This window comes from Bidens hawaiensis, unplaced genomic scaffold, assembly GCF_021521415.1.
Source record: "Bidens hawaiensis isolate Kalapana, Puna unplaced genomic scaffold, B.hawaiensis_p1.1 tig00047580_1, whole genome shotgun sequence".
NCBI classification, from domain to species: Eukaryota; Viridiplantae; Streptophyta; class Magnoliopsida; order Asterales; family Asteraceae; genus Bidens; species Bidens hawaiensis.
In genome coordinates, this window is record NW_027506044.1 from 148 (window position 1) to 72,236 (window position 72,089).

The following is a 72,089-nucleotide window of genomic DNA, read 5'->3' on the forward strand; positions in this document are numbered from 1 at the left end:
GGACTTTTTTGTGTTTAGGCTACCGCACTTCCAAAATTTGAAGAGCCTTATTGTTCCATAGGGCCGACTATAAGGTAGGGGCGGGGTGGTCGACAGACCCCGGCCTGACACCCTGATAGGCCCGACTTTTTTTAAAAAAAAATATTTTTTTTATGAAAAACAGTATTTATATATAATGTTTAAATTTAATTACACAACCACTAGCTTGTTTTAGTGACAAAAAGATTTGACTTTCAACCAAAAGGTTGTGATTTTTAACATCACTTAAGACCTTTTAACCTAATTATTATAAATTAATTATTATAAATAAAAAGTTTTTTAAACAACCAAATCATAAGGCTCAAAAAGTTAAGGCTTATTTAAAATTTTAAATTGTTTAAACCCAATAAGATATACCTTTTTATTAAGGCTAAAAAAAATTTTCGTCTTCGAACAAAATTTTTTTAACCGTTCTTGGACCCGGGCCTGCTGTTCCATTCTGGCAGATTATGTTGTCTTACCTCGACCCACAATGGTTTGGGCGTGCTCTAGGGAAACCATCATGCCCGCTAACAATTGACAGTCGTTATGCTCTCACGAGATTCATAAATTGTTGTTAAATATATATTAGTTTTTTTTCTGGAAAATTAATAGCATACATGGATAATTGGATAAAAGAAGAAAAGTTGAAGAATAATCACCCATGGGAAGCGGGGAAGGTAATATGTGTATAGTTGAAGAATAATCACATGGACTCCCGTGTCTTCCGCTGGCTGCTTTATGCAGCTTTCACTGAGTGAGTGGTGTCATTTGTTCACTTGTCAACTCACTCCCACTCCATCTTATTAGCCAGTTGCTGGCGGTGGCCAACGTGTCATCTTGTGGGCCCTTCTTGTTTATGATCACACCGGGCCCTGCCTAGTCTCTAGACTCTACATTTGCATGTCATGTATATTCATTCTCCCATACCATTAATAAAACAAGCACACACGTAGGCATAATTTTTTATATAGATACTTATTACAATACATACGTAGGCATAATTTTTTATATAGATACTTATTACAATACATGTTGTGGGAGTGTTTAGAGACTAGATTTGCTTTTTGAGAACTGAAGGGGTATACACCCGCCCCAACATCGAGTGGGGCGGGTCAACCCATAAAATACGGATAAGAAGCTTGAAATCAAGATGTCACGAAGACACAAAGCCGAAACCTATGCGCAAGCGCACGAAACACCCGTGCGCGGCGCATATCGCATACGCGCACAGCGCGCACACTCAGTGTGAGAATAAGAGAAGACCTCCGCGCATCCCCAGGATAGGCGCATAAATGAGACAATAATCTAATCCAAATCAGGATAAGGACAACCGTGATTGTGCTCATCAAACAACCTTCCAGAAGGTATCTTTTAAGGAATAAAGAATGTGCTGAGGTTGACAGCTGCCAATGAAAGGTGGACAACTCAGCAAAGCCCATGTGCTACCACGTGATGGCACATGGGTCAGGTGAAATACCTTGGTCAGAGAATAATCAATGAAAGAGCACCAGGTGTCCTAAATACACGTGGCGCGAAGCAATAGGGGGAGGCTAAAAAGGCCCTAATTGGGTCTGAGCCAAATCATTGGAAACCCTAGCACTATAAATACCAGGCTGCCTCCACAGTTGGAGGCAGGCAAGAAAATATATTCTAAGTCCTTTACTCATTTTCACATCCTTATTATCTTCTCCTACAATATCTGATTCTCACACCGGAGGGTTACCCCAAAGAGGACCCCTCTGTCCCTTTCTGAGGGGTAAGCTCACGGTGCTGTTTGTTTTGTAGGTGGAATAACTCGTATGTCGGAAAACCATCAGTGATATAGTACACTCGTACTCGAGGAACGTTGATCGTATACAAGTAAGTCGATACACGCTTCTTCATTGGCGCCATCACCTGTTACAACGGCAACAAAACCACTATTTCATCAATTTTCTCTCTGAAAATCTTCACCATGGTTTCCGGTGTTCGAAATAAGGATCAAGTTCTGGAGGATAATGAGCTTGAGGATGTTAATGAGGGACATCAGGTTCTGAGGGCGCCGCGTGACACTGTGCGCACCACCAGTAACCATCCCTTCAACACAACACCTCATAGTCAAACTGAAACTCCCCCAGACGATCTCACGTTCCAAAATCTGACTGGTACAAAACAAAAAGGACCAATAGGCCCGGAAGTTGAAACCAATGACCCTAAAGAATGGCTCATAAACGAACAACGGCGTTTAATGGACAAATACAATGAGTTGGTAAAACACAAAAAGTTAGCCGATTTAACACAAAGGCTCGCATTTGATAAACAAACCATTCAGGGAACAACAAAAAAGACGCTGCGCGCCGTAAGACGGTCATTCTGTTCACACCGAACAAGCTGATATTAGTGATGAGGAAGAGGTGCACAGCATGAAGAAGATGCGAGATACTCATGCAGGAGATTCACAGCTTCGCGCACACATGCACATAGCACCTAGAGCCAAAGCTGATATGGATTTATACACACCATACAAGCCACAAGCGAAAGGGCAAGTGGACGTAACCACACCATATAGGCCAGCCATCTTGGTAAAACATTCAAAATTCGCTGAGCGCATTGCGAAGGCTCCCATTCAACACAAAACCAAGATGCCAAGTGGTTTAGGCAAGTACGATGGTACAACAGATCCAGATGATTTCTTACAAAGTTTTTACAACACTGGAAACTTAGAAAGCAGGACGATGCCAACATGGTGTCACATGTTTGCTCGCTGCCTCACGGGTGCAGCGCGTGTCTGGTTCGAAAGCTTGCCGACAGGACAAATCGATGGGTTCGAAGAGCTATTGGAAAAGTTCCAGGCTCACTTTGTACAGCAGCGCAGACACACGCGCGACCCCGATGACATCATGCACTGCGTACGCAGGAATGATGAAACCATTGAAGACTACATAACTCGTTTCAATCAGGAATCTCTCGCAATTGGAGGCATCACTGAACAACTCTTGCGCGTGGCCTTTATACAATGTGCGTGCAGTGATCAACTCCGCAGAGCTCTCGTGAGCAGAGAAGGCATGCCAACCACTTGGGCTAAGCTTATGGAAGCATCGCGAGTCTTCGCGCGAAATGAAAAACAAATTGCCCAAGACAGAGCAAGAGATAAAGGGCATCAAACAGGAGCACCACGCAACAATGAAAGGAGGGGCAAACAAAACTCCGTATGGTCCAGGTTGCAACAAACCAATTATTCTCCCGCAGAAAAGCAAGCGCAACAAAGTTCACCCCAACCCCAAAAATACATTCTTAATCGCGGAGAAGGTAACAAGAAGGAAGGCGGCAGAGAGCCTAACAGACCTCTACCAAGAATATGGACTCCCCTCACCAAAACGCCCTCGCAAGTGTTAAGCACAGAGAATGTCCAGTTTAAAAACCCCAGGCCATTACTCCATAAGGGACCACCGAACAGTGGCAAATATTGTGAGTTTCACAAATCCACAGGGCACAACACCGATGCATGCCATCATTTGAAGGATGCGATCGAAAAGGATGTGAAATCTGGCAAGTTGGCTCACCTGGTAAAAAATCCAAGACCAGAGAACGAACAACCAGACGAAGCCTCAGCCAGTAAAAAATTCAAAAGAATCTGTGTAGCTGAAGGAAGAAGGCAAGGGCAAGGATCGAGGAAGAGAAGCGCGCAAATCTAAGGGGATTGGCGGCGAGCAACAAGTAATCTTTCCAAGAATCAGAGGAGGCCCGTCTATCAGCAGTCCTCTAGTCATCACTGAACACATCGCTCATTATGAGTTGTCAAAAGTCCTGGTGGACACCGGTAGTGAATCAGACATCATGTATGAGCAATGTTTCAGGAAGTTGGATCCAACAGACCAAGCAAGGCTTGAAGTTGTGAATGCACCAATCTCGGGTGTCTCAAACGAAATTATTCACCCCCTAGGTCAGATACAATTCGAACTAACTATGGGGGATGAGAAGCACAAGCGAGCTGAAATTGTCAACTTCTTGGTCTTGCCCACCACTTCATGCCATAGTATGATCTTGGGTAGAGGAACGATTGCCCAATTCAACGTCATACCGTCACCAGCGCATGGCGCATTGGGGTTCCCAACACCAACAGGAGTAACATTTGTGTACCGAGATCATTTATGCGCAGTAATAAGTATACCTCGAGAGGGGAGAATAAAGCTTCCAGTGGCACACAACGCGCCAGAGGAATGGATTCTCAACCCAAAATTCCCAGAACAAACAATCACAATCGGAGCTACGATATCAGATGACACAAGAGTGAGAATGAAAAGATTGTTCACAACATATATGTCAGTCTTCGCGTGGCAACATTCTGATATGACTGGGGTTCCGCGAGACCTAGCGCAGCACTCAGTGTGATAATAAGAGAAGACCCCGCGCATCCCCAGGATAGGCGCATAAATGAGACAATAATCTAATCCAAATTAGGATAAGGACAACCGTGATTGTGCTCATCAAACAACCTTCCAAAAGGTATCTTTTAAGGAATAAAGAATGTGCTGAGGTTAACAGCTGCCAATGAAAGGTGGACAACATAGCAAAGCCCATGTGCTACCACGTGATGGCACATGGGTCAGGTGAAATACCTTGGTCAGAGAATAATCAATGAAAAAGCACCAGGTGTCCTAAATACACGTGGCGCGAAGCAATAGGGGGGGGCTAAAAAAGCCCTAATTGGGTCTGAGCCAAATCATTGGAAACCCTAGCACTATAAATACCAGGCTGCCTCCACAGTTGGAGGCAGGCAAGAAAATATATTCTAAGTCTTTTACTCATTTTCACATCCTTATTATCTTCTCCTACAATATCTGATTCTCACACCGGAGGTTTACCCCAAAGAGGACCCCTCTGTCCCTTTCTGAGGGGTAAGCTCACGGTGCTGTTCGTTTTGTAGGTGGAAGAACTCGTATGTCGGAAAACCATCGGTGATATAGCACACTCGTACTCGAGGAACGTTGATCGTATACAAGTAAGTCGATACACGCTTCTTCAAACATCTTAGATTCTTATCCATAAAAAGTTGTGAGTGCTGTCTTTATAATGTAGGGGTGTTCTCTATGGTCGGGAGAATCGAAGCCCTCCACAATGCCACGTAAGCGTCATGTGAGTATTGAGGGCATCGAAGCCCCAACTTTTAACGCTCCATTGTGATTTAAATTTCTTTTAGCGCCCCAATATTTTTATATACATATATATGTATATGAGAGATGGATAGAGTGAAAAGGAGGGGCCCACCTCTTTTCACCATATGCGCCCATTGTTTCAAGGCCACCCCCTCCATTTGGCGCCCCTTGGCAATGTTCCGCATCCTCCACTACCCAAGGGCGCCCATAGCGTTTAGCCTAAGGAGTGAGAGAAAAAATGTATGGATTTTTCTGTATATTATCTCATACCTTTAATAAAATACAAAAAAACACACACATTTGTTTATGTAGATATTATTATAAGAAATGTTATGGGTGCGTTTCTACTATAGAGTTGCTTTCTAGAACTTACTGTCTCGTTGTTTGTAAACGAGCCAGTGAAAGAGCTAGCCATGAACAACAAGATGAGCCTACTATGGCTTAGGCTTTGCTCGTTTACAAACGAGCCGCCCTAGGTCGGCACGCTTATTGAGTTGAAAAGTTAAGCTCGATCGAGCTTGGCTTGTAAAAGGCTAGAGCTGGCTCATTAATCGTCGTATTCTTTTAATTATGTAATTTTATTTCTGTTACACGTTGATTTATATTTTTTTTCCTAATTTCACATAATGCAAAGTTTTTTAAACTAGAGATTTTATAATATTATATATGTATTGTCTTGTTAAAATATTTTTTAAATTAAGATCAAGAAACAATCCAAAATATTATATATATTATTTTTTGTTTTTTTTAGTATTTTTATGTTATCAGTACTATTTCTGTTATTATTAAAATGCCACTCAGTGCGGACACTTGGGCTAAGTATAGAGGCGATGAAAGTCACCAAGGGGTGACTAATCTTAATACCTAAAAGAAATTTTCAGGCGAAATCGTAAAAATTTACTTTAGGAATCGGAAAAACGGTGGTGACTAGGGCCCATGTACCCTTTAAAGCTACGACTTTGTCTAAAATACCTTTTAAGTTAACATGTTTCAAAAATCGTGTTAGTGGTTTGGACTGAAACAATAAAAGAAGTAGTTTGGTGTGAAACGGTAAAGAGTTGCAAACCAAAATGTCTCCCAATATATACCTTCGGATTAAGTGACAATTTAAACCAAAATGTCTCACAACACTAGGATTGCATTTGTCATTTTAAAGGGGTGGCGTGGCGACGCAGCTTGTTACTCGCTTATCCATCTCTCACCCGTTTGTCCATCTCTCTATTGTAATTTGATTCTTTTCTTTTAATGAAAAACTATAATGTGTTTTGAAAAAAAAAACCTATGTTATAATGTAAATAAAGTAATCTATATATATATATATATATCGTAAACATGATCAAGGTGTATAAACGTAACGTTGTGTGTGTGTGAGAGAGAGAGAGTGAGTGAGAGAGACGTGCGGTTGTAAAAGTTGTAAGATTTGTCTTAGCCAACGTACGTAGAAAACAGTAAAGATGAAAGAAAAAGATATTATTGTTGATTTGTAGGTTTAGGGTTTGTTTGGCTGACAGTTTGATTTGATGGTGGGCCATACCCATGCCCCTGTCAATCACCCCAGTCTTTATTTCTTGTATTGGACACTGATTTGACTTAACAAGCATTTGTCCTGTTCAACTATATATGTCTTCAATTCACTTATTTTAGAATGTAACAAGACATTTATTTTTTAAAAGGTTTTTTTAAAGGTTTAAAGTACACAATATTTTAGACGTGACAAAAATGAATCCTATGTTTGTAGATCATATAATGTTGGTGTTTGGTACCTTGAGCGAAAATTTAGGGATGTGTTATTCATACACGGATGTATATAAAGATAATATATGTGTTAAGAGGGTATATGAATATCTAAAAAGGGTGTGTGAATAACCATCTCTAAAATTTATTATGCATGTTTGAAAGATTTCTTGTTTCATAATTTTTAACTGTTATTTTTTTAAAGTAAAAAAAATTATACAAAAATACAAGAGAAAAAAAAATTACATTTTGTTTCAGAGTGATGTTAAAAAAAGATAAAATATATTGTTTAAATGCAATTTCACACCTATTGATAAAATAGATTAAATATACATCTTGTAATTACAATGGTGGTTTACAAGATGTATATTTCTAGACATACATACTTGATACTCTGGTTAGAATTGGTATAAAACTATTGATAAGCTAGAAAATATACATCTTGTAAACCATGCTTCATGGCATCAAAGTATTTATCTGGTTATTATGCTTTTTATATATATATTAAGTTTAGTTTTTAAATATGTTAGGGATTTTTTTAACTTGTGAGAGTAATTAACCTTAATTTTGCTAACTTGATATGTCAAAATACATGCAACATACTATTTTTCATTGAACAAACCTTGCTAATTTTTTATTATATGTTTTCATTATATTTAGATGATGGAACAATATCATCATCAGAAGAATTTAGTGGAGGTGAGAATGAAAACATACAAATGACAAGCAGAGAAGATCAAGAACTAAAAGATACCCTCTTGAGGAAATTTGGGGCCCACATAAGTTCACTTAAACATGAATTCTTTAAGAAGAAAAAGAAAGGAAAGCTACCAAATGAGGCAAGGAAAACTTTGCTTCAATGGTGGGATTCTCATTATAAATGGCCTTACCCTACGGTAAGTTTTAATCACATCTCATTTCAACTTTAATTATATATGCTTATTGAAGAGGTAGGTCCCAGCAGAGCCCAGTTGGACCCGCAGGACTCACCTTGAAGAGAGACGTCTGCGCGGAAACCAACTGGATCCGCAGGACCCACCATGCTCAGAGACGTGACGTCCTTACGCGCAGTACGCAAGCTGTTCCCGCAGGAAATGCCTCTCAATGGTGAAGTACTCCGCCTGTTCCCGCAGCTGCGGATACAAGCCATCAGGGAAGGCCACCCGCGCAGCAAGGCTACACGCACAAGGCACTTAGCTCTCAAATAATTCAGTAGTCACCTGAAGAAGGAATGAGCAAAGCCGGGAACAATCCCGCACAAAGGCGGGAGGGGGAATACTCCCGCCCAAATGAGCCAGTCCGTACGATACTGGAGGATCTTTTGTACTGTACCTGACGAGGTATGGGCAAAAGATCTGACCAGAGATACGACAGCTCATTGACAACAGTATGGCGAGCAGCATGCTCTTGTACTGTATTGTCACTATTAGCCGCTGCCTACTCACCAACTCCTGTCATACCACGTGCATAGCCTGCAGTTGGTGGAAAAGGAATAGTACACAGCAGGCCTGGTCACTGTCAGCCGCTGCCTACCCACCAACCACCAGCATGGCACGTGCGTAGGCCACAGTTGGTAGAACAGGAATACTATTCAGCCGGGTATACCTTCTTGGAAACCTACCTTCGGCTATAAATACCCCAAATGGTATGATCATCATATCTTGTATCTTATATCTTATACCTGATATCTGCTCTAGCAATATCTTAATATACACTTATATTCAAGAGCAATCTAGTCTGATTCTCACGCCGGAGGGTGGTCACAAGGAGGTATCCCCCCCTTCTCAGTGACGAGCTCACGGTGTCTGTTTTGCAGGTTATCAGAAGAACCATCTTTGCCGGATCTAACCCCTCGTGGGAAACATCTATTTAACCCCCAGATTATCCGTAATCTGCCCGGGGTCGATTAGTGTTTCTTCACTTATGTAACTAACTTTTTTTTATTAGTTTTTTGTAACATTAGTTGATGAATTAAGTAAAAAGCTAATAGCTTGACCTAAACATTAAACTAACCACATTTTTTAGGGTATATAAGTATGTTAAAAATACGTAACACGCTTATAATTCAAAACCGTTGATGAACTGTTAAAAGGAGCTAAATCGGCTGGTTTGACGTAGTTAGATTTATGGTTTAGAATACTGTGTTTACCGTTCGATTTACAAGTTGGAACTGACGGATTAATCTATCCGCCAATGATATAAATAAAAGATTAAAAATATTTTTAAGAAAATATTAAATGGTTTTGTGAAATAAATAAGTAAATAAATTTTCAAGTTATATAATTTTAATACAATATTTTGGGCATCCGCATTCCGCCATGAAATTAACAAAAGGCAAATAATTTTTTTTTACAATTCTATGTTCGGTTTTTTTAATCTACCATTTTACTGAACTTTTAAATCGGGAGGCTCGGAGGCTGTGCGAGCCGCACCATCGGCCAGGGCACATAAGTTTCGGGGCACAAACTTTTCTAGACATATATATATATATATATATATATTGGTTTTAAAAATAAGATTATTTGCAATGGTTTATGAGATAATTACATGCTCAGAATAGTTTTTGCTTATAATAAATCGGTCGATAAAAGTTTTATCCATGTACATTAGTGAATTAAAATTTTTTGTTAAGGCCTACGGGCCTTTTTATTTTGGCTCGGCCGAAGTATTTAAATTCTCGGAGACGGCCCTATTCAAATGTCTAATGGCACGATTATGTGTTAAAAAAATGACATCATTACCGCCAAAACCGAGCTGTCTTGGCCTGGACTCAACCGGTTTCGTGCAGTTTTTCCTTAAATCCAATAAAAACCGGCCTAACTAGACGCTGAATATCCCTTGCCACTTGCCGGCACGTTAAATAGTCAAATTTACTTATTTTGGTTTGGACCCGTTATATGATCAGGTTAACTTCAATCGTAATCTTTCATAGTTGGCGATTATATATAAATCATATTTTGAAGTTTGTTTTGAAAATGCATGTAATGTAGGAGGCTGATAAAATATCGTTAGCGGAGTCAACAGGACTGGATCAAAAACAAATCAATAACTGGTTTATAAACCAAAGGAAGCGACACTGGAAGCCATCTGAAAACATGCAACTTGCAATTATGGGTGGTTTTTCGGGTCATGATTATTATGGCGATTGAAATATCGACTTGTACTTACTTTAGTTTCATGATTTTATCAATGCATGTATATCAACTACAGAAATTGTATTTACTTGTTAACAGTAATAATAACGAGTGATGCTATAATACACCACACCATCGTTATATCAGTTTTAGTGAAGCTACGTATAACTTTTGCGCATCTTGTATAATGGCTAGCTTATATAAAACTTTTGCTTATTCTTATATGAGCTTGTATATCAACGTACATACAGGCTGTATTAATTTATACGGCCTCTATAACACCACGTCACTGGTGTTGGTATGTGATCGTTGTTAGCTGACCACTTAAGCAAGTCGTTCTCGGTAAATATGAGAATGTGTGTCATGTCAGTTGAGTCAAACACTTGCTGTTAAAAACATTTTTGTTTTTGTGTTTTTTTTTAAATAATTCTTACTTTTTTCAGAGTGAAATTTAAGTTTTCATAACCATATATTGTCATATTGAACAAATATACTAATATTAGTTTATCAAATAATAATAATAATAACAGGATGCCAAAAAGCAAGGTGATGGAGTAATATGAGAGAGACTTTGTGTTTAAGGTGACACATTCGATTCCTACTCACAACATTTAGTTTTAAAGACATCGGGGTGATGATGGTAGACTAAGGTCACTAATTAAGCGAACAAGTCGTTTTCACTAGTTTGATCGTTGAACTAATTAACGGGTTTTATCTCAGCGCACTGTCTGCCTTCGGGCAAATGTTCACGGTTTATGGCCTTAGGTGAGGGTTTTTTCTAGATAGAAATACGATTATATCCCGATGTGATGAATTTAGCCAGTAGCCCAGTTGGATGATTCGTTTGCTGTTAAAAACCATGGTGTTAGAGGTATAACGGGTTAGACTTTAGGCTCATCATAGGTGTCTGTTAGGATCGGCCCATATGAAATGGTCTTGTCGAGTTTTGTCTAAATCATATATTTGGTAGTTGGGTCATAAGGCCTAGTTAACTCGTAATGGGCCTGATTTTTCTGTACTCAACAGGCCTGGATCGATCCTTCATTACTTGTGTAACGAGAAAATTCTGTAAAAATTAACCACAAATGTTGCATGATGATGAATTTATTACTTTAAAGATATTGTATATGCTAAGAAGAAGAGCAAAGCAAATGAAGCATGTCCAAAAGTAAACCATCTCCTTTGACTGCTACGAAAAACATCATCAAATTTCAAAGTAGCACGATCTAATTCAAAAATTTCCCCCAATTGAGCGCGTCTAGCATATTTTTTGACAGTAACAGGATCACTACAACTGACTCCATTAAGTTCATCACCGTAGAACTCAACAGTTACACCAACTTGTTTGACACTATACTTAGATTCTGCCATTCGAAACGGAACATTGGCTCTAACAATCCCGTCTTCGTCTACCAAAACTACCGGAAATGTTTCAAAAAAGGTAGGCATACAACGTAAAGAAAGTTCACGGCCTTCTTTATCTTTAAAGATAGGATGTCCTAACCATCCAATTGCTATTCCATCCCCAACAAGCAATAAAAAACAGAAAATTTTTGTATATTAGAACGGCATCAAGTGGTTATGAAAACCATGTAATAAAACTTTGGACTTTGATTATGAAAATACATATATAGAAAAAAAAAATTGACACTTCATCTTTTGTGACATGGTTATTTGTAACCGGTTAGATTTGTTAGACTATACGTTGTGCTTTAACGCAGGGGTGCCACCGCCATCACATTGGAGTCACCTTGACAAAGCCCACCGGATCCATTTAGCCCCCCCCCCCTCCCACCCCACCCTTCATGAGCGTTAACTAGCTAGCGCTCTTGCCTTTCATGCCCCTTAGGCATAGGGTTTAGCGCAATCATGCCCCACCCTTCACACCAACAACGTTAAACCACAACAACCAGCTTTGTTGATGGTCCCGGTTCATTAAGGAGGATCATATTCCGTAGTTCGTGACACTTATGGACCAATACCATACTTTCTAATCAGGGTCGATCTTGCGCTTCGTTTTAGACTTTCTATGGTTTTCGAACTGTGACATCACGTAATTTTCGGGCAAAAATGTCAATTTCTAAAGTAAAAGGACCAATTCTGCCAAGTTCAAACTCCAGGGACTAAAATGAAAAATCTGTTTTCTTGACCCATCGCGCTTTGCAACAGGTCAAGAGAGACACACATCGCGTATCGCGATGGGGTGTCTGACAGATATTGACACGTGTGCCACGTGACACACGGTGGCAGCGTCTGCCGCCACGAGTCACCAGGTGGCAACACGTCCGCCACGTGGCTCGGCGCCTGCCACGTGTGGTCTACGATGTGACTCAGCAAGCCTACATCGTGCTACGCGATGGGCTTGCCAAGGAACCCATCGCGTAGCGCGATGGGGTCCAATTTCGAGTCTATAAATAGCAGCCTCCGGCTCTTCCCATTTGCACACAAAAAAAACACACACTTTACTCTCTCACTAGGGTCTCTCTCTACCTCGTAAAGCGTGCCCACGATCCACCTCGAAATCCGTGCCCCGAAACCCCGTTTTCCGTACCTAGTACCTCGATATTCGTGCCACTCCCCGACATCCCGAACAAGAAGGAAGTGTTGCCCGACGACCCGGCAATTTCCTCGAAGTGTGTGCCAAGAGTATTGGTGTCTTGAAAAGCGTGCCAAGTGAAAAGGAAAAATTTGCAAAGAAAAGAGTGTTGATTGAGCGGCGTCGAAGTGCTGCCCAAGTGTCTAGGGTGTTGCCAAGCCAAGCAAGGTAGACATAATGCCCAACCAAAATAATAATAAAATATTATAAGGGCTTAATACCCGAGTCAGAATTATTCTCGATAAACAAAGAAAGATATAACAAAGAAAATAAAGAAAAGAAAGATAATATATATATAGATGTATATATATATATATAATTATTTTTTGTTATGAAATATATTATTTAAATATAATGAGTATACTTAAATAATAAAGAAATACGTTTCTTAATAAAGAAGAAACGTCGGGTTTTATAAACTAAAAGTTTATCAATATTACTTTTCAACTAAAGGTTTTAAAGTAAAATAATGAACTAAAGGTTCATCGAGATGAATGAGACTAAAGGTCTTAAGCCGGATCGTGTATCCGACTAATGAATGTTATACTCGTACTATAGGTGTGAGATAGCGAAGGAAAGACTAACGGACGGTGTTGGAAGCCGATCCCATTGAAAGGTGAATACGCCCCACTTTTACAAACTTGTTTTCAAACAAACAAACGTGTTATGTGTAAAACGTTACATGAGGCTACGTGTCTCTAAAAACATTATAAATAAGAGTATAAGCCAGCCCTCAGGCTATGGTATACGTTTGTCTGGATCCTTACATATGTGGAACGCGGTGGGCACATCGCACCACGCTTGGTCACGACCTCCAGCCACGATGGGCCGGACCTAAGTTACCTCCGAGTGGGGAATGGCCATGTGTATATTTATGGTACCTAAGTTATGTCATAAACGCTGCGGTGTTTCGCTGAGGTGGCCTAGTGCAGAGACTCGAGTTTATGATGATTGTTTTAACTTGATTATTCCTAAGCCAAGATGGGCCGAGACTTACGTGGTCTCGAGGGGTGATTAAGTAAAGAAAATATTTTTGCGTCAGCATATTCACCAGCATTCGTTGCTGACGTATTTTATTTATATTTTGCAAGTAATCACGAATAGAGCTTGCAAGACGAAGAAGCTCAAGAATCCGATGGCTCGGATAATTTTGTGTAAATATAAAATATGGTAATTTTGTAAAACATATAAACAAGTAAACTTAAAACGAGACTTTCGTCTCGTCTTTTGTATTGTAAATATTTTAATAACGATCCTTTGTTTTATAAAGTCTTCCGCTTAAACCCATAACTTTGATTTATTTACAAATATCGTACCAACTATGGTTCCCACTCCTAGGCCTAGAATGGGGGTGTGACACGAACTCATAACCATCGGTTTTCCAAACCCGCATGCTCTAGCGTTGGTTTGCTATTATGTTAGGTCTTCGAATCTTACTATACATTATGTGTTCTAGTTAATACTATCAATAAACACGAAAAAAAATAATTTTTATACCTTATACTTTATAATACTTTAATGGATAAAAGATTAAAAATGAAAAAGGTATGGTACAATATTGTAACGTCTTGGATGGTCATCGCCGTTAAAAGAAAGTGTATTGTTAACTTGTAAATAAATAACACGAGCTGTAAAACTCATGTAGTCTAAAGATTGTACAAACCGTAATTACAATGTTAACTGTTAAGTGCATATTAATTGTTTTAATTGAAAAGAATATCCTAGCTTTTGGAATCATACAAATATTACTACATTATTAATTTTAGAGATAATATATTAAAGAATTCTAAGATGGAATCATCCTAAAGAAGATTGAAAAGTTAAGAGAATAAAAATGAAGAAAGTGGAAGGTAATGTTGTTCACCGCCCAATTAGGACATGCTTAACTTTCTACGGTGTAAAGCTCACTAAAATTAAATAACTTCTTCCTTTTAATTAATTAATTTATTTTATTATTTTATTTTTGAAAACCCAACAAGCCTGATTACCCGGTACGCCCTTGGCAAATGACCATTCACGCCCTCAATCGTAGACATTGTGGTGACCACCCTCCATCAATTCCAGGGGAAACTCATTGTCCGAATACCTCATTGTAATAAAACCTAGATCACGTATAACATTTTGTCATAAACAAAACTCGAACCATGACCTCTTATAAGGAAAATCACAGTGCTACCATTGGACAAATTAGTCTTTGCTAATACGTGTTTTTATACAATTGAATTTATTTAAATTGCATCAACCATATCTCTCAAAATGAAAATTAGTTGCATGTTACTAATATTTTTTGTTAAATACAATTTTTATCTACAAACGTTTCACAAATGAGTACAGTAATAATAAAGAGAATATTAATATTAAAGCATTTCACAAATGAATTAATACAATTATAAAATTAAACATGACATTTTTATACTGTGGTGAATCTTTCTCTTCATAATTTTTCATAAATCTTCATCCATCTCTAATACTCTAATACCAGATCGAATCCTTTGAGTTCGTAACTAGGTCAAGATGACGGAATTTAAGTTCATGAGTCGGATAAACACATCTATGCCATATTGCCATTGTCATACGATATGGTATGAGTGGCTGTTTGGCAAGTACTGAATCATTAAGTGTTTAATGATTAAGAGGTCTGAATGATTAAGAGACTCTGAGTCAGTAAGTGCTGAATCAGTTAAGACTGTTTGGTTGTATCTCTGAATTACCATGCAAAATGACTATTTTAGCCCTCTGAACTGTTTCGTGCTGAACGAAATGTATCTGTTCGGTTAGAGCTCTGAATGATAAATAATTATCAATATTTATTAACGGTTTAAACCATATAAAAATCACCACGAATGGGTATTCAGTTAATCCCCCATAGTTCGAATAAATACAACCGAGTTTATATTTTAGAAACGGTCTGCGCAGCTGTAGCATTTTAACGATTTTCCCCACTTACAGTTGGTTTCTGGCCCGAAACTAAAAATCTAAGTAACATAAACTCATAAAGCTTCGAAACGATATAAAATACTGGCTGAATGAATATTCAGTTGATTAACTACAATTTTTTTAAAACAACCAATTTTCTGGTTTATCACTAGTATGCACAGCAGTACCAATTTCATGTTTTTACTTACAGAGAATAGGTATTTATCTCTAATTGCAAATTAGCCGTTCAAACCAAATTGTCAAAATAAAAGCAAGATTCAACCAAAATTGAACATCAATTAGCTTAAACTTAAAATCAATTAGCCATTCGAAGTATAAACCCTAGCTTCGAATCCTGAAACAGAAATCGAGGAAGGATAGGAGCGGAAGTCAAATATCATACCTTTTGTGTTTGGCTGAAATCGAGAAAGAGGGATGGGTAAAATATGATTCAAATTCAGTTTCAATCTGACCGATTGATTAAGAGGTAGATGGAATGAATGATTGTGATTTTAACCATGACATCTGACATGTTCGTTCTCTTAACAGACTCATTCAACCAAACAACCCCTGAGTGAGTCTGTTAATCAATCATACATTAAAGCAATATTCATGTATATCTATCTAACTAACAAAATAGAAAAAGTCATATCTTAAGTATTGTTTCTGACTTATAATTTAGATTTTATTTAATTTTTTAATTTAGTTATTAAATCCCTTTAATTCTACGTTTGATCCAAATTTAACTTATTAATTAGTCACAGGAAATTGATGAGCTTATAAAGATAATAACATATAAGGGATGCAATAAGAAGGCGTTTTAAGTAGCTAATTTAACAATTTATATTTATGTTTCTCTCTGTTTAGTGCTTAGCTCAAAAAGCATAAAGAATCAATATATATAACGAATGCACATGATTTATAAAAGTAAACCCATCAAATTTTTCATAGCAAGCTAGAGACAAATTATAAACAAAAAAGAAATGGCCTTATCCACCTAACATCTCACCCACCAAATGTTAATGAAAAGTAATTCGGACCATTCGGTGCTAGCTAATTCATTCTTTCTTTTTATATTATATATGTTGTAATGTTGTAATAAGCTAACTTTTTTATTTACATATTCAAGTTTAAAAATGCTTAGACTATGTAAAGTAACATTTTTATTTTATAATATATAGTGTGTGTTAAAATATCACGTCAATGTTACGTAGACAGAAAGACAACTAAACCACTCATTCATTTTGATGTGGTGGTTTAAACTATCAAATAAATAAAATATTTTTTTAAATAAAAATGTGTAATTGATTGATTAGAATATTGGACCTTATCTCTCAGTCTCTCACGTCCTTTAACGGTTACCCCCCTCCCCCCTCCCCACTCCCGTTAAACCTTTGGCGGAACCCAGTTTGGTGCCCAACTTTGCTAGAGGCGTAGTAGTTTAGCACCCATTGTAATTTTTTGACGCCACTCTCATCTCCACTACACACAACCTTAATTTATCTTATTTTTTATTAAACTTCATTGTTTTTTAATATAAAAAAAATAACTAGATTGTCAAAAAAATGAGTGCTTAATATGCATGTTGTCACGACCTTTTATTAACAGGCTCGAGTCTCTTAAATTATTCATAAAGTTGATTCCTAATAATTTATAAACACTTAGTGGTTTCTCTACTTAAAATTAGTAGTTATGTGTTGAGTGTACCCATATATACAAGAACCGTATAAACACTTATGCCATATCTAAATGTCTTGACTATGATATATAAAACGGTTATCTTACCAACATGTATAACCACCCCTTCTATATATGAATGCTTATGTGAATATGTGATATCACACTTCTCTACTTAAAATGATTAAATACAAGTTTTAAATGTTCCAATTATGTAATATCAAAAGTACACCACAATTATTTAGCTAGTTAATTTAAAGGGGTCCAATAATACAAGCTCAAGAGCTCAACTATAAGAAACTGCCATAGTGCAAGCATGCACTAAACATAGCTTCTCCAAAAGCTTCTTTTATCATATGAAACAAAACATGATGAAGCAATTATGTGTGTTTCTTTGTCACCTTCTTGTGTTCTTTTGCCTTTTTACAATAATACCCTCTGCTTATGGAAGAAAACTTCATAGGAGTTGCAAGAAGCATCACCACACTTATGGAGTTTCTTGTAATTCTACAAACAATTTTAACATTTTATGCTTTGGAGCTAAAGCTAATGGAGTTTCTGATGATTCTAAGGTAAAAACACAACTTGAACTCGTACATTTAGGGTAAACGAACCAATCTGAGCCCAATCTCACTAAGCTCGAGCTTGGCTAGTTTAAGTTAAGAGAGCTCGAGCTCAACTTGTTTGAAACTCTACTTCTATAGGTTGAGTTCGACTGGTGAAATGTTTTTCAAGCTAGACTCAGCTCGATTATTATTTATTCCATTTATACTTATTTTATCGATATGCGTACATGATTCATTAGTGTTTTTGTTTATATATTAATAACTCTCTCTCTGTAAATAGAAAATATACATATTCTTTTTCAATACCATACTCAATTCGAACTTTTAGCAAACCGTTCTCAAATATAACTCACTATATATAATGTATTTACCAACATATATTTTATGTTGACTTTGTGTAGAAACTTGTAGCTGCATGGAATGCTGCATGTAAAGTTGATGGAGGCATTTTGCAAATCCCCTCTAATCACAGGTTTCTTATCAAACCTGTAACCCTTCAAGGCCCATGCATGTCGCATGTCGTTATTCAGGTGATTTCTCTATTTTTAATGGTGGAATTAAGGGTATACATGGCTCGGTTTGGTTAACTTCAGTTTCGGTTAACAACTAGTTCAATACACTTAGGCTTTTACAACAAACATATATAAGTCTTCATGAATATTGAATTCCTTATTACGTTCATCAATGGTATTAATCTTTTTAAAAGTGTAATAATTTGAACTACTCTAGCAGCGACAAGTTAAATATCAAATCAGGGCCATCTCTGAGATTTCGGGTGTCCCAAGCGAGTACTTAAATGAGCGCTCATATATATATTTTTCCCAATGGATCGAACCTATGATAAAAATAATAAAAACAAAGTCGTTATAGCAATAAATAAAACAAAGTTAAATGAATTTCTAGACACTCTTACCATTTTTCGAATCAAAGTATTGATCAATTCTTCATAACTGATACTCCCTAATAAATCGTTTTTGGGTCTTAGTTATTGTGTTAAGTTATGTGTATTGAGATTGAAAAATGGTTGGGTTAAATACTTAAATGTGTATTTATTGGGATGTAAAAAGTTGTTGGGTTAAATGCGCATTATTATTTTTAACTTTTTATATAAACGTATACATAGAAAAATATAAAAAAATTTCAGGCCTAATTAGGTATGGGCTCTAAGCGGTAGCCCATTCTTGCTATACCTCCAAACAGACACAATGTCAAATTACAAGAAAACAACAACATTAGAGATCCGTATTAGCTCAAATTTGATCTGTTAAAGTGTCAATGTATTTATATTTTGTTAATTTATATGACTAGAAAATTAAAAATGAGATGTGACTTACATATAAACAGATAGATGGAACTCTACTAGCACCATCAAAAGTGGGATCATGGTCAAAGTCAAACTTGTATCAGTGGATAAATATCAAATGGGTTCAAAATATTACAATCCAAGGAAGTGGTACCATTGATGGTCAAGGCTGTAATTGGTGGGCCCCCATGGGATCCAAACACACTTTTGATATAAAACCAACGGTAATTATATTATAAAAGATAACAATTATTTGTTATTTTTTTTCCATATTTTTGTGTTAATTAATGTTGTTGTTGAGCTAGGCTTTGAGATTTTACGCAAGCGAAGACGTCTTGGTTCGTGATATCATGATAAAAAACAGCCCACAAGTTCATTTGAAGTTTGATAACTCTCGAGGAGTCAAAGTCAACAATGTTAGTATTTTGGCACCGGGAAATAGCCCGAATACTGATGGGATTCACCTCCAAAACACTCGTGATGTAGAAATCATGCATTCAAATATCGGAACTGGTACGCAATTTTTTTATAATAAAATTTGAATAGTTTTTGGTCTTTCGTTGCAATGCTTTCACCAGCTGTCTTACTGATCATGTCCAACTATATAGCACAATAAGTTAATTTTTATCCTCTTAACATGTTTATTAGTAGATAAAATAACATAAGTTACTTATAGATAAACAAACATTTAAAAAAAAGTTATACAGCTTAAACCTAGATTAGTAAATTTTGTGAGTTAAATAACATTTATTTTTCATGGGGCCTAGTAACTAGTATTCTAGTAAGGGTTTGAGAACCTGACCCAAATAAAGTACAAATTACTAGACCATAGGCCCATAGGTCACTCAAGGCCCAACAAACTTCTATTATCGTAGAGTTGGATAATTATTGATTATGGCTTTTACATAACAGGGGATGATTGTCTCTCCATACAAACCGGATGCTGTAATGTTCACATACATCATATCAACTGTGGTCCTGGACATGGTATAAGGTAACACTAATAATGTCTAATTAAGGATACTATAAGAAACATGTAATTATGAATATCTTGAGTTATTGTTTCATAAATAATATATTTGTTTATATTGATTTTGTGTCCTCAGCATAGGAGGATTAGGAAAGGATAAAAGTGTCGCATGTGTATCCGACATTCTTGTGGAAAATTCGAACATTGAGAACACTTTATACGGAGCAAGAATCAAGACATGGCAGGTAAATACATATACGCTGATATAATTGATATGAAATTACTTGTATTTTAGAAGCGTCTTAATTTTGCTTCGAACTCTTGTTTTTGTTATAGGGCGGAATAGGCTTGGTCAAGAATATAACATTTTCAAATATTCAAGTAACAAATGTTAATTCTCCAATAGTAATCAACCAATACTATTGTGACAAAAGTCTTTGCAAAAACGAAACAGGATCTGTTGCGATAAAAGAAGTGAAATTTGATAAAATAACGGGGAGTTATAGCACTCAACCGATTTATTTAGCTTGTAGCGATGATATTCCGTGTACTGAGATTGATTTATCCGGTATTCAGCTAAAACCTTCGAGAAGGCCCCTAGAAGGATCTCATGTACAACAAGCATTGTGTTATAATTCTTATGGGAGTTCAAATGATCAGTTAGTACCATCTAGCATGAACTATTGTCTAAAAAAGGGTGGTGATGGGGCAATTAATCAAATTTCAAGACTTTCAAATGCAGATTGTTAGTTGAGGGTCTATAGTGTAAAACTGTAAATGTTGAAGGATCAATATAAAAGCTCTATCTCAAGCATTGACTTTGGGCCTGGACCACATGGTGTGCCAAGTCTTTGCTTAGACTTATGGGCCAAGATAGGACAACAATGGCTTTTGTAATTTGTACTACATTGACTATTTGACTACAAGAAAATAAATGTGCCATTGGTTTTCAATTTTGGTCATTGAATTTTAAGGTGTATTATCTCTTTCTTTAAGTTTCAGTTTTTCTTATGATATAAATTTATATTTATAATCTTTGATTATATTTATATGGTGTGAAAAAGTATGAAAATGAACCTACACAACAAAACAAGAAGAAATATACATGAGAATGGGCCATAGGGTATCTTTTAACATTTACACACCAATCTAAACACAAATAATTTCACCTCCTAGATGTACAACTCAAATGTAGACAAATTGGTCTTATCAGTGTCTTATTAACAATCGTTTGTCATATATTGCTTGTCAATTTGTCATATAACGCGATAGAATTCAAAAGTCAATTTCCTAAGGAGGGACGTTGTTGGGATGTCCAAGTGCGTTCAAGAGAAAAGATTCTAATAACTTACGGTTATTCTAAATTTATACCGTGTTTTGCTTATGTAAAATTTGATAAGAGATCTTTTAAAAGAAATATTTAGGAAGACGAGAACTTTAAAGTTTTTGTTCTTCATAAGTTGCGTCATATATCCAAGTATTAGTTTCAAACTAACTTAACCGCCCAATTTATTTTGGTGTAAACTTTTATAAACACGAATATGCAACCAACACATGACCAACTGGTCAACTACATATACAAAGTCACAAAACATATCTAGCCTACAACAATATACAACTTTTAATCATACCATAAAACACAAGTAACCATCAAAGTTTCACCATAAATACACCAAAAGCAAATTCATTAACTTTCTTCACCAAACATCGAACTTGAGAAGAGTGCAAAGTACAATTTTACAACAGTCGAAGGGGTTTCTTTCTCAGATAGAATCGGAACAGATGCACCTTTTTTCCCTCTTTCCCTTCGACTATTTTCCGAAAACTTAAGACTCATTTTATGGAACCCTTGTTCTTTTTCGGCCGCGGTCCATTCGGACAAATAATAATCTTCTTCTGTTACTCCTTTTCTTGGTCCACAAAATAAGCCACCCCATTGTGGGAAGTATATGAAAAGAATTACTAGGGTACAACACATGATCATTACTCCCATTAGGGATATACCTTCTTCTGTTGAGTATCTTGACCCCCTGAAGAATATCACTTGTGTCAAAACAGCCCCTACATTTCCTCCACCACCAGTCATCCCTGATATCACTCCTAATGACCTGAAATAATAAGATTCAATCACTTAGGTCATGCGTAGTGGAATATTTTGGGAGGCGTTTTGAGGCCAAAACTCTCCCAAAACACCATATATATGGATAAGTGTTTTATTTATCAATCTTAGTGGCTCATATGTATTATAGATTTTGTAATGTATAATGTATTATATTATTTAAAAGGATGAATGTATGATAAAGAAAGTGTGACACAAATTAACAACAATAAGGTGTTCATTAAACCGTAAAATTCGAAGCAAGCCAACTGCTTTAGTTGATTAAAATAGTAGATCTGTATGATTAGGTGCACAGTCTATGGCTTGCAAAATTATGTTTACTTGTTTAGCTGACTGCTTGGAATTTAGAATCGGTTGTGTAAATATAACTGACCGTTAATTTTTATTGTTTTTTCTTTCATTTTAAGAATATTAATAATATATATATATATATATATATATATATATATAATATTTTCAAAGTTTACATCCTATAATAATAATAATAATAATTTAAATGTTAAAAAATTTGTGAAGAATTTAAGCCGACACGCAAGAAGTTCAACTTAAATAAGTGGGCTATACTTTAGAGATCCTTTTCATACTTGAAGAAATTGTGTAAAAAGCAAATTCATACTTTGAATGTAAAATATTCCAAGTAAACAAGATTCCTTGTATTTTAAAAAGCTTTTGTCATTTAATTTATACTTAATTAAAAAAATTAAGAGAATGTTATATAGGTCTAATACATATAATTTTCAGAGTCGAGGAATTCTCAAAAACAACCTCTCTTTTTTTTAGATAGATGTAGGGTTTGTTTACATCTCATCCTCTCTAGACCATGTTATATTTTACTGAGTATGGTTGTTGTTTGTTGTAAGTGAACGCTATATATTGTTTTCATAATATATCGTATTATGAAAAGGAGTAAAATGTTTTATACTAACATTTTTTTATTTTTTTTTATAGTTATTAGAATCTAGTATTAGAAAAAATACTAAACATACCTGTCAATATTATTTTCGTATCATATTTGTCGTTTATGAGTGACATGCTAAACACCACAAAAAGTCTATATCATGTCATTTTCTACGAATTTATTGTTAAAACTTAACAATATGCTCAATAGTTTAAAAATAATAAGGAAAAATAGCCTAAAATATCTATGTATATTTATATTGTTACGGTAATACCACGAAAAAAATCAACTATAAAGTCTATAATAGCAAGTGGGTAAGTAAATATACTTTACTAAAGTTGATTATAAAAAAAAGTATACAATCTAGTAATTTTAAAATAAAAATTTACCTGAATAATTACTTTTTATATTAGTCTCAATTTTTAAGAAGTTTGATCACTACTATACTTAGATTGCCTCCAACGCAGGGTGGAGGAGCCCATCAGTATATTCTTGGCTACATGCAACAATGTGCGGAATCCGCAATGTTTATTAATTTTTTTTCTCACATACACAAATAATATAATATATGTTAAAAAAAATGAATTGCGTATGCGAAAAATGAAGGTTTTAATGTGTTTGAGTAAAAAACTGACGTGATATACCGACTAAGGCTGTATGTCGAAAGAATAGCAGTAACGTTATAATCAGTATTATAAAGTATTTTACATGTTTTACATATAGTACGTTGTCTAACATTTAGAAAATCTCTTTTATGTATACATTTGACTAAAAGTTTATTATTCCTTATTTACTCTGAAATTTTAGTTTATTTACCTAAACCAAAGAAATATTAATCAAGTATTAACAAGGTTAATAATACGAACAAACACATACCTACGAGAAACGAACGGAACAACACCAAACGTAAGACCACAAGCAGCTTGAACAAAGACAGAAAACACAAGCATCACGACAACCGACCCGTTCAACGACCCAATCTTCCCTAACAGAAAACACAACAACCCGCCGATCATCTGCACCACCCACAACGTCCATAATCTCCCCCTCATCCCAAACCTCTTCGCCATTAAATCAGACAACATCCCACCCCCAGGCCTTGAGAACAAATTCGCCAACCCAAAACTCGCAGCAATTATTCCCGCGGTATGCAAGTTCACGTCAAATCTGTAGGAAGTATGTTCACTTTTTAATAATTAATGTAATACTAACATAGAGAAAAGCGAAAACCATAAATATAATTTTTAATGAAAATAATAATAACATAGAGAAGAGTGAAAACCATAAATATAATTATTATAATGTTCAAAGTTAGTGAAAACTCATTTTCGCTGTAAATTTTACCTATCATAAAAATATTGCGCAATGATATTATCAATAGTTAATTCCACCCCGAAACAGTATCCGTACGTCAACGCTAAGATCCATCCTCTATAGTTAGTTATTGCATGATAAAACACTTGTGAGAAGTTGTCTTTATGCTTCTCACCGGCTTTCTCAAGCCGAACATAGTTTCCGTCGGGCATGTCTTGCCCGAGGAAAAATATCCCATAAGCACCAAGTGTTTGAAAAAATGCTGGGATAAAAAATGCAATTCGCCACGCGGTGAATTTTGTGGAACCGATATTGGTTTGAATTAATGAGTACACAAGTGGCATGATAAGCTGTGTGGCGCCTCCTCCGAGGTTACCCCACCCGCCTGAAAGCCCATTCGCGGTCCCCACCACATTTGGGGAGAACATGGAACTCATCCAAAATTGGGTGGACACGAATGTGGCTAAAGAAAACCCGGTAAAAAACCTGACCATTAAAAAGGTTGCGGGCGAGTTAGCGATCGCGCTAAGGTAAACCGCAGGTGCGGTGAGGAGAATAAGGGAAGACGAGGCGAGACGGGGACCGAATAGGTCGCACGCGGTCCCCATCGCCACACGGGCGAAAACCGCCCCGGACACTGCGGCAATCCCAGCGTTGCCGATGTCCGTGGCGGTTAAGTTAAGATTGTCTCGGATGATTGGGAGGAGTGGTGGGGCCGCGAAAGTGGAGACGAAACACGAGAAAAATGATATCCAGGAGAGGTGGAACGCGCGCATGTGAGGAGTAGCGATTGAAAATAAGCGAAACTCGGTGGCTTTGTGTTCGGAGTCGACTGGAAGAGCGAATTTCCGGTCATTGTAATCCGAGTTATGAGAAATTTCCATTATTGGTATGTGAAGTATAGTATAATAAAAACTGAAAAGCTCACAAAGTTTATATAAGGCAAACACAAGATACAATAAAGGGCTTTTGCTGAATATAGTAAAGTTAGTTGTAGCAAAAAAACAAAGAGTTGGTTTTGTGTTTTTTAGGTGGTGTTTTTGTGTGAGGAAATCGGCAGAGGTATAACTGGGTATATGGCTATATGTAGTAATAATAATAATGTGATTCGGAAAACTGTGAAGGCATGGGTTTGGCCTTTGAGATTGGTGAAAGTTTGAAGGTTTTGTTTTTATTGACTTGTTGGTATTTGTGGTCACACTCACATGTGGAAAAATAGCCTAGTAACTCAGGGAGATACAAATATGTTTATTTTACTGACGGATTTCTTATATTTAGAAATTTGGAGAATCGTGTTACCTTATTCTGACAATATTATGTTGTCTTAATTTGTCCATGCTGGTTTTAGAGTTTGGCTTGGACGTTCCTCGGGAAACCATACCGCCCACTGCTACTTGACAGTTCTTGTGTCGCCACAAGAGCATAAATTTCTGACGTAACACACGGTAGGACAAAAACCCGGGTGGGCTTGGAATTCGAACTGACAACCTTGCACAATGCATAACTCAAATTCTTCATTACCATAATCGAACTTAGGTCTTCATTGGAGAATCCAAGTCTCCTACCACTAGGCCATAAGTGGGAGATACAAATATGTAAAGAGTATAATTCAAATAAATATAACTTGGTAATAAGTTATTTGAGAGATCTTCATACAACTACACAAGGTACTATTTTGGTATCATGTATAATTAGAAAAACTGAGTTTAATACTATAATCATTAGTAATAATAATAATGACAATAATAATAGTATTAGTAAAGGCCCATACTCATATATGTTTTATTTGTCCATAGTGAAACTTGAAGTTATAATTTTAAACAAAATTAAAGCTTTACGTGAGTTCATACAACTTCAAACTAGCAAACTAATATTTTTATGCTTGCAGTTAAAACATAACTATGAGTCATTTCAAATGATTTTGATGGCAAAATTCAGGTGGTAAATTATTATTATCCTTTTTTGAAAATATGGAATTATTTTAAAATAAACATTAATATAGTGATGATATAAACGATGAGAATTGAACCGATGTGATATTATTAATTTTAACAAAATCATAGGTTTGAAAATGAAAACAAAATGCTAAAATTTAAAAAAATGTAACTTTGGAGAATACAAGTCATTGATATAGATTTTCCATTGTTTTCCTCAAGCATTTGCAAATATTAAAGGCATATCCTTCTAGCGTTTGAAACATTATTATCATTCTTGGATATTTCACATGTCGTGGGTTGGAGTCCCGCTTGAACGTTTTGTTCCGGGTTGTCTTCCTGGTTATGAGTTTCCTTTTAGGTAGGTGAGACGGGTTATCACGTTCTAATAATGAAAAGATGGTTCATTTGCTAAGGAGATACCGAGTCTAGAGAGATACCGAGTGTATGTGTCTTTACTGGGAAAAAAAAGATAATGCTATATCCTAATTTCGTAGTTCCTTAACACAAAATTTTAATCATATGTTTTCTATCCATACATTCACAATGTATTTTTATAATTTCCAATATCTAAATTTCGTTTCTAATATTTTCATTTTGAGTCTATCAAAACACATAAAATATTCAATATATATGTAGAATAATAATAAAGTTCAACGAAATGGTATATCTAGCCTACATTAATATTACATATTTTCTCAAATCATGCTTGAAACATATTGTATCTCAAATCATGCTTAAATCATATTGTACATTACTATATTATGTATTAAAACTTGTATTTTAGAAAAATATGTATTTGCTTAAGTTTAGAGAGGAATATATACAATTATTTTTAAAAATGAAAAAAAGGACAGATTTATTAGTCCATTGACATTGATCAACGAAATATACCTCCTTTCACTTTCGTCGTTGTCTTCCAAATCAAAGAGCCCCATTAAGTGAGTATTCTGCGAGAAAAGAGAGGATGGCAACTTTTCTTATCTATCTATTATCGTAAATGAAGATAAGTGAGAGCTCACTGACTGCATCTTCTAAGAAAGGTTGGAAGAAGAAATAGAATCTCCTTTCGAGTTCGAGAAAGTGTCCTATCCTTCAATATCATGATTGGGTCGACCATGCCAGATCATGAGTGAAATATCATGTCCGGGTCGACCAGGCCAGATCATGAGTGAAATATCATGTTCGGGTCGACCAGGCCAGATCATGAGTGAATAGAAAATAAAAAATGTACATAACAGTTCCAGCTGAAATACTTGGAATAATTCTACCACTTTTATCTGGAGTAGCCTTTTTAGTGCTAGCTGAACATAAAGTAATGGTTTTTATGCAACGTCGAAAGAGTCCTGACGAGTGATGTAGTGAAATCTTTTGAATTGTTACAACCTCTAAAAGATGGTTTTAAATTGATTATAAAATAACCTATTTCACTTAGCTAAAAAAAATAAAACTATACTACATGTGAACTATTTTTTGAAAGTAAGTTTGGTCTATCTTCTGTGGATGAGATGTAGCGTGAAGTAATGGGCTTGAATTGCATGTATTTCATGCATTTGACTTTTTTAGATGTTGCGTAGATTCTTTTTTCCAAGGTTCAAGGTTATTTAAGATTCTTCTTTGTGAAAAAAACAAAGAAAAACCAATTATATAATAATGATATTAGTAAAGTAATTTGCCTAATCACCATTAAAAAGATTATAATAATTATATTTTACCTTTTTACAGTAAATGGTAAAACAAAAAAAACTTAGACATGTGTAGTCATAACTTTTCACCTCTAGACGTTACGTGACGTCAGTCAAAATTATAAATTTTTACAAAAAGAGGGTGTAGTCATAACTCTATCTATAACACCACACACAACACCACAACTTTACCCATAACACTGAAAAGGGTGGGGGGGGGGGGAGATAAGGGAGTTATGGGCCATAACTTTACTTATAACTCTCCTATACACAACATTTAAAAAAAAATCAAACAAATAAATTCTTTAAATTAGAAAAAAAATCACTTCAGATATAATGAAATAAATCATTATTTTAATATTAATAATATTATCCATGACAAATGAATTTAAATGTGATTGGGAAATGTAAAAGGTATATTAATTATTAAATGAAGATATTCAACAAGACTTTGAAGAATGAGAAAAAGAATACGAAAACATTTTCATAATATAATAATCACAAAGTTATATGCATGGTTAATCTTGGTGGTGGAATGAAAATTATTGGGACCATGATTAAAATTATATGTATGTTTAAAACGTAAATGATGTAAGAGACATTTTTTAGATATAGTTTTAACAAAATCTCCCGTTTTAAAATTATAAATAAAATGATTATTTTGTTAACTATACCACATACAATAGGCAAATGAACATATAAGTTACCTAGCGTAGTACTCGAAAAACTAAATATTGATCCAATGATATGGTAGTTCTCAAAATTAAACATTTGTTGTTTAGTAAGAAGATTTTTGAAATAAAATACAAAACATGCATGAAAGTAAATAAACTACACATAAACATTAAACATGACAGGTAATCAATCAAAGACGGATATCACATTGGCTCTAAAACCCTTTGATGTATACAACGAAATCACTAACACGGCTAGTTGGTGCGACTAAAAGCATGCTTGGAGCGATTATGCTTTTATTAGACGAAAATCTCCTAGTTACGGGTAGTGAGAATCACAACTTGTTGTGAGACCGGATGACAAGCATGTTAGGGTTCTTTTAAGATGGAGTTAAGTCTTAAAGAACTCGATTGTAGAGTCACGGCCATGACCATCGTCAAACATATATCAAACATGAGAAGGCGTGTATGGACAATCAACATGTGTTTTGTTCCTTTTACATTTGATACTTTTGATTTCCTCACGTCTGAAGTGGTGGAGCTACTTGCCGAATCTAGCAGGTCATGTATGGTAATTTTTTGACTTTAAGACCATCAAGGTAGTTTTTAAAAGACTTGCTTTTGCAATTCAGAAAAAACTGGTATCGAAGCTTGTTGTCCCTTTGTTTTCAATATGTAATGGTGATGTTTAAGTTTTATCATTAAAAAACTCATATAAAAAATAACATTTCAAACTTACAGTATTTATTTATAATATTGATTTATAATGTTGACAAAATATGGATCAAGAAATAGATAAAACATTTACCGGTTCAACATGTTGACGTCATAACTGAACATCCCAAAAAAGGCGGTTTCCAATAATCAATGTGTCGGTTATATATAGGGGTTCCCACTTCAATAGAAGAACATTAAGTGTCACTAGACTAAAGTTGATACACCACATACATGTCTAGATAGGGTCGGAGCAAAATAAGCCGGTTCTTATTAAATTACTTTGTACAATAGTTAGAACTTACAACTATGTTGCATAAAGGTCTACATAAATGTAACAAATGTTTCTCATTTTAATTTTTTGTATCAACATTCCTTAACGTATAGATCTCACCGATCTTGTGTATATGTTTATCGCATCAATCAATTAAACATTGTCAAAGTTACATGAGTTTATGCTTTTTCTTTATCCTTTTGTTTCATCCTCACATTGCCGAGCACACATAACTTATATAATTTTACTTGATAAAAAATCTCACAACTCAATTGATAAAATGAATAAAAGGTAATTTTGAATCCGTCATTAGTATTAATATTTTATCATACACTAAACATTTAACACCAATAATATGTACAACTAAACTATAGACACTGTTTTTTATCATACACTAAACATTTAACACTAATAACATATAGTACAACCAAACTATAAACACTTTTTTTTTAAGATTCGTCGTTGACAATGAATATTCAAACCTATACACGGAGTTAGCTTTGGAATGTGATTGTGGCATTAAACTTTAAACAAAGTCAACTAGTGTAAAAATAATAAAAAAAAACTCACAACTCAATTGATAAAAATCATAAAATGAATAAAAAGTAATTTTGAATCCCTCGTCAGTATTATTATTTTATCATACACTAAACATTTGACACTAATGATATACAGTACAACTAAACTATAAATATTGTTTTTTTATCATACACTAAACATTTAACACTAATAATATATAGTACAACTAAACTATAAACATTGTGTTTTTTAATATTCGTCGTTGACAATGAATATTCGAACCAATACATAGAGTTTGCTTTGGAATGTGACTGTGGCATTAAACTTTAAACACAGTCAACTAGTGTAATAAAAAAAACTCACAACTCAATTGATAAAATGAATAAAACGTAATTTTAAATCCCTCATCAGTATTATTATTTTATCATACACTAAACATAACACTAATAATATATAGTCCAACTAAACTACGAACACTACTTTTTTTCTAAGATTCGTCGTTGACAATGAACATTCGAACCAATACATAGGGTTTACTTTGGAATCTGATTGTCGCATTAAACTTTTAATAAAGTCAACTAGTATAATAAAAAAGCAACAACATGGTAATTGTGGATTTGAACACTCTACTATGAAAATTGGAAGAGTAAAATACTATATTGGTTAAGTATTTGAATTTAATTAGATACATATTAATGTTTAATATGCACAATATAGTTGTGAACCTGATTTAGTAAAAGAAAAATAACTATAGTTAGCATTGAACTCTATAGCGATGAAAATATATGTCCATTATCTATTCAGAAACTAAAATATTGTTGGCCGGATAAAGCGATAACATTATCCGGTAAGGAACCAATAAAGAAATAGTCGTTTCAGGAAATCTTATTTTAGAAACCTCATTTAGAGTGACGACCCGTAACTAATTCAATGACGACATATGAACAAAGTGTCTTTTCAGAATCGACAAACGCTCATAGTTTAAAAAATTTTATTTTGAATGGTGAGCCTATGTGAATATTAATTTCACAAAACTTCAACATTTCAAATGGTTGTAAAGGTTGATTTAAACCTAGCTAGAAAAGTTATTATTACGAGATTTAAAGTTTTACCGGTTTATATACCTACATGAAATTCGAGAATCAATACTTATAATACTTGAATACTCTATAAAGATGAGATCGGATGTGAGATAAGTTTTACCATCATGTATTAGACCAAGAGTAGTAAACTTTATTAGACGATTAGTTATTATCCTTAACTATTTTAACCGTAAGTTATAATAGTCAAACAATGAATTTGGAATCATAAAATCTAAATATTCTAAAATCCTAAAAGACAATAATATTAAAGATTGAAAACATTACCACTACAGTAATGTTTGAACATTAAAATGAGATAAAATAATCATATATTAATAATCGTTAGAAAAAAATATATGAAAGCATGGTGTTGCAAATTAGACTTTGTGAATTAAGAACATACTCACGAGTTGCTAATTCACATATTGAAGGGTTAAAGGTTAACAAAATTGACCAGATGGTTAATTTAGTCATATGGTATTCCAAGTTTCCGAGTACATAAGCTATCTCAAATTCTGCATATTAAGCAATACATGACAAGGTTGTCTCTAAAAATCATTGAATTTTTGAAGTCGAAAACGAAAAACTTTTAGACCTTAAGTAAAAAGAATTTTTGTTGGGTTATTATAAAAATTAATTTAGAAAAAAAAAACTTAAATAAGTTGAGTAATTAAATCTAAACATTAAACATACATATTTTTTTTCATAAAAAGATATTAAAAATATAAAAATTTCGGGCATAGCGGGGTAAACGGGTTGGGGGCTGTCAACCACCCCGTCCTCCTATCCAAGCCAATCATATCAAGGATGTGAGAGCCCCCCATTCTAGTATTTTTTTTCTTGTTGTGGTTTCCATTTGTTTGTTTGAAAAATGTCGCTTATGTTCACTGAACTGGAGTAGCTGCGACTGATGGACCTTTGTTTTGACTGAATGTGGCTATCTGGGACTCATGGGAAGATCAACGAGGTAAGTCCCTCATTCTAGTCTTTTTTTTTGCTTATTGTGGTATTCATTTGTTCGTTTGGGCTTCCATTTGTTCGCTTGAAAAGTGTTTGTAACATCCTCAAAATTTCGATCCAAATTTGTCAATTAAGTAAAGTTGAAGGATCAAAAATATTCTCAAAGACAAGTAATGGAAAATTTTAAATAAGTAAATGGGAAAATCTGATAAAATCATCCCATAAATTCATCCTACATGGAAATATAGAAGAAAGTGAAAGCATTCCACATGTGTATAAATAAGAAAAATAAAGATCCATCATAGAATAACCAAAAATGCCAAACCAATAAAGTTCAAGGACTGAAAATGAAAAACCTTGGCTGAGTGATGTTAGCGCCTTGTGAAGATCTTAGCCTAGTGATGTTAGCACTACTCTAAGATCGACAAACAATAACCGACTTAAGGAGATTTTAGAGCTACGCGAAGATCACAAACAAGATCTTAGCGCCGCGCGAAGGAGCTAGTTTTCTCCTATAAATAGGGGGTTATGGGATCGAGCCTCTTCATCCCAAAAACACACTAGCTTTCGTATAATTAACCTAGAAATCCGTGCCCAACTTTCTCGGCCAACCGACGACTCGTTTTTTTGAAGAACGTGCAAGAAACAAAGTTATAAAGTTTTGATGGTATAGACTCTCGTACGCAATATAGAGTAGAAGCGCTGCTCGTAAAAAACTTAGGTGTACAAACTCCGGATACCCGTATAAGGTAGGGGTTCTATCTAAGTTATTATTTTATTATTATATCATGGCTTAGACCCTAGTCGGGGGTATAGCCTAGACCTTGATCAAGATTTATAAATGCAAAGGTTATAGATAAAATAATTGTTCCTTATAATTAAGAAACATAGAATTTTATATACGGATATAGTTAAAATATTGCTTATTCAAGATTAAGAAACATAAGCTTTTACATACAAAGGGTATAGTTAAAATGTTTCTTCACGATTAAGAAACGTAAAAAATTATATGAAAGGATATAACCATATAAGTGTTTCTTCATGACTAAGAAACATAAAATTTTACATACAAGGATTATAGTCAGATTGACGTTTCTTCTTGAAAAAGAAACTTATTATAGATGTTTTTTCATGAAGAAGAAACTCGGTACATAATTAGCAAATAAAGGGAAAGAATTCAGATCTAAATATTTTATTCAATTAAATGATCAATCAAGGTTTAAAGCTATTAAAACTAGACTAAAGGTCTGCAGCCGGATCAAGAAACGATTCGGATATTTATATAAACCTATTTTATTATATATTAATCATCATTCATTCACAAAGGTTTTCAAACGAGATCATCACATCATTCAGAACAGGCAATCACGGGTGAATATGTTAAACATTTTCAGTCAAAAGCATATTTATACTCTTAAAGATGAACGGGTTGTTTATCTTGAAAAAAGTCAATCAAAAGTTCACACAAAGATTTAAAAATGTTATAATACAAAAAAGAAAATAAAAGCAACTCAAACCGATTACACATGTGTCTGGACCCAAACATAACTGAACAAGACAACATGTTAGAATCAGTCATAGGGATGAGCATGGTACCGGACCGGTACCGACCGGTCCCGATCCCGAAAATCCCTAATTCTTGGTACCGGTCCCGGTACCGAAATATTCGGTTCGGTACCCGTACAGTACCGGTACCGGGACGGTACCGGGATTATACCGGTACCGGAGGTAAAAAATCGGGAAATACCGGTACCGTACCGTACCGATCCCAAAACTTAAAACTTTGGTACCGATTCAGTACCGACGGTACCAATACGGTACCGGTACCAATCGGTACCAATTGGGCAACATCTCCCAGAGAACTCTTGAATTGTGTGTTAATGGCAGTGGTACAAAATCCCGGGAATAGTAGACATTTCCGCTGAGCTTGTACAGAAAACTATATTTGTATTGTATGTTACGGACCGAAACCATTGCAAGGTATGAGACTTGTCCCACATCGGTTGTATGGGCAACTGATGTGGGGTTTATAAGCCAAATGGGTTCCCTCACCTATCAGACTAGTCTTTTGGGTTGAGTTCTTCTGTTTGGCTTGTAACATTGGTATCAGAGCCAACCTCGGAGTGGTGGCCCACGGAGTGGTGGCCTGGAGGAAGCCAGCCGTGACCAACGTGGCCGTGACCAACGAAGACTCGAAGTGGTGGCCCACAGAGTGGTGGCCTGGAGTGAGCCAGCCGTGATCAACGTGGCCGTGACCAACGAGGACGTTGGCCCTTAAGGAGAGTGCACTGTTACGGACTGAAACCATTGCAAGGTATGAGACTTGTCTCACATCGGTTGTATGGGCAACTGACGTGGGGTTTATAAGCCAAATGGGTTCCCTCACCTATCAGACTAGTCTTTTGGGTTGAGTTCTTCTGTTTGGCTTGTAACATTATAACTACAATTTATATGTTTTTAGAGTCATGCGTGTTTACCTGTCGAGCCGGGGTTTCACCGGAAGCGGCCTCTTTATCACTATGGGGTAGAGGTAAGGCTGTCAACATCTTACCATTCTCAGACCCTTGCATAGCTTTGCTATTGGTGAGATATGACGTGTTCACCATCACATAATTGACGTATTTTCCTTACATTTCAGGATTAAATACTTGGATAATTATTATCCGAGAAGTTTTCCAAATAAATTAATATTTTATTATAACAAAAGTTTCCATTTGTTCGTTTGGGTTTCCATTCGTTCATTTGAAAAGTGTCGATTCTGTTTTCACTAAACGGGGCTAGCCGCGACTGGTGGGCTTTTGTTTTCACTAAACAAGGTTATCTGAGACTATTGGGATGGCTAAGGAGGTGAGTCCATCATTCTAGTCTTGTTTTACTCGTTGTGGCTTCCATTTGTTCGTTAGGTCTTCCATTCGTTAGTTGAAAAAGTGTCGTTTCTGTTTTCATTGAATTGGGCTAGCCGCGACTGGTGGGCTTTTGTTTTCACTAAACGGGGCTATCTGGGACTCTTGGGATGACTAAGGAGGTGATTCCCTTATTCTAGTATTGTGTTTACTTGTTGTGGATTCCATTTGTTTGCTAGGGCCTCCATTCGTTCGCTGGAAAAGTGTCGCTCCTGTTTTCACTGAATTGAGCTAGAACTCGACAAATTAAATCATTTTTTAAACCAACCCATTACGACTCGACATCATTATGATAGGTCCGCATTCTACTCGAACTTGTACCGACCGGAACCTAATTAACTATTTTTTTTTTGTATCGACTCGTTTGGACATAAGTTGGTTGCAACCACACTTAACTAATCCCACTCGAAGATATTTTCATTTCATGCACATTGCGTTTGCGTCAGATCAACGGTAAGCATTCAAGCTCAATTCATCCAAATTATTCAAATACAATTTATTATTATTATTATTATTATTATTATTATCAACACTGATCATCGTTCTGTTAGGGTTTGTTAGACATTGAATATGAGTAATAATTCGATATCGTTAGGCCACGGTTTGCTTCTGCATCAAATCAAAGCCAATGCTAATGGATACACGCTTTTTCAAGCTCAACCGGTTTCTCAGATACGCAGGTTTTCATTATTATTATTATGTAATGATTATTCCCGTGGTCAGAGATTGAGTATCCGGAAATCGAATTCGCCGCGTGTGGTGTCTGCGTCTACACAAGCAGTTTTAGCCACTGATCCATCTTCTAAGGTAGTTATTATTATTATTATTAATTGTTCAGGATTTATGATTATGTAGTGAATTAGTGATTATGATAAGTAACATAAAACAGAATAAACCTCATGCTTCTTTGAAGATGTGTACGTAAATATAGAGAGATACATGCATTGTATCTCAACTAGGCTCGTTTCGAGCTATTTTTCTAAAGCTTGAGCTCGGATCGTGAGTTGTTTTTTCAAGCTCGAGCTCGGCTCGTTTTTTCAAGTCGTGTGGTGTCTGCGTCTACACAAGCAGTTTTAGCCACTAATCTGTTTTCTAAGGTTATTATTATTATTATTATTAATTTTTCAGGATTTATGATTATGTAGTGAACTAGTGATGAGTTTGACATGTTTAGTGTAAATACTGTGTAGCATTGTTATCTGTTGTTTATGTAAAGTAACCTTACATAGAAATAAACTTGATGTATATTTGAAGAAGATGTGTATGTATATGTAGAGAGAGATACGTGCATTGGAGTTTATTAGGAATGTTAATGAGCTGCACCGAGCGCGAGCTCAACTAGGCTTGAGCTCGAGCTCGAGGTCGGTTCGTTTTGAGCTAATTTTCTAAAGCTTGAGCTCGGACTGTGAGTTGTTTATTCAAGCTCGAGCTTGGATAGTTTATTATTATTTATTAATTAATTTATATACGTTTTTCAGTTAACTTTATATACTTTGAGAAAAATCTTAAATGAGCGTAAGCTCGGCTCGAGCTCGTGTAGTACCTTAAACGAGCCAAAGCTCATCTGTGCAGTGTGAAACTAATGCTTAGAAGTCCAAAAGAGGTCAAACTTAACAATATACAAGGCTCCTTAGGGCTTCACGAGCCTATACGGGCTTCCCATACAACCTCGAGCTTGGGCTTGTGCTTGGTAACTAAATGAGGTTTATTTAAAGCTAAGGCTCGGTTTGAGCTTGAAAAAGCTCGGCTCGTTTCGAGCTTTTAAACGATCTAAGATCAAGTAGCTAGCGAGCAGCTTGGCTTGTTTGCTAGATCATATAAACTGTTTATATGATCTAGCTAGCCTTATACTACCAGTTAAATCATGAACATATCACCAATTCTACAAAGACATTTTCTAGCTGAATTTGGTAAAGGAATGTGCTGCTGTAGGCTGTAGCTGGAAAGGTTAATGTGAGATTTGAGAAAAATGTGATTTCATAGCACTCAGAAGATTTTTTTTTTTAGGATGTGATTTGATTGCTTACAGTACATTACTAGGTTAATGCCCTGCTTGGGTGCGCGCATATAATGTGTATATGTGTGAACTCTCAGGTGGGCTAAAGTGAAATTGCACTAATTTTGACGTTATTTTACTAATCTCGTGAAAATAACGTTAAAAGTCTGAAGGTTAATCAGGTATCATGTGGTAGCGTTGATAGCCAAAAGACAAGGGTACATGCACCAATCGGCCGGTGTCCCAATGGTTGAGTGTTATGTGCATTATGTCCAAGGCTTGATGCAAAACTACCATCGAGCTGGGGGTCTCACCGGAAGCAACCTCTCTATTCCTACGGGGTAGAGGTAAGGCTGTCTACATCTTACCCTCCTCAGACCCTACCATAGCTTTGCTATTGGTGGGATATACTGAGTACGATGATGATGATGATGAGTACATTACTAGGTTGCTTCAGGGGTGTTTGGGTTTGCTTTTTAAGCAACTTAATAAACTTACAGAAAACAACCTCTGTTTCACTCTTAAGAGTAAACTTGTAACTTTTAATAAGAATTAAGAAAAATACTCAGATTGAAATACTCAGATTAGCATAATCACTTTAGCAGATAAGGTGTTTAAAGAAGCAATTCCAAACACCCCTGCCCTAAAGATCATATTATAGGATTAGACCCATAGAAAAGTTTGCTCTTTCTTTTTATCCTCTTAGGTTCTTTAGATCCTCATTTTTCATTATCTTCTGAGACTTTTTCTGCATTATGTTTGAGGTAAAGATAATGCAGTAGGTAACATTTTTTAAACTCAGGCCAAAAGGATACCTTAATATATAATCATCTTTTTCTAATCTAAATGAAAATCATGTTTGTTGGGATTGCTCTCTAACATTCATGAACTCTAATCTACCTATATTGTCCTATCGAGCCTTTTCCAGTTAAACTATAGATACAACTACTATTATGTTGAAATATTTTACCTTGAGACATATAATAGTAATTAAGATGAACGGATTTGATAAATTCTTATTTCTGTTACAGGTGGGAGGGAGGTTCAAATTGCAAGGAGATATTGAGATGCAGGTATCTGCTGATTATGAAACAATGACTATATACTTGTTATATTTTCACTGTTTGAATGAATATTAGATTTCATAGATTTCCATGTACTGAAACAAGAATCCATTCTTAATTTTTACAGGTTGATGTACAAATTTCTTCTGTTGCCCTACTAGAAATCCAGATTACTAATGGTACTGACGGTCTATATTTACATTGGGGCGGTACACGGAATAGAAACGAGTAGGTCGTTTTATGTGAACGTAGTTCTTGGTTTTATCATGTGTTGACGCAGTATTTATTTAAATGTTTCCTTAATATTATCCATTTTTATTATTTTGTTGTTTTTCAGGAAGTGGGTACTTCCCAGCCGCTGTCCTGAAGGGACTAAAGTATTCAACAACGAAGCTCTTAGAACCCCCTTTGTGAAAGTAGGTTACAACTAAAATATGGATGATGTATTCGCTCTCATTACCTTTGTGAAAGTAGGTTACAACTAAAATATGGATGATGTATTCGCTCTCGTTTATATCAATTTGACAAAAAAACATACTGGAATGTTGTAAAATTATTACAATTTGACAAATACATCTTAGTATTTTGCATCAAATCATTACTTTTTTGATAAACTGTTGTACGGTTATTTTGTCCTTCAATGTTTATAAAGGAGTTTTTGTAATCAGGCATGTTTTTGGTATAAACCAGACCAGATACATTCTTGAATAGCCTGTAAAGTAGTTTCAATACATGGGTGGCCTTCACATACATTATTCCATTATATATATGAATTACACAATGCTATATGCTTGGTGATATTTTATTCTGATTGGTATGATGAATGACATCTATCTGTTATTTTCTTATAGTCTGGTTCCAATTCCTTCCTGAAAGTAGAGATCAATGATCCTGCAATTGAAGGTATAGAGTTCCTAGTAGTTGATGAAAGGCAGGATAGATGGTAAGTTTCTTTTATGAGGTTTGTAGGATTTGAAGCTCATATTAGACTTTACAGTTTACTTTACATCATATTTCATGAACCACAATCCAAATTAGGTACAAAGATAATGGTCAAAACTTTTATGTGAAGTTGCCTCCAAGAGAGAAGCTAGTTTCAAACGTTGGAGTTCCTGAAGACCTCGTACAAATTCAAGCATATTTGAGATGGGAGAGAAATGGGAAACAGACGTACACCCCTGAACAAGAAAAGGTTGGTTATTTATTACAGCTTACAGATTTCTAATATCTATGAATCTAGAATTATCAGTGTGTAGTAAACTAAAGCACACATATAATTAGTTTGAATTATATGAAAAAACTAAAATGTCATTAGTGCTGGCTCAAATTTCCCAATGATCTGTTTAGACACATTCTTGAAATGACCATTTCCAAACCTGTTTTGATCAGTTACACAACCCGCCCATTTTATTACCTCTACTCCCTACTTCCTATCTTTTGTTTTCTTTGTTTTGTGCTTTTAACTAACTTGAAGTATTGTAACAGAAAGAATTTGAAGAAGCAAGAAAAGAGTTGCAAAAGGAACTTGAAAAGGGTAATTCTCTTGATGGCATACGAAAGAAAATTACCAAAGGAGAGATAAAAACAAAGGTTCTAAATAAGTTCGTGAAAAAGAAGCTCACTCCTGAAAGAATTAACCGGAAAAAGAGGGATGTAATGCAACTTCTCAAGAAACCTACTCCAGTCTCTGCGAAGGATAAAATCTCTATAAAACAAAAAGATTTGTCTGCACTCCAAATTTTCTCTAAAGCAATAGAAGAACAAAGTGACACTAATATTCTGAACAAAAAGACGTACAGACTTGGTGATAAACAGCTTTTGGTAAGATCACTTATTCACTTTGTTTTATTGGTGTCACCATCAAGGAATGCAGTTTCATTATAATATTTTCATGCTCTAAAAACTTTCTCGCTGTCTCTTAAGGTACTTGTAACAAATGATTCAAGTAAAACCAGAGTTCATTTGGCAACGGACGTGGAGGGCCCACTCACTCTTCACTGGGCATTGTCAGAGAAAGCTGGGGAGTGGCTGGTAAGTTCCATAGGTTTCTTTGTGATTAATATTTCTACCAGGTAGATAAAATGTGATGAGGGTCGCATGTAAGTTTTTGCGGGGCCTATGCAAAAATGATCTAATTAATAAGCAACGCCTTAAAAATATAAATCATATAAAAGATGTCATCACTGACGTTACTTCACAAGTGGTTAAAGAAACACAACTGACACTATCCAGACACCACTGACGTGCCTGCCGCCCATATGACATGCAAATATGGTCATTCATATGGGTCTTATGACAGGAGAAAAATGGTCATGTGGGTTAAATGCAAATCACACGACCATATAACCTCTTTTGACTGACACAGAAATAACTGATGTGACCACTGACAAAGTCATGTCTCGCATGACCACATGGCCTGGATGACATCATACGGCCCGTATGTTGTACAGCAGGCTGGTGTACAATTTTGGAGGTGGTGTTTGTATAGTAGCACACATTTGTAGATAGTAAATACATTTTTTTAGTAACTTGAGTTTGGAAAAGCTTCTCTACTAAAGGCAACAATTACAAAAATAGTCCATAAAATTCTACATGCAAGAACTGCTTTAGGAAAACAATCTAAATGTTTAATAAACTAAATAATATTGACAGTTCCCATCTTTTCAATAGGCTCATACTACTGATAACTTATTATGTACATATTGCAGGTACCACCTGCAGATTTGTTACCTGTAGGTTCCATTTCCTTGGATAAGGCTGCTGAAACACAGTTTTCTACAATCTCTGTTGATTGTAACCAGGTTTGCCAATAGAAAGTTGGTCTGATTCCCTTTTTGATAACTTTTGACTAAAGTTAATGGTCTACTTTTATTATTTTAATTACTATTTGCAATGTTACATTTTACAGATACAAACGTTCGAATTAAACATCGAGGACGGTGTTTTTGTGGGCATGCCATTTGTTCTTCGTCATGGTGAAAATTGGGTTAAGGATAATGATTCAGATTTTTATGTTGAGCTCACTGAATCCAAGAAGATAATAAAGGTTTCTCTCTTGCTTATTTTAAATCAAGAATTTCTTTACTTCATTTTTTTAATTACTGTCTCGTATTTTACCTTATGAAGGATGCTGGTGACGGCAAGGGTACTGCGAAGGACTTGTTAGACAAAATAGCATCACTGGAAAGTGTGGCAGAACAGTCTTTTATGCACAGGTTTTTCACTTGAAATTTCTTTTAATAACATGAGCAAGAGGATTGATGAGCTGTATTAAATTGAAATGAATATCTTCTTGCTTGTTATCTTAGATTCTAGTCACTAATGATAATCATGTGTTCTGCCTGCTCATTTCAGATTTAACATTGCAGCAGATTTGATTGAAGAAGCCAAAGATGCTGAGGATTTAGGTCTTGCAGGAATTCTTGTGTGGATGCGGTTTATGGCCACAAGACAACTAGTTTGGAATAAAAACTACTGTGTAAAGCCACGGTAAATCTTGTAGGCTCATACATGAGGTTATTTCTGGATATTTTTATCCCTGTCTTGCTTATGGGCTACCAGTTTTGGTGAAACCACAATATTATTTACAACTAGGGACCGTCAATGGATCTGAATATCTTACCCATGAGTCCATAATCCAGCTGAATGGATTGCGATCTGACCTATGACCCAACTAACTAAAAGGTATAAAAACAAAGGGCAAGTTCCATGGAATCAATTTTGAATAGTACCTTGCTAGTCTACATAATTTGCTGAATAATAAAATTTATCCGTTGGGTCATGTAAATGGATTGGTGGGATCAGATCTAGATCAAGAGTTTAAGACCCAACCCTAAAGTTTCACATGATTTTCATTTCTATGTTTGGTGCAGTGAGATTAGCCAAGCTCAAGACCGGCTCATAGACAAGATTCAAAATGTTTATAAAAGCTATCCACAATATAGTGAACTTTTGCGTACGATCATGTCGAGCGTTGGGCATGGAGGTGAAGGGGATGTTGGACAACGAATCCGTGATGAAATCCTGGTTATTCAGGTATACGTAAGTTCTTTGGGGGGTGTTTGATTTATGGGTATGGGTATGGGTATGGGTATGGATCTGATGGAATGAGGTGGATGCCCATAAAATGGAGAATTCTTCATAAACATATAAAATTTTGGGTTTTTTAATTTATACCCATTCATCAAAACCCATACCCTTAACCTTTTACCTCATCAAAATTGCATAAACATAAAGGCTAAAGTTTGAATATTTTGGCCAAGTGTAGAAAAACAATAAGTGCAAGGGAGGAATGATGGAGGAATGGCATCAGAAGTTGCATAATAACACAAGCCCTGATGATGTTGTGATCTGTGAGGTATAGAACATGCCAAGCTGATTTTTTTGTTGTTGTTGGGCATATTTGTCCTGTTATAATCGTTATACCTTTTTTTTGTACATTTAAGTCCTTAAAAGATGGCTATTTGTCCCGTCTGGTTCGTTATAGCGCATTTTAATGACGAGCCAAGCCGAACGCCCCGAACGGGACAACTTTCTCAACTAGTCCACATAATGATCCAAACGGGACAAAACTGTCTTACAATCACTAAACCCGTAAAACGGGACAATATCGAGTGTACATTGATCGAGTGTACATTGTTAATGTATCTAAAAACTTATCTTTAGAACTTATTATTATTTTTATAATCAGAAACAATGACCTATTACTTGTTCTGTTGCAGGCACTAATTAATTATATAAAAAGTGACTTGGACATTAGTGTATACTGGGACACACTGAATTCAAATGGAATAACAAAAGAACGACTTCTAAGTTATGATCGGGCGATTCACAATGAGCCAAACTTCACAAAAGATCAAAAAGAGGGCCTTTTGCGCGATCTTGGAAACTACTTGAGATCATTAAAGGTGGAAGTTATTTTTTGTTGGGTAAACCCCACGAAATAGAAATGTACTTTACACTTTCTCCATTTTAACAACCAACACTCAGTTGGGCACACAATAGAAATCAACATGCATTCTATGACCTATTTTAGCAACCAAGTTACATTATATTGCCTATTGTATCAACTAATGACCTCTTCAACCTGTAGTATGCCAATTTTTGTTGCCTTTTCAAATAATTGTTGGCATGACATCTTATTTTTGTCATTTTAGTGTATATGTGCCGCGCTACATCTGATGGACATTTAATAGTGAATTTCAAATGTTTCTAAGAAAAAAAACCCCATTTTTTTCATACTTGTAAAGTTAGTTAAAATGAGGTTGGTTACTAAAGTCCATAATAAACTGTAATTTGGTTTCTAATTTGTGCTTCATTTAAAGTAGTTTACTAAAATTGGGAAACAAATGTAAAATTTTATTTTATTTCCTGCAGTCTGCCCCCTTTTCTTTTATCCATTTTTATCTTTGTACTATCTTTAGTAGACTCTAAAAAACTTCTGTCCTAATGTCCTCTTTATGCAGGCAGTTCATTCAGGTGCAGATCTTGAGTCTGCAATTTCAAACTGCATAGGCTATATATCTGAGGTAGGTGTCAGCATCTAGCCCTTTTTTTAATCAAATAAAAAACTTAAATCATTTATTTATTACTGTTAGGGAAGAGGCATGGTTGGTGTGACAATAAAACCTATATCTGGCTTGCCATCTGGTTTTCCAGTAAGTTTTCTTTCTTAGGATGCATCCACTCTGATCTTTAGGGTCCATTTGGTAATTTCTTGAATTCCAAACTCTTCAACTCACAAAGGTTCATACAGGAATTGCTTCAATTTGTTCTAGAGCATGTTGAAGATAAGAATGTGGAACCCCTTCTTGAGGTACTTGAAATTTTCCAGTATAGAAATCTCCCTCAATTACTTTAAACTAAACTTCTAAAAATATATATATTTCTTTTTAAACCTCTAGGGATTGCTAGAGGTACGCCAGGAACTAAAGCCGTTGCTTTCGAAATCAAATGACCGTCTCAAGGATCTTCTCTTTTTGGATATTGCTCTTGATTCTACCGTAAGGACAGCCATTGAAAGGAGCTATGAGGTGTTAAAGAATGCTAAGCCAGAGGTACCTTAACTAAAAGTTTTTTATTTTTTGTTATGTTTGGTTTGAATATATCAAGCATGACGACTGTCAATACTCCACAGAAAATTATGTATCTCATCACTCTTCTTCTTGAGAACCTCATACTTTCATCAGACAACAATGAAGATCTGATCTATTGCTGGAAGGTAATATCATTAAAGTGTCTAGTCTACATTTATATTTATTTTTAATATTGAAATGAATATTAAATTCATACCATGCATTAATAATCATTTAAAAAAATATTAATACCACAAAGGAGTTTGGTGTAGTGGCAGCACCCCAGGGTTCGAGTCCCTTTGTTGACATATTTTCCCTTCCTTTTACAAGTTTCTTAAAATACCCGCATTCCCCCTGGACTTTTAAGTATCACAAAATGACTAAATAACCACTGAATGAATATAAATCTGTACTTTTGAATTTTACCTTTTCATGTCATATTTTACTTTTACCACAATGACCAATGTTCTTACTTTTATAACTTTTGCTAGTATTGTTATTATTAATAGTGTTATCATTGTTAGTTATGACAGCATCATAAATGTATATTTGAAAAATCAAATTCATCATCATCATCATCATCGTACTCAGTATATCCCACCAATAGCAATGCTATGGTAGGGTCTGAGGAGGGTAAGATGTAGACAGCCTTACCTCTATCCCATAGGGATAGAGAGGCTGCTTCCGGTGAGACCCCCGGCTCGATATGAAAAATCAAATTCAACTACATATATTTCAATTAACAAACAAATAAATAATACCCATCTATATAGATAATTAGATATAGCTAAAAAGGTGTGATGGATATGAGTCTAGACTCACTTTATAATGTTCTTAGTTATTTGCTAGTATAATGTGTGCTGGGCATGATAATGTGTATGTATGTGTATGCATATCAATACAAATGCGTATATATAGACACACACGTACACATACATTCATATGTAATACAATAATCTGTGTATTTGTTCTGAAGGGATGGAACCGAGCACTAACCATGGCGAAAAATGGAGAAAGTGATTGGGCATTGTTTGCAAAATCGGTCCTTGATAGAACTCGACTTGCACTTGCTAGCAAAGGGGAGTTGTACCACCAACTGTTGCAACCTTCTGCTGAGTACCTTGGAGCACTGCTTGGAATAGATCAGTGGGCGGTATGATGTTTCTCTAACTAAATTATCACATTATGATTGTTTTTTTCATCATTTGAGATATCATGTAGCTTTTATTTATTACATATCAAAATCTTGTAGGTAAGCATTTTCACAGAGGAAATGATTCGTTCTGGATCAGCTGCTTCTTTATCCTCACTGGTTAATAGAATCGACCCAATTCTCCGCAGTGTAGCTAATCTGGGGAGGTTGGTCTTCTTGCCATTTGTTTAAGTTTAGGGTTTTGATTTTGGTGTTTGCGAGTGTTTTTGGTGTTTCTGTGTGTTTAGTGTATGCTCTTAGTGTTTCAACAATTAGATTTGAGCAAAGGCATATAAAAACTAAAAAGGATAATAGGAAACCTAAATTAATACATGCTATCAATTTCAAATCCCATATGAAACGTGCCACATCACCAGAGTTTTGCCATATCAGTTTACCGACTTCAATCACTCAACTTCATGCCATGTGTAATTGAATCATCAATCAATCAACCAAGTAAAAGTTCCTAATGCAATATCACTTCCTGTGGACAGCTGGCAGATTATCAGCCCAGTTGAAGCTGTTGGATATATAGTGGTAGTTGATGAGTTACTTTCTGTTCAAAACAAATCTTATGAAAAACCAACTATTTTGGTGGCAAAAACTGTAAGTGGAGAAGAGGAAATTCCAGATGGTACAGTTGCTGTATTGACACCTGACATGCCAGATGTCCTATCTCATGTTTCTGTTCGTGCAAGAAACAGCAAGGTATGTAAAAAAATTTATTAATATTATTGTAGCAATATTTGTTTTTGAATCATATTAAGTTGTTGATAAATTGTCATTGGTAGGTATGCTTTGCAACATGTTTTGATAATGATATTTTAGATGATCTTCGAGCAAAAGAAGGGAAATTGTTGAACATAAAACCTACATCAGCGGATGTTACTTACAGGTAAATAATATTTAATGGTTTTATATTTATTTTGGAGTTTTGTCCAGCAAGTAATGTAAAACTTCTATTGATCTTCAGATATACTGATTATCTCATTTTCAATAATAGAGGTGGCAAGATGAGCGGGTCGGATGGGTTATGTCACGGGTCAAAGTGGATTTTTTTCAGAATGGGTCAAAAATGTCCTGTTCAGGTTCCCAGACACCCTTACAATTAATAAAAGCAATAACTATTGCAATACATATGATTAAAAAGTATTATAATTACAACAATAAAGATACACTTTTGGCAACTTTTAACCCGGTTGACATGCTCACCTTTTTGCTAATCTTTTTATATGACCTGCCTACTTATAAAACAACCTACATTGACCCCGTCATAGTTAAATAGATTGAAATTGCACCTCTATTAAATGGTTCTATGTATGCATTTTAAATCAAATGAATGCATGTTATAACAAAAGAGCTTACTCTATTTACCTTTTCATTATATGATTCTAGTGAGGTGAAAGAAGAAAATCTAGCACGATCAAACAACCAAGAAGAAGTCGGTCCATCATCAACTGTACAATTGATCAAAAAACAGTTTAATGGCAGATACGCTGTATCGTCTGAGGATTTCACTAGTGAAATGGTAAGGCTTACACTGTCCACATTTACCTTTTTATTTATCTACCAAAATATACGCGCACCTTGTTCCCATCAATAGGACAAACTGCATAAAACAGGAACGGACATTACATTTTTTCATGATTTTTGCAACCGACTTTTTATCAGGCACAAAATAGAAGCCAACTTTCATTGTAGTTTACACCAAGTTATGCAACTCATACTTTGTTCATGTAACAGATCATTTTTCTTGCTGATTTTCTTAAAAGTGTTGACATGGCATCTTATTTGTTATTTTAGTGCATATGTACTGCCACGTAATGTGACATTTTATAAAAAGTTTAAATAAAATTTTGGAATCTTTTGTCTTTGAAACTGGTATTGACTCCACCTTTGGTGGGCCACTAATAGACATGGGTCATATACGTGTTTTATTGTATATGTGGCATCTAATGTGGCTGCTGGCATGGCATCAGCCAGTGCCACATCAGCAATTTAGTGATAAAATCAGTAAAAATGAGGTTGGTTATTAAATTTGGCCACAACTGGTTTATATGTTGCGCTTAACTAAAAGCTGGTTTTTGTTTCTATTTCATGCGATATGCCCTACACAATATATAATTATATACAATCTGTAATTATATCAGAACTGAATTTTGTAACTAACTTTTATAATATTAACAAGGTTGGAGCTAAATCACGTAACATTGCATACCTTAAAGGGAGAGTCCCATCTTTTGTTGGCATCCCTACTTCTGTCGCGTTACCTTTTGGAGTTTTCGAGAAAGTTCTTTCGGATGAGTTAAATCAGGTATTCCATTTATGTATAACTTATATACTCTTAGTTCATTTAGCATTTGTTGAAGTCACTTTGCATTTATGTAAACATCAAAACATATCGTGTAACATTAAACTAAAATCATAGGGAGTATCGGAAAAACTGCAAATTCTGAAAAAACAGTTGGAGGTCGAAGGAACTGATGTCCTTGGAGAGATTCGCAAAACGGTTTTGGATCTTTCTGCACCGTCTCAGCTGGTAATATTTCTTGTTCTTTGAGAAGTTATAATAATAATTAGTTAGTTAATTGTTTTATAAAGGGCAAATATAAGAAAATAGGAACTTACGTTCACTTTTGTCACGACATGGTCGTTGTACTATTCTTTATAAAGGTTTAAAGAACATGCTGTTATGGTCATTTGGTAATTATCTTGATGACATGGCATACTCGTGGTGTCCAGATGGCTTTTTGTTGCTATGGTGGCAAAGGAATATCTTAATTTTCATTATTCTTAGAACGTTTAACAATTGTGTATATCTTTGACGATATTTGTTTTTATTTCCATGAAATCTTTAACGTAATGCTTACATCTTTTAACAATAATATTATTTCCAATCATACATGCATTGCTTCAGGTAGAAGAACTAAAAGTCACAATGCAAAGCTCTGAGATGCCATGGCCCGGTGATGAAGGTGAACAGAGATGGGAACAAGCATGGCTGGCTATAAAAAAGGTTAGGAAAGTTTATATTATTGTATAACTTTTTTATAAATGATTTAACGAATTGGCCAGTTTTCTTATAAATGGTGTTGCAATTTTACCTCTAATTTACTTGTGATGTTTCAGGTTTGGGCTTCAAAATGGAATGAGAGAGCATACTTGAGTACAAAAAAGGTGAAACTTGACCATGAATTTCTTTGTATGGCTGTCCTGGTCCAAGAAATAATAAATGCTGATTATGCATTTGTTATTCATACCACAAATCCGTCATCGGGAGATTCATCAGAAATATATGCTGAGGTAAAACAAATGTAAATATATTTTTTCCTGATTCTATCAACCAACTTTTTACTAAGTGCAAAACAGAAACGGACCAACTTACATTTTATTACGATTTTAGCAACCAAGTTACATTTTATTATCAAACGTAGCAACGAATAGCGTGTCAGGTCAACTTTTTGCCCATTGTTCAAAACTTTTTAACAGAAAAATTAAAAAAAAAGATCATTTTCCAAACTTGTAATTATATGTATTGTATTTTTTTTACACATGCATTTTTTTACAATGTGCGATTCTTTGTTGTGTCGGTGTGTATGGCATCAATGAATGCCGCCTTCGCAATTTTAGGTAAAATCAATAAAAATTGTTAAAATTGTTAATGGATTGTAAGCTGGTTCTTATTTTACACCAAATTTAAAGTTGGCTGCTAAATCAGGTGATGAGCGTAAGTTCGTTTCTATTTCGTTCAGTTTGCACTTTAACACTAGTTTAAAATGTAAAAATGAAATACGCAAAAGGTTAAAGTTGACATTCAATTTACTAAAATTCGCATCAATATTAAATTCTTAAAACTATAGGTTGTAAAGGGACTCGGAGAGACTTTGGTAGGAGCTTACCCGGGTCGTGCTTTGAGTTTCATTTCCAAAAAAGATAATCTTGATTCCCCTAAGGTATACAATACAATACAATATAATACTATACGATGTTTTAATCTGTATTTGTTTTAAATATAACACTGATGTTATTCTCATACATGTTCAAATAATATTCTGATATTTGCAGGTTCTTGGTTACCCTAGCAAGCCCACAGGCCTTTTTATAAGGAGATCGATTATCTTTCGTTCCGATTCCAATGGTGAAGATCTAGAAGGCTATGCCGGTGCAGGGCTTTACGATAGGTCTGCTTATACATGAATCTTTTTTCATCTGATAAGTTGAATATAAAATTATAATCCATTGGACCTTTTTGTTACAGTGTGCCTATGGATGAAGAAGACAAGGTGGTTGTTGACTATTCGTGTGACCCGTTAATCGTTGACCTTGACTTCCAAAAGTCAATCCTCTCGAGCATTGCGCGAGTAGGTGATTGCATTGAAAAGTTATATGGAAGTCCTCAAGACATCGAGGGTGTAGTACGTGACGGGAAAATCTATGTCGTTCAAACAAGACCACAGATGTGATCCTCGTGTTGGTCTTTATAGTATACACAAGTAAATAAAATGTTGTATAGTTATAGTTTAAATGTGTTGTACCACTGTAATTGGATTAATGAAGAAACATGACTATAAACAAAATTTATCCACGATAAAGATGGATTAAAGAAACATCATTCAGTCTGTAGGACTAGTGCAACGGGTCTGTCCTCGGGTTGGTTCATGGGAGGAGGCTTTCTTATCGGTTTCGTTGGGTCTTCCTTTTTTGTTGTGTTTGTTTGGTCTGTCCATGGTCCCTTTTTTCTTTTTTTTTTGGGGGTCGATTTGTTTGGTGCGTCGTCCTATCTAGTTGTTTACCATACAATCTTTTTTATAACATAGCTGTCGTTTAAAGATATCTCGATTACTCAATATTTGGGTTGACTTGGATCACATCAACTCCGAGCCCACCCTCAACAATTTTCTTGCTTACTCTTGATTATGATGTAATATGCATGATAATAAACTCTAATGTGAAAATGAAATATTAGCTCAAAGTCAATTGCACTTGTAATTGGGGGGTTCTCCACTTATGAGTTATGACTAACAAAATAAATAAATAAATAAAATACATAAAGAGAATTTTTTTTTTCTGTTTCTTTGTCTTTGAAGCCTTTTAAGAAAATGCAAAAGCAAGTCTTTTAAGTTACATGCACTTTATAATAAATTCCTACCATACTTGGTGAATAAAATGAATAATACCACTTAATAGTTCTAAAAAAGCCTGAGAAGGTAAATTCCACCACCACTTACTCCACTCAACCTCTTGATATGGTCAATTCCTAGTGCCCACTTCCACTCAACCTAATGGAACCTTTCCTATCTTTCTTAAGAGAATCAAGAATCAAAAGACCATTTTGACCACCTTGTCCCTTTTCATTTCTTCTTGTCAACTATACATTCACTTGTCTTATTATTCATTTTACTTACTTTAAGACTAAGGGGTTGATTGATAGCTCTCTCTCTCTCTCTGAATCGGTTAAAGGTAGAGTTTGTTTGGTTACCTCTTAATGGTTTATGGAGGTTCTTAATGGTTAAGTTTCAAAGACATATAGAATGATTTAGAGATGACCTCTTAATAAGTCATACCTCTTATTGATTCAACACAAAATTGCTAAACAGCCCCTAAGGCATACTGAGTTACTGCTAAGAAATAAAGCATATGCTCGTTTAGAAAATGAGAGAAACTAAATAATTGGTTAACAAAGATGCGAGTGGTCAAGTAGTTACTGTTAGGGGTGTTCAGTCGTTTGTGACAAAATTCTAGGTTGGAGCGTTAAAATATGCTTTCAAAAACGACAAACCAAGCCACACATGTTGGGTTGGTTGGCTGGACTGACGGGTTTTGACGGTTTGAAAGATTTTTTTTTTCATTTTCAAAATTATTACTTTGTATTAAATCATATTAAATTATTAAAATGGTTCCTCATTGTAATATATATGCATAATTACATGCTAACAAAGAAAAATATATAAACAATAAATATTAAACTATTGGTTTGGTTTACACGAGTAAATCCACGTTCCAAACCGAACAGAATTGCTAAAACAACCAAACAACGAAAACCGAACCTTGAGTTAACAAGTATGGTCTCAAACCAACCGAATTACTTTGATTTAGCTGGCTTCAACGCTTTATGAACACCCCTGATATACATAACATGACTAATATTACATGGAGTCATGCTAAACAACATAGTATTCCAATATCGTATTAGTAAAATTAAACAAATGTCGTATTTTTCTTATAGTTTGGGTACGAGGAAGAGGATAAGAACTCCATTGCGAGTGCTCCAAGAACATATGAAATATTATGCAATAAAGATGTAAATATGTGCTCATAAAATCTTGAATAAACAAGCTAGAAATAATTACTGTCTAATAGAATGGTGGGTGTCACTCTAACAAGAAAATGAGGAGCAATAAGTTGTGTTCATATGGTGGTGTTGACATGAGAGACATCATGATGGTGATCCAATGTCCATGGCCCATAGAGATTATTCTCTAAGCATGCTAAAGTGGGGAGTTGAAACATTCTTACACCATTCTAAGTCACTTGGTCATGTGTGTATATATAATTTGTACAAAAGGGAACATCTTAAAGAGAAAATATCCATTATATAATATATACCTCTTTATATATTTATCTTTTTTATTTTTGCATGTTACTAAATAAAAATAAAACAATTGTGCATCACCCCATATGTATTTCTATTTTTCTTAAAAAAAACCTGATATAAAATATTATACGTTTTAAGTTACGGCATGAATTACATCTTAAAAGTTATAAGTACATAGCATCCTGCTAATGGCTAGGTTGATTCACGACAAACTCGTTTAGCTAAATCCATGAATTTTACGTTAGATTTGTATCATGTTTTTATATTAATTATACCGTGTTAGAATTTTCACGTTAAACTTATAACTCAAAATCCTCAATCTTTGTTATTTTGTTTAGGTGAATTGGATTTTAATAATTCCAACTTAATGCAGTTGGCCGATAATAATCCCAACTTTGAAAATAGCTGTCACTGGTCCCAACTTTCACTCTATTTGTTTTCATTGGACATCCGTTAAAAAAAACTTAACGCCATTAAGTTTTTTCCAAATTTCAAATTGATATTTTAAGGCTTTTGATCGGAATGAGGATACGAGTCGATTGATGTAAAACTTACGTCCAAATGGTGGCCCAAACGACTATAGGATGCTTCAATTCCGGTGTTTAAACTTTTAATTAACAAAAATCAAGTTGTTTAAAGCGTCATTTCAAGTTAAGTTTTACATCAATCGATTCACATTCTCATTCCGATCAAAAACCATAAAAAATCAATTTGAAATTTAGAAAAAACTTAACTTCGTTAAATTTTTTTAACAGAGGTCCAGTGAAAACAAATAGTTTGAAAGTTGGGACCAGTGACAGCTATTTTTAAAGTTGGGATTATTATCGGCCAACTACATTAAGTTGGGATTATTAAAATCCAGTTTTCCTTTTGTTTATAATGAACAAACATACAATTATACTTGGTCAAAGGGTACTCCAAGCTAGTGTCCAACTATTGATATGTTTTGAGTCTTTCAATTCAAAACAGTGAAACACCAACATGGTTTCTTTCTAAGTTTAAACTATTTGAAACAATTTTATAAGTTTTAACTTTCTCAATGGTGTTAATAAAATAATAGACATAATCATTACCTAGCAACATTATACATTGATGGTCAGAAACTTTACCTCTTTCCCATTAATCTATCTCCTTTACAAGATACATCTTTCCCATTAACCGATCCCCTTTAGGCTGAGGGATGTGGGGGGCGCGAGTGGGGGCTCCAGCCAATAATATTGTGACGTGTGGCAGAGAGAGAAACTTGATAAGATGGGTGTTGGTTGTGGTGCTCGCGCCCCTGGCCCTGGTGTGGAGGGGCGCGAGAGGGGGCGCGAGCGGTTTATTTTTTTATTTTTTTATAAATGTATTAAAAAAACGTATTATTAAAAAAACAAGAAATTATTTAAAAAAACACACATTTTTTTGAAAATTCATAATAAAAAAAAACATACTAAAAATTAAACAAACAATAATATTTAATAATAAAACTAATCTAATACAAGATCATCTGGTCGCCTCGCCCACAAATGTTCAACCAACTCATGTCGAAGATCCCCGTGTATCTCACGGCTCTTGATATTTGCTATGTTATGAAGTTTTTGTTGATCACTGATTGTGGACGGTTGTGGCGGAATGTCACCTTGGTAGTTTTGGCATATAGCTTTGCCCTCGTCTTCTAACGTCATGTTGTGTAGGATAAGACACGTGTAGACGACGTCCATTATCCTCTCCCGAGTCCAATAACGTATCGGGTTCGCCAGAACATAATATTGTTTTTTTATAGCTCCAAAAGCTCTTTCAATATCTTTTCTAGCAGACTCTTGCTTCTTCGTAAAATACTTCCGTTTGTCGGCGATTGGATCTGTAAAAGCTTGAACTAACACAGCCCATTCGTTGTAAATACCATCGACCAGATAGTACCCGTACTTGAAGAGTTCTCCATTTGCAACAAAAGATTGAGGTGGTTCAACCCCGTCGATAAGGTCGTTGATCAAATGTGACTGATCGATAACATTAAGGTCGTTATTTGACCCAGCAACACCAAAAAAAGCATGCCAAAACCAAAGATCATGTGACACCGCCGCCTCAAGTATGAGGGTCGGCCCTTCATGATCACCACGGTGGAACTGACCTCGCCAGGCCGTTGGACACATAGCCCATCCAACATGCGTACAATCGATGCTACCTAGCATCCCAGGAAAACCATGTTTTTCTGCGTGCACCTCATATATGCGTTGGATGTCATACGTTGTAGGTTTACGCAGATATCTCCGAGCGTAAGTCGATATGACTCCTACGTACAATATATATTACAAAATGTAATAAATATTTAATAAAAAGTAAAATTAATGTTTTTTACCTTGGCAGAAAAAATGAAGGGATTCACGTGCAACCCTTTTCGACATCTGTAAATACTCATCCAAAGCGTCCGACGAGATGCCGTACGCTAATTGACGGATAGCAGCCGTGCATTTTTGAAGAGGGGTAAAACCGGGAAGACCCCTAGCATCCTCCCTTTGTTGAAAAAAGGGATACCGTGCCTCTAAATCACTCGCTATACGCGTGAACAATTGCCTGCTCATTCGAAAACGAGTTCGAAAATCCGACTCCGCGTATACCGGTTGAGGGCTAAAATAATGCCTCATCAAAGTATCGTTAGCACCCGATCGATCACGATCACGAGGTGGTGCTCTAACCCTCGGGAGTCGGGGTTGATGGGCTTGATTTTGCAAGAGATTGACCACGGTTGCGGTCAAAACTCCCCCTACATGAAGAAGCAAATCATCCTCTTCGGAGGAGTCGGAATCAGACGAGTACGACGACATTATTTTTAAAAAAAAAATTGGGACGATGGGTTGTTTTTGGATTTTTTTTTGAAGTTGTGGTAATTGATTTATATGAAATGGGTTATATATAGGAAAAAAATTTTGGGTTTTATAAAGGAGTTTGGGATATTATATATGAGTTTGGAGATTGAAGTTGTGTTTGATATGGTTAAAATGGGTTGATTTAGGGGTATTATATAGGATTTTGTAAAGGTTTTTTAAAAAAAAAACCCGAGCTCAACGGCTCTTTTGGGTGGGCCCACCAGCTTTTCCTCTCTCTTCTCCCGCGATCACCCTTGCGCCCGCCTGGAAATCCGCGCTCGCGCCCCTCTCGCGCCTCGGTGGTGTGGTGCTCGCGCCCCGGGGCGCGAGCGGATGGCCTCACGCGCCCTTTCTCGCGCTCCACACCCCTCAGCCTAAAAGAAAAGGATGACCTAATGAGACAAAATTAAGATATTATAAGGCTGAGGGGTGTGGGGGGCGCGAGTGGGGGCTCCAGCCAATAATATTGTGACGTGTGGCAGAGAGAGAAACTTGATAAGATGAGTGTTGGTTGTGGTGCTCGCGCCCCGGGCCCTGGTGTGGAGGGGCGCGAGAGGGGGCGCGAGCGGTTTTTTTTTATTTTTTTATAAATGTATTAAAAAAACGTATTATTAAAAAAACTCATAAATTATTTAAAAAAACACACATTAATTAAAAAAACACATTAATATCTAAAAAAAAAATTAAAGTACTAAAAAAAAACATTATTCTTATTCTTCGGCTTGGTCTTCTTCGATCAACCTCTTCCGGATACGTTCCTTTTGTTTTTCCATCAGCATTTGGTCGACCGGATTTAGGTTACTGAAGTCTCTTGTAAGGAAGTCCAAATCTCTCATTCTTTTTTTTTCCTTTTTGTCATTAGAGACCACCTCCATGGTTTTGTTGAATTTATTGAGGGATTCAACAAGATCGGTGATGTTTACGGCTTCCCCCTCAGCCGGTTTTTTCCCCCTGGCGTCCCTTCCCAATGGCCGCCTCCTCGGCGGTGAAGACGTTTCCTCCCCCGCAACGTTTAGGTCGAATCCAACCCGGCAATCCGATCCGGCGGAAGTGCTATACGCTCCAGACGAACTAGTTTTAGTCCGTTTCGGCCCTACTTCCGCATCAAGGTCCAGCGCCACCAGCTCAACCCACTTAGAACACCTTCTCAACCTCTCCCACACCTTTACATCGTCCCACGTCTTCACCGTCCCATACCTCCGCAGGCACTCCTGCTTCCACTCTTCGACAGTGAAATTATAAACCGCCAAATCGTCACTGCCACTTGGTCTCATACGACCGGCGTTCCTGTTGAACAGATTAGTAAACAAGCCGACAAATTTTCTGATTTCGGTCCACCGACCCGAAATCATATCGGCGTTCCGCTCTGTACTCCCAACGAGCGAATAGAACGTCTCCCTAACCTTTGTCCAAAAGACCTTGCTCTTTTGGTAGTCCGCTGCAAAATGCATAAATAAATTTGTAAGTCATTTAACTTTTTTATTTAACTTTTTTATTAAAAATCATTTTTAAAAACGTTAAAACAATTACCGCAACGCCGATCCTCAGAAATGACTATCCAAGCCCGACACAGGGCTTCCTTCTCATCCGATGACCACGGAGTGGTTTTCCGTTTCGTCCTTCCAGTCGAAGCCGAACCCGACCCGTCCGTTGCAACTTGTTTTTTCCGGTGGACGCGTCTTCTTTGTCCCGCAGCTTCACCTTCTGGTTCTTGTGTCTCCGGAACAACAAAGTTAGGAGACGGTTGTATGTTGGATGGTTGAAAGCCGGATGATTGTTGCGACCCCGAATAAAACATCGGTTGGTCCGGTGCCGACCATAAATCGTCGTAACTGTAATCTGAATCTAGGTTTGGGTACCAATTTCCAGCCATGTTTTTAAAAAAAGGTTTGGAAGATGGGGTGATTTTGGGTTTTGGGTGTGGTATGTGATATTGGTATGTGATATTGGTTTTATAGAGAATTTTTTTTTTTTTTTTAATAAACAAAGAGCCCAACGGCTCTATTTACGCATTCCCAGGCCACTTCACGCGTTCTCCCAGCCGCTACCCCTCTTGCGCCCGCCTGGAAATCCGCGCTCACGCCCCTCTCGCGCCCCTCTCGCGCCTCGGTGGTGTGGTGCTCGCGCCCCGGGGCGCGAGCGAATGGCCTCACGCGCCCTTTCTCGCGCTCCACACCCCTCAGCCTTACAAGATGCCCTTTCACAACACACACACATATGTGACATATGAGAAGCATTAACATACATATGATGTACATATTTGTACTTTTTGACAACCAAAACTTCATTTTATACAAACTTCATTTGATGTCAAAACATTCTCTCATCATTGTATTCTCTTCTTTTAATGTATGTATATCTTGTAAAGGGTATTTCAAGTCCTCACTTTTACATCCTATAATATTTTGCCTACCTTTCAGATGAAAATGGTGGATTCATTTGTTATAAGTATTTAAACTCCCATTATTACTAGGATTTCTTTTAAAATGCACTGACTGGTTAAGTGCTACAAAAATATGCATTTGCTATGGATTTTTTGCTACGGAGAAAATTCGTATTTTTGTTAAGGATTTGGATGTTGCAAATATCTATTTTTGCAGTAGTGTTTTGATACGCGCCTAAGGTCTTGAGTAGATTAGATTAACATGTTATATTTGTATGGAAAAATCATGTAAAAACTAAATGAGAAATAGAATTTAAGGATGTGTACTTTACATTTATAAAAAGGTTATTTCTAAACCATCTTGCAACATTAATGCATAAACACATAAAAGCACTCTCATGACTCATAGTTACATGAAACACTTCCACTTGTTATGATTCCTTCAAGCATTTCTTGAACCATTGTATATTCGAAAGATATTTTTTGATTGCATACGAGTGGAGATGAAAAGAGATTAAAAAACCATGTTTAAAATAGATCTCAATTACTTTTAAATACACAAATTTAAAATTTCCTTTTTTTTTTGAGCATAAACTTTATAGTACAAATTTACAATATATATGTGCAGCAATGGCAAAGCTTGAACATAAACCTTATATAACTCCCTCCGCCAATGTACGTATACGTGAATGTGTATATAGGTAGCAAAAGAACTTGATTAGTCTTAATTAATAAAAATCAAGAATAGGGTATTCCACGTTTAACATTTTGACATCATTATTACTACCATGCAAAATAACGGAGTGCCTATCTTTTGTGGCAAACAAACCATTTGTTTTATATTTTTCTAGTCCAATAATAGATTAAATAAATTGAGGCTTTGGAGTTCGACTTTACGTTCAGGATAATATTGTTTTCAACCAAGATTTAGGGGTGTTAATTATTTGAATTAGATTCGTAAGAACCGAAATTCTAAACGTATCAATTTGAGTTAGGAATTCAAATTCGGATTCTTGAATTTTTGAATTGAGTTAGCATTGAACTAGAATAGGTATTTGGTATTCGAATCCAACTTGAATTTACAAGTTTCGAATCATTGCAGCCCGAAATTTCAAATATTTATATAACTTTTTTCATTTTAAAAACATGCATATATTTTTTTAGTTATTTCATATACATTTATTTTCTTTATAACTTTAATGCATTTATTTATTATAATTCAGTTTATTCAAATGAACTTGAATCAGGTCAGTTCTTTGAAATCGGTTTTAAAATTTTCATATTAGAAAACCTTTGACCAAGATGTCGAATTGTGCATTAAAAAGAAGAATTAGATTATATAATTTTAATAAATCGGTTGAATATTCAGAAAAAAAAAATTATTAATCTAAAAACATTCGCACAAAAGTTGGATGAATTTAGCACTTTCAACTTTGAATCTTGTTCCAAAGTTTAGATGCTTCAATCTAATCTAAAGATTACTTGTTCTTCACTTCGACTTTTAAGAATTCTTTTTGGTTGGTTAGGAAAAGGCCAAGTTTTACCTATAACTCTAAAGAGGAATATATAATCTTGCAACATGATAAATGTTTAGATATATTTATGAATACAATACAACCTCACACAAAAATGTGTTACATTCTAAATGTTGACATATATTTGTGAATACAATACAATCTCACACAAAAATGTGTTATATTCGGGCTATACTAAAAGTAAAAGCAAAACGGTCAATTCATTCTAAACCATAATAAATAAATATGTATGTGTCAATACATTAACCCACCCATTTATGACTTATTTAACTCATTCACAACTTTTTATAACAAGTGTACAACCCGCACATCTGTTTACACCATGCATGCATAACATGTTTACAACTTGATCATAGTTAATGAGTAAGAATTTTATGTTTAGGTTACATGATTTTAGTGTGTGCGTGTTAGTATTGATATATTTGACATGGATAAATATATGGGGCGTATTCTGGTTCATTTAAATTTTCAACTTGCTAACCAAACGTAATCGTTACTTGTAGTTTTTCTATTAAGGATTGGATTGGAGTCTTACGTTCAAATTAAACACATGTGTTAGTAATATTGTGAGGAAAACATGAGATGTGCTTTATTTAGTTAGCAGTGAGTTACCTCTTTTAACTAACTTTTCAGTTGGGTTAAATGTTGAACACAAAAAGATTTAAGTTCTTTTCAATAATGATCTGTCTAAATCAATATGGACAATGTAGTAAAAGTACCCATTTGTGTACCTGTTTTGAAAATTGGGAAGATAACATGTACCAAAAGAACACTACATTTGATGTGAGTGGTTTAGGAAACTTTAGGAAGTTTTAAATGCAAGTAAAACTCATATTTACATTAATGTTCAAAATTATTAATTCATTGTGAAATATATTATTATTTTTTAAGTAATACAAAACAATATGATGATTGATGATTCAAAACATTAATCAATCACTTTGGTTGTCTATTGTTTACAATCATTCTCAAGTGTCATTCATGATGGATTAGAGACACTCTTCATGTTTCTAAGGAAACTTTTGACTTCCAAATCTCATTTTCTTGACTGGTTATAAGTATTTAAAGGATGCATTCATGTGCCCTAAAAAGCAAACCTTTGGCTCTTGTGGGCCTTTCAATCCTCTCCTTTCTCAAATTTTTATGCTCATAATTTAAAGATTTGTACTTACAACTTTACACTATGATTGTGTATACATTGTTGATTTGTGAAGTATTGGTTGTCTAAGTATAACACTTTGAAAAATATTCTGTAATATGTTATCATATATTCAATATACAAAATAAACAAATTTATTGAAGAACCAAGTTTACATCAATTGCACAAGTTGTGCTACCTAGTGGCTTAGTGCTAACCATACATAATCAACAAAGAAGGTAGATTACACGATTATATAACTAACTTTTTGTTTATTATAGATAAAGCAAACATGAAACATATACAGTTATAATAACTTCATAAACTATAAAGTAATCAAAAAATATAATACTTATTTGATTTCATAGTTTTTCGAATAATAACTGCATTGCTTGTCCTCTCATCAAAATCTATTTATTGAAAAAGAGTAATATTTTCTATATCAACTAATTATAATTTAAGAAAAAACATGTAGTAATGAATAGCTGCAGCTTATAGAAACTTATGTAAATGTTTCATCATAATTTAAAACATATACGTACAAGAATAATTATATTTGTAAATAAACAAAGTATCTAGTAATCTAGTATATATATCTCAAACTCTTTGATGTAACTTTTGTCTTCAAATCATTCTATTAAAACTAGTAAGTCTTCTACATAATCAAATTTTTAAATCATTTGGTATCTAAGGGATTCCTCTTATTATGTGTTTTACTTGGTTTTCAAGTATTACTATTCTTGAAGTAAACATGCCCCTGTATATGTAATCCATTCTAAACAAAAAAAAACAAAAAGCTTTTAAAAGATATTGAAATATCAAAATATTACAATGTATTATACTAGGACTATTGGTTTTTATTGGTTCCAAATATTTCATTTTTGCCGGCGCTGGTCCCAATTATCACTTTAACTGCCAACGGTCCCAACTTTCACACATGTGTCTGCCACCAGTCCACGACTAACCGAGTACTAACTCCGTTATGTTTTAGATGACGTGTCCATCCTACGTGTTAAAAAACCTTGACGTGGTTGTCTGCGTGTATATTAATAACAAAAAACCAATTTCCTTTTCTCTTTTCTGTTTTGTCTCCAGTCCCAGGCCCCCCGTTTCCCGGCGTTGCTCTCCGGCTGCTGGAATCAGTAGCTACGTGTCCACCCTATTATCTCCTCCTTCACAAAATGCTTCCAAACTCCAATTTTATTCATCCCCAAACACCCCTCACCATATGGCCGTCGCCGCTGCCGCTGCTGTCACCGTCGCTTCTGCCACCACCACTCTTCAAAAATATCCGGTCACATTTCAATCTCGATACCCACAAATCCATTCTGTCAATTCACCAACTCTCTCATTCTCCAGCGGCCTCAGGCTCCGTGACCTAACCATCAAAACCAAACCCAGATCTCACCGCCTTCCACAGTCAACGCCATCGCCGCCTTCCATGGCCGACTCCACCATCGCCCTCGACAGCCGATGGATTCGAGTTCAGTTGAGGCGACGGAGAGGGTGTCTCGGTCGGAGAGTTTGGTGAGGCTGCCAATCAACACATATAAATTGGGTTTTTTGTTATTAATATACACGCAGGCAGCCACGTCAAGGTTTTTAACACGTAGGATGGACACGTCATCTAAAACATAACGGGGTTAGTACTCGGTTAGTCGTGGACTGGTGGCAGACACATGTGTGAAAGTTGGGACCGTTGGCAGTTAAAGTGATAGTTGGGACCAGCGCCGGCAAAAATGAAATACTTGGGGCCAATAAAAACCAATAGTCCATTATACTATCATACTCTTGAAATGGTTAATGGGTCGGGCTTGTCTGGTCTAATCATCTTCAAAGACTTTTGCAAAGGGAATAGCAGTCACATGTCATAAAAGGCATCTTTGGCTCCTTTTTCTTTTGAATAATTTCTTTTTTTTCAGAAATGTAACTTTAACAAAATAGCTTCTTGGTTTTACTTTTCTTTCTTTGACCCAATAGCTATGAGTGAAAGTTTCATGAAATAAATTGTCTTATTGTTTATGAAAATGACAAAAGAAGTCATATACAATTTATGCTTAATTGAAATTTTGTAGCTAGCATTAAAATGATCACAATGTTTAAACAAATTGATTACAAAGAGGGTACTTAAAGATTATTTGAATTTCCCTTTATAAGTTAGTCAGGTTCTGTTTGCTTTCTTACGTTTCTGTTTGAATTTCCCTAATATTCACGCACCAATGCACCATATAAACAAACTGGCCAAAGTGTTCTTGAGCTAACGGTATTAACCTCTAATATTGACGCACCAGTAAAGGTGTGTAAAATGATGTCTATTCTCGTAAGGTTAAAAGTTCGAGTCTCATAGTGAACCGAACAACAGTAAAGAATTAGAAGTAAGACTAGATAATGAAATAAACTCGAATTTAATATTTCTTTCTCTTAGATTACCATTTTTTACCTTTGAGAGTAAAACAATAAAGTTTAGTCCTAAAATGGATAAATAAGGTCTTTTGAAAGTCATAAATGTCTTTGCTATAAATGCACGAGGTAGGAACTACACTCTAGTTTAAGAGGTGAGGATCACACATTTAATTGTTTTTAAGAACTAGCTATGTATTTATTTATGTATGCAAAATATATATACATACCTCAATAGCAATGGAAATCATAAAAGTTTGCTTAGCTAAATTATAAAAGTTACTAGGATATAATTGCATTTAAGGATAACTTTAAACATGTTTATTCCTTCAACACATGGTTTGCTTAATCATGATGTTTCTACCTTGACTTTGCTATTCGACAAAAGATTGAGTATGCATCATTGAAGCTAAACAAGTGTTTGAGATTTATATCGGAATGCTTCAAATTAATAACTATATTCTTTTATCTATCTTACATCAAAACTAATCACGAATAAATCTTTCTATGCTTTATACGCTTTTGTTTGTTAGAATAAGATTTTTTTCCCGAATACCCGTATTCGTACCATTACATGTACCCACATGTTCGGTACCGGTACCAAGACTTTAGGAACTCGGTATTCAGTACCTCGGCCGATCCTCAATCGACAGCAACTCCGTCCTAGCGAATCCATATCACATGGGTCTCTTTCTCTTAGGTTAGTTTTAGCAGAAAATACAAACATCTTTTTTGTTTTACTGGTTTTAAGTATCGATAAAGAATAAATGAAACCCTAAAGTATGATCAAACCTTTTGACGAAAAATAAATAAAAAAAGAAAAAGAACAAGGAAGCCAAAATTTACATGATTTACTTAATCGATGTGATTGAGTTATGTTCGTAACAACACGATAGATTTATTAATAATGATCTTGACTAGCTAAAATTCTGTCATACTCATGCTATTGCAAAGTCATCATCCACATATATTATGTAGTGTTATAAGTAAGATACCAATATTAATATTAGTAAGCGCGGAGTCCTCACAGATTGTCTCATTTTATCTCATATGCCACCTCATTTTTATCCATGTTTTTTCAGGGTTTTCCCATTTTTCTACCAACATTACGATGGTATCTCATTTCTTCTCAAAACCCAAAAATCACTTAAAATGGAACCAGGATAAACCGGCTTATGCATCTTTGATTCCGTGGAAAAATCATATGAGAAAATCAGGGGATAGTGTTCCCACGCCCGGCCTCATTTTGCTCGTCCTTTTCCCATGATTGACTCTACACGCTCTAATATAATAGTATTATAAATATTTTTAGCATGTAATGCTCGTTTTTCTTCCTTAATATAACATCTTAGGCGAATCCACATCGGTCGTAGTCAGGAGTGATCCTTGGTTCATAAGAAATATTCATCTCTTAAATCACCAACACGTTTTGGGCTTAATGCTAGTGGACGAAAGGAGAACTCCACAGTTAAGTGTGTCAGGTTTGAGTAGCTGCAGTCTGAGAAGTCTTCACCTGAGCAATCAAAAACAAATCCGTGAACTCTTCTTAATCAAAGCGGACAATATTGATGATGCGATGAGCAGGATGTTACACTTAACTGTTTATATATCTTGTCTTTTTGTTGGTTATGACATAGAGGGGAAGAGGCACCCATATGGGTAGGGTGTATGGCTTACAAACCACATGGCAAAACCATCTCATCCCATGTGGGTAAGGTGCATGGCTTCATTTCATGGCAAAAGTTTGCCACACAACATTGATTCATTATTGACCATTGAAAATTAAAATGAATTAATGAAATTCTAGGGTACTTGTGGGTAGGTGCTGCATGTAAGTTTGTGGTTTTTGGGTAGTTAATGGTAGAAATGAGATAGCATTACATCATTGATCAATGCATGAATAATACCCATGAGTGTCCCTTCCCCTGTTCTAACCAAATTCCATGCTAAGGTTCGAAAAGAATATGAAAAGAAAGTTGGTTTAGGGGGGACCGTATAAACATGAAGGTTCCTACGTTTTGTTTTGAATATGTCTGGCTTTGGACACGTTACAACCAAAACTACCTCGGCTTTTATAAAAAGAGAGACATTTGACCATGCTTTGAGTGTAACAACACCTCCATCAATTCTTTCAACCATGTTTTTACTCGAGTTTATCACATTCTAAGTGCTATTACATATATATTGTATCATCTTTATTATGTAATCTAACATTTTAGTTATATTATATCGATTTATGAGATGCCAATAACTCAAATTCAGAAAGGAAAAAAATACAAGAAATTACATGCACTTAATTTGTATCACATATAACCCTCTTAGGAAACCAAACTAAGTATCAATCTATTGTTTCGATTGCAAGGAGCTTTGACCATGCAATTTGATATCATGGTATAGTTGTTAGTTTTTAAGGGAATTAGTGAATTACATTAAACGAGATTAAACAAGATCAAAATCGCATTAGGACAAACGAGTGATATTTTATTGCAATCAAAATCGAAGGAGAAAATATCAATTTATTTTTATCCTAAATATATGATGTGAACCTAATTCGAACGACCTAAAATAGATCTTGGATGAATTCTAAACATTTTCGCATAAATTAGATTGAAATCTACTAAGAGCACATCGAACAATCTAATCAATAATACATATAATATAATCACCAATGCATAAATACAACCTTGGTGTATGTCATGTTATACAAACTTGTCAGATTCTTTTATTATAAAAATTGACATAACTCTAACAATACTTATATTAGCCATGTCCGTCTTAGATCCCACACAAGGTTCGGTCATCTTCTAACCATATTTTTTTTAAATTTATATACTATATTTTATAATCGTTATTAGTGAATTTAGCTTAAAATGAAATATAAGAAACACCAATAAGGGCTAATAAATCTTAACAAGTTCATTAAACATTAAGCAAACTAGTGTGAGCGATTAATGAAGTACACTAGTAATGGACAACCGACAACCAATTTGGAGGAAAAAATTATCTATTACTAGTATTCGTTTTGAGCATTTGAAATCTCAGGGACAGCCTTGATATTAGCTACCGGAAGTCAAATAATCAAAGATATGTTATTACATAGAAATTTACCATATGATATTACATGGAAGTAATAAAAACCCTTAAAACCCATTTTGTGAGCTCACAACTCATACCTATTTATACTTTCAACTTCTTGTTGTCAGAACTTGGAAAACAAAATAAACAAATAGTAGAAACATAGCTCCTAGAGAGAGAAAGCTTTTAGAGAGAGAGAGAGAGACTACTTCTTCTACATTGAATTTGTTTCCAATTTCCATTTTATGTTTTGAAAATGAATGAGTGAAACAAATTCAGAAATGGGTATTGTGAAAACAGAAGAAGCTTGTTTTTGTTTTTTATGTTTTCATTTTAGTTACACAACAAGACAACATCAAGTCAAATTCAAACAACATAAACAAAAACAACAAACAGTTGTTGTTTCATCTTCATGTTTCAAACTCCCTCCACTCACTTCAGTTTTTGTTCTCATTCTCCTTCTGTTTTCTCCTGTGTTTCCAACAATATCAGCCAAAAAATTCAACAAGATGAAGCTAGTTCAATCTCATCTCAAGAAGATCAATAAGCCTTTTGTTAAATCAATTCAGGTATTTTTTATTTTATTTTATTTATTTATTTGTTTTTGCGCATGGTCTCAGCAGCACGCAGAGCAGAGGTAAGGTTTGTCCACATCACACTTTGTGGGATTTTAGTTAGTATTTTTGTTTGTTTTTATACATGAATAAATTGCCATAACAAGCACCAATTTGAACAAATTTCATGTTTTATTTTATTTTTGTTGGTACAGAGTCCGGATGGTGATATCATAGATTGTGTTTTGACTCATCGTCAACCAGCTTTTGATCGTCCTAAGTTAAGAGGGAAAAAACCATTGGTGGGTTATTAAATTTATTAATACTTTTACATATACATATTAATAATTTAACATTGTTCTTTAACTTAGTTTTGTTTTCTTAATAAGCAGGATCCACCAGTGAGACCAAATAGTCATGATCAAGCAAAAAACATGTCTGAAAATTTTCAGTTATGGAGTTTATCAGGCGAATCATGTCCCAAAGGAACAATTCCGATTAGAAGAACATCGAAACACGACATTTTACGAGCTAATTCTATACGAAGATTTGGTCGGAAAATTAGACCGGTTAGAAGAGACACTTCTACCTATGGTCATGAGGTTAGTTCTTAAATTTGGAAGGAGCTTGGTTATATTCATGTTCTTGATTTAAGAAATATTGGTTTTATTTAAAGTATGTAAAGATTTTTAAGGTTTTGCATCATTTCATAGATATCTATAGAAGGATAGTTTAGAAAACAAGGCTATAAATGATTGTACCTTGTGTAGTTGTAGTAAATGTTGTACCTCCCCTATGGTGTCAAAGTGGTAACTCTTGAAAACTTTTCTATTTTATTTAGTGTCACATCAAATCATAGCATTTAACTTAATTTTCTTAAAAAGGAATAGGTAAAGTTAGTTTAATTGACAATTAGAATAAAATTTGCTGGTTTCTGATTTTATAGGTTGTTACATTTAAAGAAAATACATTATGCATTATGAGAATGAGTGTTTGATGACATAGAATGTGCCTAATACCAATACTTAAAAGAGAAACTTTTTTTTAAACATTATTATGCTTTTTTACTTGCAAAGAATATGAGTAATTAATAAAAATCTTTAAACACATTAATCTTTTGTTAGGCATGATCATGTGAACCAGGGTCCTTTTTTGTTAAGACATGTTGTAGTATATTGTACCATAACTATTAAATTAATCAAATGATTTCAAAAAAATATGGTTAAATGGAAATTTTCAATTAATAATAGTTGAAAATGGCAGCATGCAGTTGGGTATGTGAGTGGAAATAAATATTATGGAGCAAAAGCAAGCATAAATGTGTGGGCTCCAAGGGTGGCCAATAGATATGAATTCAGTTTGTCACAAATGTGGGTTATTTCTGGGTCTTTTGGTCATGACCTCAACACCATTGAAGCTGGCTGGCAGGTATTTCATTTAACATTTCAAACCCTTCTATTTACTTTAAATTTTAGTGTTACCGGTACGCCCCAATAGTCTTTAAAAATCGGAGACTCGGGACGAGTAGAAAAGATGGACTTCTAAAATATTGTATATTTTTTGAAAAGAAATATAATAAACTTTTATGGTCCGTAGTGAGAGCGGCCCCTAAGCGGTCACTCCTTACCCTTCCTATGGGCCTGTCGAAATATAAACAAGTGTCCTTGACAGCAATTTGTAAAAGTATATACTAAATAATAATACGTACGTGCAGGGCGAGGTCCCTTTTAAGTTGTACCCTAAACGTGTTTTCACACTCTACATATGTAGACAAAACTATTGAAAATTATTAAATGTAGTTGTAAGTTTAATTTGCTATACATGATGCAACATATTAAGGTCACGGGTAATGGCTAAAAATCAAACCAATATTAGTTGAAGTAAGTTAGCAACAACTTCGAAAGTTCATCAATTTAACTAGTCATGAGACAAACGTCATTGGTTTTGTACTGGTTTTGCTTCGGTTTTCGTCTACTTACTCTGATTGGCTAAAAGTTGTCTCGTCTATGTTTATGGTCATTTGGATCCGATTATGTTAGATATTTTAGTGTAATTGAATTGACTTGTCTATCAATGTAAATTATAATATATATCAAACAAATCAGGAGATGTGGGGTGCACGATTGTCACACATGAAGGAATTCAAAATGAAAACCACCTTTTAGGGTTTTACTCTAATTGGTAAAAGACGACTTATCGTCATTTTTGGTTTGTTCTGTGGTTCTCGAATTCACACAATCACCATAAGAATTTCTTGTCTCGTATGAGTTATATCTGATTGAACTTTCGTGCGAATCATCGAAATATTTTTATCTGAAAGTCCAAATTTCTTGTCTCTCAGATTATCTAAAGTTTTTATCATGAACCAGTTGGATTGGTCGATCTATTTATTTTAAAAAACAATGCTAGTAAGACTTCACATTTTATAATATCAACACATAATCTATTTGTAAGAATTATATAATATGTTTTATGTAAAAAAGATATGAACACATTGGAGTTGTCAAAACTGACAAAATAATGTTATAATTACTTGTAGTTAATGCTAAAGGACATCAACTACCTACCCATAAATGATAAATATTGAATTTATTATTTACCAAAATCCATTTAATTTCTTGTCAATAGGTAAGCCCAGAGCTATATGGAGACAACCACCCTCGATTCTTCACTTATTGGACAGTAAGTTTAAAACAATAAATATTTGAAAAAATAAATGTATTTTATTTTATATACTAATATTTTTAAAATTTACAGAATGATGCATATCAGACGACTGGATGCTACAACTTGCTATGTTCGGGATTTATACAGACAAATAGTAGGATCGCGATCGGTGCGGCTATATCTCCAACAAGTGTATATAACGGAGGACAATTTGATATCAGTTTATTGATATGGAAGGTAAATTCTGAAACTAATTTTCAGTTATAAAGATATATAATAAGCTTGTTTTCAATTGGTTAAAAAATGATAAAAAGATATGTATAATGTCTATTATACTTTTGATTTTATTAGTTTAATTAGTAGTCTAGTACTATGGTGCTTGTCCCTAAGAAAAATAAAGTGGTTCAAATATTTGTAAATGCAATGTTATATGGCATTTAAGTAAAAAAAAATGTTAAAATAATCTCTCTAGTTAAATTGTAGTATATTATTTTCTACATTTTTAAAATTTTAAACTAATGACCATATCATTCAAATTTAAAGCTAGTTTGACCAGTAAATCAGTAAAGCATTCAATTTAATAGTTTTCACAACATTGATAAAGTGATTATTAAATTCTTCTCTTTTTATTAAATTCAATAAAAAATAATTTTATAAATTTAAAGTCTTTTAATATAGGATCCTAAGCATGGAAATTGGTGGCTGGAATTTGGGTCAGGGACCTTAGTCGGGTATTGGCCTGCTTCCTTATTCACTCACCTCCGAGATCACGCAAGCATGGTTCAGTTCGGGGGAGAAATTGTGAATAGTCGGGCTTCGGGTTCTCACACTTTGACCCAAATGGGAAGCGGGCATTTTTCGGGTCTAGGGTTCGGTAAAGCTTCATATTTTAGAAACATGCAAGTGGTTGATTGGGGAAACAACTTAATCCCTTTGTCAAACTTTAAAATATTAGCGGATCATCCAAATTGTTACGATATTAGAGGCGGAACTAATAGGGTTTGGGGTAATTATTTTTACTATGGCGGACCCGGTAAGAACCCAAGATGTCCGTAGAACAACATGACGCATTGGTATTGAGTAGAAGTATATCAACGAGTGGAAAAGTTTTGATATTTCGATTTTGGTTAAGTTTTCCTTATTAGATGTGTTAGGTTTTTTATTTATTCTAACACGAGTTTGATTAATTATAATGTTGTTAGCCGGAACATAATGTAAAGTTACACTATATTAATATAAGCAGGAATGAGTGTTATATAATTTTGTATTTGTAATCATATAACTTGTTAATGGGTTTGATTTTGTCTCTCATTTCTTGTAACCAAATCCGTCTGATTGAGTACTCTTGAATTATTTTTATTTGGACTGGTTAGTTATAGCGCTAAATGGTTAAATCGGCATGTCAAAGGGTCTTGGTATATTTTAATCTGAAAGTGATTGCCACGACTCGTTACTATATCTCTAGATACAAAATATATGTAGGATGATTGGGAAGTACACGTGGAGCAAGACACTTGTATAATACTTGTTTTTGACTAACAAAAAAGAAACATGTATCCAAAAGGAATTTTAATCTAGGAGATGATGATAACTCAAAAAAATTGAATCTTCATATGGTCCACATACAAGGAGATTGATGAGTAGGAAAGTGATTTCACAACTACACCAAGCAGTTGCTTTACTAAATATAAACCAACTTAAATGCTTACACCAACCTGTCATCTTAATTTAAAATAAATGAAAACTTAAATGATGATTGAGAATGATATTACTGTCCCCACTATGCCAACTGGCTAACATGAAGATTTGAGTTATTCATGGCTAAAAATAGAAGTTTATAGTTGTAGTGGTTGGCATCGGTAGTAACATAGGCATAACCAAAGTGTATGTGTGTGAATATTACACACCTTGGGTCCGTGATGGCGCATCGGTTGTAAACTTGTAATGTACTATGGACCATGAACGAAATAGACGCTTACGTGATGGTATAGTGTCAGTGTTGTGTTTTCAATCCGACTTTGATAGCTTTCTGAATCGTGTAATTTCACTCTTAAGTTAAAATGTTTCATGTCTCCAAGAAATCACTAAAATGTTAAGACAAAAGGTGATATAAAGAACAATATGTTATTATTCCCTGTGAAATTCGATGCTATAGTTAGACACTTAGACAGAACAATGTCACAATGGTTGGGGTTAAATGTTGCAACCTTCTATGAAAATGTACAAAAGTTTGGATATAAACGCTACTTGTACATAAATAAATAGTGAAGAACCATCTAAAACTCCATCGGTTGTCACACTGTTCATTAAACTTTTAGTCATTCATGCTAACCCCTACCAAGGGTGTTTCCCCTTCGATCCTAGAAGCTTTTGGGGTTAATATAACTATTATCTGGGTGTCCATATTAATACACACATTCAAAATAATTACGTTTAAAAAGCATAGAAACTTGTAACAAGAACTTATAAATGAAACTGGGCCAGAATATTGAGCCTTTTGAAACTTGGGCCAGCAGCTACTCTTAGGCATTAGCTGTTACCAAATCTAGTAACTGGAGAAATTAAAATTTGGGCCGGTGGAAACTAGTAATTGGGCCATTTATTTTGGAGTAAATGTACTATGGATTAGAGGAGCACAAACTTGGTTTATTTCAAAACCGGAACCGGGTGGAAATCGGTTTCGGGTATGGTCGGGTTTTTTACTGTGTTTTCCGGGTTCTTTTTTGGGTTTTGGCAAGGTGGGGTCCTGGTTTTGACCAGGTAGAGGTGGAATTGGTTCTGATGGGTCTTGTTCAGTTCCTGGTACATTCTCTAAGAAACCGAAACCCAGTCCGTACCTGAAAGTTCAAGTACAGCAGTTCTAGATCGGGTCCGGAACTGGGCTTTATGCCTAGGTCTACAATGGATGTTGACTAAATAAAAATTTGGTCTACCATATGGACAACATGAAAATTTGGTCAACTATAAAGAGATCTATTGATAAATCTTGCAACGATACAAGCAGGATGCTTGAGTCGAATGGAATATATTCCCTAGTAAATCTCGAAAGTACTAAACGATTCAGATAAATCCGAATAATGAGATTTTAACCCAATAACCAATTTGCAAAGCTTCAATCGGGTTTAGGTTGCTCATTGTTTAGGGTTGGGTGTTTCTAGGTTTGGTGTATTTGGTTATCAGGCACCATCAACAGTGTCTTGTGTGGAAGTTGTAGTTCTTATAGGAGACTTTATAACAAGTGAGCAAAATAAAAATAAATTTTATGAACATCATTACATCCAATTGATTAGGAGCATGCTTATAAGTTATAATAATAAGATCGTACACATAAAATGGTCATAAACCTTCATGCTTCAAATATTACATCACTTTGACTTAAAATAACAAATTTGTAAAATGTAACTTATTTATAATGTTTCATTAACAATATATTGTCTTC

At 35.0% G+C, this 72,089-nt stretch overlaps 4 protein-coding genes across 5 annotated transcripts; 3 read left to right on the top strand and 1 right to left on the bottom strand.

Annotated features, from left to right (window-relative positions):
- Positions 1-17,385: 17,385 nt before the first annotated feature.
- LOC143616490 (polygalacturonase At1g48100-like) lies at positions 17,386-21,008 on the top strand. Its single transcript, XM_077089308.1, has 7 exons — positions 17,386-17,785; positions 18,181-18,309; positions 19,124-19,306; positions 19,388-19,595; positions 19,995-20,076; positions 20,189-20,297; positions 20,389-21,008. Exons 1-7 carry the CDS (start codon positions 17,570-17,572, stop codon positions 20,800-20,802), a joined length of 1,341 nt encoding a protein of 446 aa, XP_076945423.1. The 5' UTR covers positions 17,386-17,569; the 3' UTR covers positions 20,803-21,008.
- A 490-nt stretch (positions 21,009-21,498) lies between these two features.
- On the bottom strand, positions 21,499-25,438 carry LOC143616488 (high affinity nitrate transporter 2.5-like). The gene is made up of 3 exons (XM_077089305.1): positions 24,414-25,438; positions 23,946-24,236; positions 21,499-22,160 (listed from the first exon to the last, which is right to left on the bottom strand). The coding sequence occupies exons 1-3, from the start codon at positions 25,265-25,267 to the stop codon at positions 21,740-21,742; spliced, it is 1,566 nt and encodes a 521-aa protein (XP_076945420.1). The 5' UTR covers positions 25,268-25,438; the 3' UTR covers positions 21,499-21,739.
- A 10,053-nt stretch (positions 25,439-35,491) lies between these two features.
- On the top strand, positions 35,492-50,072 carry LOC143616492 (alpha-glucan water dikinase, chloroplastic-like). Its single transcript, XM_077089309.1, has 33 exons — positions 35,492-35,581; positions 35,680-35,935; positions 38,156-38,197; positions 38,316-38,416; positions 38,526-38,604; positions 39,040-39,131; positions 39,227-39,380; positions 39,674-40,009; positions 40,112-40,219; positions 40,897-40,989; positions 41,097-41,234; positions 41,315-41,403; positions 41,543-41,677; positions 42,061-42,223; positions 42,456-42,545; positions 42,910-43,095; positions 43,654-43,716; positions 43,786-43,845; positions 43,944-44,003; positions 44,092-44,244; positions 44,325-44,408; positions 45,239-45,415; positions 45,515-45,621; positions 45,949-46,162; positions 46,246-46,349; positions 46,850-46,982; positions 47,643-47,768; positions 47,883-47,993; positions 48,372-48,470; positions 48,584-48,757; positions 49,315-49,407; positions 49,520-49,635; positions 49,713-50,072. The coding sequence occupies exons 2-33, from the start codon at positions 35,699-35,701 to the stop codon at positions 49,915-49,917; spliced, it is 4,122 nt and encodes a 1,373-aa protein (XP_076945424.1). The 5' UTR covers positions 35,492-35,581; positions 35,680-35,698; the 3' UTR covers positions 49,918-50,072.
- A 15,496-nt stretch (positions 50,073-65,568) lies between these two features.
- Positions 65,569-69,905, top strand: LOC143616487 (protein neprosin-like). 2 transcript variants are annotated; one of them, XM_077089304.1, is made up of 7 exons: positions 65,569-65,998; positions 66,199-66,285; positions 66,376-66,585; positions 67,247-67,411; positions 68,612-68,665; positions 68,741-68,887; positions 69,329-69,905. In XM_077089304.1, exons 1-7 carry the CDS (start codon positions 65,690-65,692, stop codon positions 69,704-69,706), a joined length of 1,350 nt encoding a protein of 449 aa, XP_076945419.1. In that variant the 5' UTR covers positions 65,569-65,689; the 3' UTR covers positions 69,707-69,905. The 2 variants fall into 2 exon arrangements, with proteins under 2 accessions (XP_076945419.1, XP_076945418.1); XM_077089303.1 differs by having other exon boundaries at positions 65,573-65,998; positions 66,355-66,585.
- The last annotated feature ends 2,184 nt before the right edge of the window (positions 69,906-72,089 follow it).

Coding starts and splice junctions, on each gene's coding strand:
- LOC143616490 (XM_077089308.1), top strand. CDS start 17,570: ATGAAACAAAACATGATGAAGCAATTATGTGTGTTTCTTTGTCACCTT. Junction 19,307..19,387: donor CTTTTGATATAAAACCAACG/GTAATTATATTA, acceptor TTGTTGAGCTAG/GCTTTGAGATTTTACGCAAG. Junction 20,077..20,188: donor GGTCCTGGACATGGTATAAG/GTAACACTAATA, acceptor TTGTGTCCTCAG/CATAGGAGGATTAGGAAAGG.
- LOC143616488 (XM_077089305.1), bottom strand. CDS start 25,267: ATGGAAATTTCTCATAACTCGGATTACAATGACCGGAAATTCGCTCTT. Junction 24,237..24,413: donor GCGCAATATTTTTATGATAG/GTAAAATTTACA, acceptor TACTTCCTACAG/ATTTGACGTGAACTTGCATA. Junction 22,161..23,945: donor GTTCCGTTCGTTTCTCGTAG/GTATGTGTTTGT, acceptor TTATTATTTCAG/GTCATTAGGAGTGATATCAG.
- LOC143616492 (XM_077089309.1), top strand. CDS start 35,699: ATGAGTAATAATTCGATATCGTTAGGCCACGGTTTGCTTCTGCATCAA. Junction 35,936..38,155: donor CCACTGATCCATCTTCTAAG/GTAGTTATTATT, acceptor TTTCTGTTACAG/GTGGGAGGGAGGTTCAAATT. Junction 45,622..45,948: donor AGTGTAGCTAATCTGGGGAG/GTTGGTCTTCTT, acceptor TCCTGTGGACAG/CTGGCAGATTATCAGCCCAG.
- LOC143616487 (XM_077089303.1), top strand. CDS start 65,690: ATGAGTGAAACAAATTCAGAAATGGGTATTGTGAAAACAGAAGAAGCT. Junction 65,999..66,198: donor CTTTTGTTAAATCAATTCAG/GTATTTTTTATT, acceptor TTGTTGGTACAG/AGTCCGGATGGTGATATCAT. Junction 68,666..68,740: donor GATTCTTCACTTATTGGACA/GTAAGTTTAAAA, acceptor TAAAATTTACAG/AATGATGCATATCAGACGAC.